General features: G+C 45.1%; 1 long non-coding RNA gene across 2 annotated transcripts; it reads right to left on the bottom strand.

Moving 5' to 3' along the window:
- Positions 1–40184: 40184 nt before the first annotated feature.
- Positions 40185–48248, bottom strand: LOC125943751 (uncharacterized). 2 transcript variants are annotated; one of them, XR_007465873.1, is made up of 4 exons: positions 48118–48248; positions 47144–47247; positions 43201–43419; positions 40185–40926 (listed from the first exon to the last, which is right to left on the bottom strand). It is a non-coding gene; the product is annotated as an uncharacterized LOC125943751 (long non-coding RNA). The 2 variants fall into 2 exon arrangements; XR_007465872.1 differs by lacking the exon at positions 40185–40926 and having other exon boundaries at positions 42723–43419.
- Between the last annotated feature and the right edge of the window lie 23841 nt (positions 48249–72089).

The following is a 72089-nucleotide window of genomic DNA, read 5'->3' as shown; positions in this document are numbered from 1 at the left end:
GCGTGATGGCTTGCGCAAGAAGCAGTGGCTGCACAACATTGGCCGGAAGAACCTTGTCCCAACAAGGAACAGTGTTGTTTGCGAGGTAAAGCGCCTTTCTTATTGCTCGTATCAAAGCATCCCCTAATGCTGCATTTTTTCAATTCTTCGCGTTTCAATTCAATTCAATTCAAACGCGTTTCAATTCGCGTTCTTGCTGCGGCATAAAAATACGTTGCAAGTATTTGTGCAACAAGTACGTTGCATAAAAATGGGGTTCTCAGAATGCTGAATATTCTGCTGGGACTCCATCACCTCGCACGTCGTCAACTCTTATTCAATCGGAAATGCAGCACTATAGATTCTGCTTTCCACTGAACAGACATACCCGAAGATACAGCCTCTCGATCGCACTTTTCGTGATTGTTAGGATCCGTTGCCTGTTTTACTGAAAATCGATATAGCAGCTTGTAGAGGAGCTATTTACAGCTTACTTCGATGTGTGTGTCAGACACAAATACAATGAATGCAGGGCCCCCAAAAAATGGTGGCAAGTATACCCGTGGTATTGCAGGTGATGAGCGCCAGCTAGTCCACATTTTAAGGCGAGACCCTTAGTTGGATATGTTTCAAGGTGAGCGTTTGAGGTACAGAAAGTAACGTGACCTAATGAAGGCCAGAAGCGAGTCAAATCATGTCCAGCCGTGTTATAATAAATTATTAATGATTAGCAAAGTAAATTCATGACTGATTAACGATTGTATTAAGGTGTTTAAAGTTGATTAAGGGGGATTAAGGTTAAATAAGGAGGGCTAGGGTCGATTAAAGAGGATTAAGCTGGATTAGGGTGGTTTAGGGTGGATCAAGATATAATAAGGAGGATTAGGGTGGATTAACGTCGATTACCGTGCATGAAGGAAGATTAAGATGGATTAAGGTCGATTAAAGTGTATTAAGGAGGATTAGGGTGGTTTAAGGTTGAATAATGTGGATTCAGGACGATTAGGGTGCATTGAGGTGGATTAAGTTCTATCAAGGTGTATTAAGGAGGGTTAGAGTGGGTTAAGGTCGAATAAGGTGCGTGAAGGTGGATTAGTGTGGATTGAGGTGAATTACAGTAGATTTTACAAGACTCGCATTCGAGTCTCTTAGGCGATAGCTAAGGACACCTGGTGATCTTTTTCAGTTCTTGAATTTGCTTTGAACTGGGCTGCCATGCATGCGTGAGTGGGTGACGATTATTATGTGGTTGTCTCACGGATACAGGCAATGTGCAGGTCAACTTTCGGCCGCACTGATACTGCTTTATCATGTATTAAACGGTGTAGGTTTGTGCCATGGCGTAATGTTACTACTGTTGTTTTCTTGGGCACGTCTTTTTCTCAGCTGCCATCCGTACTGCATGGCATATTTGTACACTAGCATTGTTTCTCATTCTGAATATTATATGATACTCTTCTACGTTATCTGTATCTTGTCAAATAACGTTTTTTGCGCATGCACGAAAATAAAGCATCTTACTGACCATTCTTTTAGTTTTTTGTGTGATAAATGTTTTTCTGATGTCTAATCAAAATCACAATTTTAACTATCCTACTACATAATTTAACGGTATGTTGGTGTGAACTATCCAAATACCTTTTCCAGAGGCGTATATTTTGCCTAAAAATATAGAATGCCTTCTCCCATAGGTATACCGAGTATTTTTTAAGCTTCATTGACACCGACGCCTAAAGAATAATCTGTAAATACCTTTCCTCAGCTTCTGTTATTGTGGGTGATGAGTGGCTGCCGGCACCGCTTCATCGCACTGAAATTGTGCAACCGTCCTATTCAATGCAGAAACCACAGCGCAAAAGCTACTTTGACATTGAGACGAACACATGGACGAACGATGCTCTCGCCAGTAATTCATTATAAGAAGGCACACTGAATATAATACCTGCGGTGCACATGCGTGCACATACAAGAAAAAACTGCCAAACATAGAGCGATCTGCCACAAGCAACACTAGATCAGATGCAAAAAGTAAAGCAGCGTATCATGTGGCAGAAAAAAATAACTGGAGTATAGAACTCGCCTCAAAGCTCCTTTTACATCAGTGTATGTCATTCATACGGCTTTAAGATGAAACCAACCTCATCATAAACGTTGCCTTCAGCATTCTCCATGCTGTTATCACCATTTTTCAAAATATTCTACGCCACTGGGGCGCGCAACTGGCCCAAAATAATGCGCCTCCATCGAATTCTGCAGCCCGTCCGCGGGAGCCAGGATCAATAGCGTGCCGTGCGCAGCGCGTGCAGCCGGCGGGCGAGGAGAATTGAGGAGGAAAGCGCGCGCGCGGAGGAGAGTGTCGCTTCTTTCAAGATCAAGGGGCTTTATCCCGCCCGTATCGGCTAAAGCCCCTTGAATTTTAAAGTACCGCTACTCTTTGTACTCTGCCGCCGGTGCGCGACCTCCTCGCCTCCTCCTCGCGACTCCCCTCCGCGGCAGACGGTCCTGCGCCCTGTAGGCCTCCCCTGTGGGCTCCCGGCGGCTCTTTCGGGGCCGCCCGGGGTGCTGCATTGGCGTTTGGGTCTCGCGGGTGTCTCTCGGCGGCTACGCCCTTCCTCTGTTTGTTTGTTTGTTTGTTTGTTGTTGTTGTTGTTGTTGTTATATTTATTTTATTATTTTTCCCTTGTGGCGTGTTCTCTTTCCGACAGTGTGCAACGTAAACCCCACGCGCCTGCGGCGCCTTAGATGATGCTGCTGCTGCTTCCGCTCCTGCGCCTGCGACCTCTTTCCCTTCTCTTTTCTTTCAGTCCCCATCCCCCTGTGCAGCGCGGTTGAGGTGTCCTCTATTGAGAGACAGTTATCGCGCTGCACTTTAAGCTAATCTTTCACCCTTTCCAACTATAATCTCTTTCTCTCTCTCTCCTGCGCCCGTTTTCCTGCACGATGATTGGTCTCCCTGCCGTTGCCCTTGGAAACGAGCCGAGTTTGCGTTTTGCTTGTGTTTTGCTTTTTCGTTCGTGCCATTTTGCGCCTTAGCTCGGTTGGCTCGGCTTATTGAGCCTTTTCCCGGCGCTCCCGTGGGCGCTGCCTTGTTTGATCACGTGATGACGCGTCCATTGCTTGCCTCAGCTACCTCTGTTGCATCCGTGTTTACAATGCACGCGCATGACGCCGGTGCGGTGCAGCAAACCTCCGTTTTGAAGCATATCGCATACGGCGACTGTGTGGACGACGCGAAGCTTTGGCCACAGCTTTAGACGACGTGTAAGTGCTTTCAGAGCTCATTACGCCTTGTCCAAACAGCGCGAGCAGCGTATACGGTGCTTGTACTAAAATCGGGGCTAGAAATGTATTCCAAGCTGTCCAAACTTTCCGCTTATGAATTAAATCGGAATCAGTGTGCTTTTCCTTCTTTATTTGGCAAACATATTGAACCAGCGGCTTTTCGTGTTTCTGACTCGGTAATGTTTCTCGGTACGGCCACTATCTGATTGTTTATTTTCAGCCTAATCGCTCGCGGGTGTACTCTGCTGCGATAGATTTGTTCTTGCTGCGCACAAAGCTTGGAATGTAAATGTTCTGTACATTATGGTATACCTTGTAGCAAAGAGGTATTATCGCTAGTCCGTCGCTTACTCTGTCGACCATCCCGAAACGTTCCAACATTGGCGTCTTGTCGGTGTAGTCGCCATCACTCGTTCTTCGGCACATTGATTCAAGTGTGCACCCATTCACTTATTATTGATACGTTGACGAAAGGGTGGGCGTAAGTTTGCGTGCGAGTGGAGGTTGATGTGTGTAGATAACGTGCGAGAACTTTACTATTCGAGCAAGTGGTGCTACTTCGTTTCGTAACCAACGGTACTCACTCTTAAGTACCGATGTTCTGGAGCTTAAGTCCCTTCTTTGGAGGTTAGCTATACAGCGCTGGCGAATGAATTTTTTTAGTCCTCGAGGAAAGTCGTGCATCGTGAAGGGCCGACAACACAGGCAGGTTCTTATGTAGCAGCGGCGATGCAGGTTGATTCCATTCCTTAATATGCGAATCACTATTTGTGCAGCTAACTACCGCACACGTCTTCCCTTTAGCGTTACACATTTTGCAGCATGAATTGGGCACAGTGCATTAGCGAAACTCAGTTGCATTTCCGACAGCTGATCGCACAGTAGCAGGGCAGAAGCAGTAATGGTTTCGTATTCGTGCGCATTCGCTGAGGCAACGTATGGCGTGTCGCCGAAAGCGCCATCTCGTTCCTCTTGAGCAAACTGCTCCGTGAAAAAGGTCAATAGAGAACGTCGACGCTAACATTGCACGCTGTTTCGTTCACTGTCTCCTAGCGCTATGCCATGCTGCTGCGCATGTAACTGCAGCAAGAAGCGATACCGAACGTTAGGTACTAAGAAGTACCTAAGAACGCCTCCACGTACTTTCGACATGCTCGTGCAGCTTGTCGGACCCCACATTCGGAAGAAAGACAACGAAAGTAATCAGCCCCGAGCACCGGCTTGCGCAAAATGTCAGGTAAGATGTCCAAAACACACATGCATGTAACTGTCGAGGAAGTTTCGTGTTCTCTGTGAAATGAAACATAAAAAAGCATTCATTCCACATTTTTCGCGTGGTATCAGTGAACCTGCCGCAGTGTCTGCTTGGAAATCCATTAATTAACAAAAATTTGTCTGGCGCAGTGAACGGCTTTTAAGGGTGACATGTAATGTCATACCTGTCAGTTAAGTTGAGCAGGTAATGTGAAATGCACGCTTGTCAGAAGCAGTGTTTCGTTAGCATATTAACCTCTATTGTTGATTCATGGCATCAGAGGACGAATGTTTATGTCGCTACGTTCCTATTGTTTGTAGAGTTGCGAAATTGGGCCTAATTATCATTATACATTACATACTCATATACTCTCCTTTGCTTTCTTTGGTTTTGAGCAACATGCTACCTTTGTCGGGTCCATATAACATGCCAGACAATTTGCAACGCAACGTCCTTGTAAAGTTGTTCTTGACTTCCTTTAAGTATGTATATTTTCCCATTTAGTTGCACCCCTAGTGAAATGTGCACACTTTCTGAATTTGTTTATGTATTTATTTTGTACAGGTTCTTGGCTGCAGGGGGAAACTCTCTGCTCATCTTGTTTCAGTTTCCTGAATGGACGCTCGGCAGCATGTGCAATTGTGTCGTCGCTGAGCAAGGTGCTGTGGGACGTCCTTGGAATGTTGCCTGTCCATCAAATGCAGATGAGTGGCTACAGGTAAACACCATGTTTATATATTTTTATTGTGATTCCACGTACATAACTCATATGTCACCTCTGCAATGGTCGTTTTCATAAATGTGCCTATATTGCTCACAGGATAGCGATATGCATTAATTCTCATCTCATCTCTGCTCATCTCTCAGATTGCAAGCGACTTCCAGGAGGTGTGGAACATGCCCCACTGTGTGGGCGCCATTGATGGAAAACATTTTACCATCGAATGCCCCTCAAAATCAGGAACTGAGGACTACAACTACAAAAACTGATTCAGTAAATCCTTGCTTGATATCAGCGACGCCTGCTACAGGTACATGCTCATAATTGGTGCATTACTGGTGCTAACAATAATCATGGTCAGCAGCATGCAGTACAATTATGTTCAGTCTGAGGTACTAATCTATTTATTTATTTATTAATTGAAAATACTTTCAGGGCCCGAAGGCACTACAGAAAGGAGTGGGGAAAAATGTCAAGACGTGCAACTAACAAAAATAATACAAGGCATTTTGTAAAGCGATCTTGAACTCGTGATCATCAATTATGCTTGCGATTGTGGAGGGAAGGTGGTTCCATGCGACGCTTGTCCTAGGAACAAGAGTCATTACACAATTTTGTGCGACAAGACGGCAGACCAACCTTGAAGCTATGATCGGTCCTTGAAGAAATATAATGAGGTGGATGAAACAGGATGTCCTTTAAATCGTTGTTATAATAATAGATTTTGTGAAAAAGATTAAGGCGAGATGACTTTCGACGCAACGAAAGGTCAGGGAAGTTTAGGGTTTTCTTCATAGACGTGACACTGGAATGACGTGAATAATTCGATAAGATGAAACGTGCTGCGCAATTCTGAATAGCTTCAAGAGTTTGAATGAGGGTGGTCTGAGTAGGATTCCATATGGCGCATGCGTACTCTAACTTAGAACGTACCAGGGTTTTGTAAAGTGCTAACTTCAGGGACGATGGGGCATCAAAAAAATTTCGACGCAGATAGCCAAGCATGCGATTCGCGTTGTTAACTACATATTCGACATGCGTATTCCACGAAAGGTTAGAAGAAATGTGAACACCAAGGTATTTGTAACTGTCAACAGATGGTAATGGAATATTATTGAGGGAGTAAGTACGCGGACAATGAGTAGTAGCGTGGCGAGAAACTCGCATGCTTTTACATTTAGTTGGGTTAAGTGCCATGAGCCATTGATTGCACCATTCAAACACCCTATATAGATAGTGTTGCAGATTGATATAATCAGCATGGTTAGTAATTTTCTGGTAAATTACACAGTCATCTGCAAACAGTCGCACAGTTGAGAAAGCAAGGCAAGTAGGAAGATCATTAATATAAATCAAGAAAAGTAGAGGGCCCAAAACGGACCCTTGCGGAACACCGGATGTTACGGGGGAATTAGCTGAACAAAAGTCATTAGCTGTCACATACTGGCTACGGTTAGAGAGAAATTCCTTAATCCATGCAAGTACACTGGGGTCTATGTTAATTATTAAGCTTTAATATAAGTAGGTCGTGTGAGACGGAGTCAAATGCTTTGGCAAAATCTAAATATATGCAATCAGTATCAACGTCATGATCCGCGTTAATAAATAAGTCGTTGGTAAAACATAGCAATTGCTTTTCGCACGAAACTGTTTTACGGAATCCATGCTGATAAATACTGAAGAAGGAATTGGACTCAAGGAATTCGATGAGATGCGAGTATATTATATGCTGTAAGATTTTGACTGGGATGGATGTTAATGATATGGGACGGCAATTATTGGGGGAATGTACATCACCAGATTTATGCACAGGGACCACCTTCCCTATCTTCCAGTCAGAGGGCAGTGTCGACACCTGTAATGACTGTTCAGAAAGCTTTGACAATATCAATGAAGAATACACTTGTGTACACTTCATCATTTTTGATGAGATACAATCTGGACCGGCCGATGAAGACACCTTTAAATTGACAATAAGCCTTTCTACACCAACTGCATCAATAGCGATGGGATCCATTGGTAAAAAGTTCGCTTTTGGTATTTGTGGAAACACTGTGGGAATGCTCTTATTAAAATGAGTAACAAACACATTGTTCAGAACATTGCAGCACTCGCTTTAAACTACTGGAACATTAGATTGGAATAATTGAATGTGTGTCCCTTTAGAACCGTTAATAATGCTCCAAAATTTGCGGGGGTTAGAAAGAAGTAGCAAAGGAAGAGTTTTATGATAGAATTCGTTCTTTGCTTTTGAAAGCGCAGTACAGAATTCTCGGTTAAATTTTTGATAGCAAGACCAGTGGTCTGTTCTGGCTGTTAGCTTTGTCCGTCGAATTATCCGCTTCTTTTTGTTGCGCATGCGCTTCAACGTGTTATTTGTTTGTTTATTTGTTTATTTGATACCCACAGCGCCATAAGGCATTACAGTGGGGGGAATACTACATGATTACAAGACAGAACACAAGCTCAATTTGCAGTAAGTACAGTACAGCCTAACCAGCTAGTAGGATGTACACTCAGTACACAACGTAACGAAGATTGACAAAAATGTACGAAAAATTCCAGCGGGTAACATACAATAAGACGAAAACAAATACAATATGTATACCGCACAAAAAACACCCGTCATCAACTGAACAACTCACTTGACTCTAACAAAGGAAAAAATGAATCACTACCAACAGCGACAACGATCGCTGAAGGCAATCGATTCCACTGTGAAACCGTTTTAGGGAAAAAAGAATTACTGAATGCTGCTGTCTTACATCGGTACTCCCGCACTTTGTACATGTGATCGACTCGTCCAGACACGTAATGAGGTGGAAAAATGTAACTGTCACGAGGAATACAAGTTCGAGATAAGTATACATCATGGAAAAGCTTCAAACGCTGCTTAGCCCGGCGTGTGACCAACTGTTCCCATCCTAAAGTTTGCTTGCAGCGCGTCATGCTGAAGTTGTGGCTCTTAACAATGTTTCCCAGGACATAACGGGCGCCCATGTTTTGCACTTTTTCCAATTTATCTTTATCGAGGGCAGTGGGCGGGTCCCATACGCTACTCGCGTAATCAAGTATCGACCGCACGTATGATTTATACAGTAATTCCCGCGTGGACTGGGGAAACTCACGCGTGTTTCGCCGCAGGAACCACAGGGATCTACAAGCCTTAGCTATCGCATAATCAACATGACGGTGCCAACACAGAGTTGGCGTGAAAAATACGCCCAAATACCTGTACTCAGAAACTATTTTTAAAACCTTCTTGTTTACAGTATACGAAGGCGAAGCTTCATCCTTCTTTCTAGAAAACGTCATACACATTGTCTTCTCCAAATTAAGTTGCATTTGCCATTTTTTACACCATGTATTTATCTTGTCCAAGTCGTCTTGAATTGCGCCGCGATCACTTTCGCAGTTTATTGCTCTATAAACGATGCAGTCATCTGCAAACATTCTCATCGACGATTGTACGCCCAGGGTGATGTCATTAATATACATTAAAAACAATAATGGGCCCAGTACTGACCCCTGAGGGACCCCGGACGTCACATTGGTAGTGGATGACTGCTCACCGTTCACGAAGACGTACTGCTGCCTGGAATTTAAATATTCTGCGATCCAGTTAATAACTTTCGGGTTAATTTTGTATTAAGTCATTTTCTGCAATAATAAATTATGGGGGACTAAATCGAACGCTTTTCTGAAATCCAAAAAAATGCAGTCAATACTGGTTCGGTTGTCCAGCGCGCATGCTACCTCATGAGTGAATTCAATTAACTGGGTCACACAGGAATGGTCCTTGCGAAAGCCATGTTGGCGTTCATTTAACAAGGAATTGGCTTCTAAGTGCTTCATTATTGATGAGTATAAGACATGCTCTAAAATTTTGCAGCAAACGGCTGTTAACGATATAGGACGATAATTTGAAGCAATTTCTCGTGGTCCCGATTTGTGAATAGGTACAACAGCAGCCAATTTCCAATCACTAGGTAAGGCACAATCGCGTAAAGATTTTTCGAAGATTATTACTAAGTACCGAGACACTATGTGCGCACAGGATTTCAAGAGAGCGTTAGGCAGTCCGTCAGGTCCAGAAGCTTTTGATACATCTAGGCGCTTTAGCAGGGTTTCAACTCCTTGGCTATAAAATACAATATCGTCCATCTGAGTCTCGCCCGGAGAAGGTACAGATAAGCGGTACGCGTTTGTTTGCGTACCTGGGACGGAAAAAACAGAGGTAAAATATGAATTAAAGCTCTCAGCTTTTTCAGCAGCACTTTCAATGACGACACCATTCTGTTTCAGAGCAGGGATTGAAACAGAGTCCTTTTTCTTTCCTTTCACATATTTCCATAGTTCCTTTTTATTTTGCTGAAGTCGTGATTGAAATGACTGAAAATATGCAGTTTTCGCAGCTGTCGTAGCACCTTTTAATTGAGACGCAATTTCCTTAAGCTTACGAAAATTTTGAATAGACGGATTGCGCAAATGGTGGTGATAGGCCCTTTTCCGTTTCTGTGCTAAAGCATGTAACTGTTTTGTAAACCATGGCTTGCTTCTTTGACGCCTTTTAGATAGCAGCGAGGACGGCACGTGACGGTCACGTAGTTCCAAAAACTTATCTTTGAAATTTGACCAAAGCTGCTGTACTGAAAGTGATTCTGCAAGTGTCTCGAAGACAACAAAGTAATTGTCAAGCTCGGCCCCAATTTCATCGGTATTTGCCTTCGCATAATTAAATATACGCCGGCTGTTAGTAGCAGTAGTATTTTGATAGCTCATGTTCATTTTACATACAACAGCTTCGTGGTCACTAATACCTGGTATGACTACCGTGGACAGAACTTTATCTGGTGCATTTGTGAAAAATAAATCAAGAACATGATTTTCTCTTGTGGGCTCCAGAACAGTCTGCGTAAGTGAAAATAAGCTAACAATACTGGCCATAGCAGTATATAGCCTGCCAGTAATTCCTAAAAAGGCAGGCTGGCTGTGCCAATCAAGATCTGGAAGGTTAAAATCTCCAGCTACAACAATGTAGTCAGTTTTAATTACTTCTAATTGGCTCGTAAGCTCCGATAATGTTTCTACAGAGGCCTGCGGTGGGCGGTAAAAGGAGCACACAGATAACGTTTTACCATTCCGAAGTCTTATTTGACATCATACTGCTTCGCATGTGCTTTCCCGCACTATAGTTTGACATGACGCAACGCTTTCGTCAACCAGAACAAATACGCCCCCACCACGGTTATTCCGATCTTTTCTGAAGCATACAAAGTTGGCTGGGAACACTTCACTGTCAGCTACGCTCTCATCAAGCCACGACTCTGTTCCTATTACGACTAACGGTTTAACAGTTTCTAAGAGGCTACTTAGTTCATCAACCTTATTCTTAATACTGCGGCAATTGACTACAAGAAAAGATATTTTGCCGGACGGATCGCTTCATGGTCATTTGCTTCGTACGACTTCTTCAGTACTCTCATCATAAACATATTTGGTTTTGTTCAAGTAGAGGGTGTCGTTTTTTATTATAGCCTGTGTGTCATCAGTTTTGTGTTCCTGTGCGAATTTCCAAAGCCGTCGCCTTATCGTTCGCCTTTGAGGCGAGAAATCTTCCGAGAGGCTGATATCAGTTCCTTTTAGATTCTTTGCACTCATCAAAAGGTCTTGTTTTTCTTTGTAAGATGCAAAGTTTGCGATCACAGGCCGATTTTTTCCCGGGATGAATTTGCCGATTCTATGCGCTCTTTCGATGAACTGCGGTGTGATTTTGAGCATTCTTGTGCATATGTTTTTGACGTGTTTTTCCGACTCTGACCACGGTTCTTTGCTATCGCTGTCTGCTATGCCGTAGAAAATAAGATTACATCGCCTACTGCGATTATCCAGGTCGTCTACTTTTGACATCAGAGATTGCATACTGCGTTCTTGATGGTCGCAGAGCTTTTTACATTCATCTACTGCTGCTTCTACTTTCGGAAATCCAGCAACTGCTGCTTCCAAGGTTATGAAGAGTCCTCGCTCTCCGTGGTTATGAAACCACGGAGAGCGAGGACTCGATGAAACTTTTCTTTTAGGTACAAAGCGATCAATTAGGGACAAGAGTTTGTTTTTATAAAGCAACCAGTTGTCCTCAACCGACCGCTGCTCAAAACCAGCAAAAAAACTATCAACAAAGGCCTGTAGTTCCACATTCATTCCAGTAATATCTGCTTTGCTGTAGTCTTGGATGACCCTGGTTTTTCTCTTGTTGGAAACCCGTGCTCGTAGGGTGAAGTGAATTATAGAGTGGTCGCTAATTCCCGGTGAATGAGTTAAGCAGGAAGCTAGATCTGGTGCAGTTGTAAGCACTAAGTCTAGAATGTTAGCGGCAGTGGGAGTTGTACGAGTGGGAAAGTGAACGAGCTGAGTTAAGTTGAAGTCTTGACAAAAATTTAAAAATTCCTTGCTTTCAGCTGAGTTGTGTTTTAAGGAAACCGGGGCTCTTTCCCACCTAATGTCTGGAAAATTGAAGTCGCCAAGTATGAAGAGGGGCGATTTTGGGTATCTGACGAACAGATGATTGACAGCATCGTGCAGGTCATTACAAAAGGACAGTGATGCAGTTGGTGGCCGATAGCAAACACAAAAAATTATTTCGCGAGAATCAATGAGCACGCGTACACACACAAGCTCAAGTGAAGATACAATTGGAATAACATGAGAAGCAAGCGTGTCGGCAACCGCCAACAGAACACCACCTCCGGACCGGTAATCACGATCACATCGGTAAAATTTGTAGCACTTTTCACAGTCCAAAATTTCTTCATTTTTAACTTTTGCAGACAGCCAGGTCTCCGTCAGACCAATAATATCAGCAGAGCATGAATCAATAGCGGAAGACAATTCAACGCGCTTATTCAGGATACTCCGGACATTGGAAAGGAAAATAGAGGCGTTCCTTGCGCGGGATCTAGGCAGACATGATGCACTAGAAGTGCCGGCACGTGCAGGTACAGTGGCCGCGCTATCTTGCGTATCTGCCGATCGTGGCAAATCAGTTTCGCGTACGCTGTCAGTTACTGCGCAGTAAACGTACCTTTTTTATTCATGATCAGTTTATTCATGCGAAGCGAGTACGGCTGCCCTGCTACCTTTGCAAATTCTGTTAGTTTCCTCCTTGAGTTTCGCGTAGCTCTGCAAAAATCTTCGCTAGCTGATACACCAGTACCTTTGAGCTTATGTTTCTGTGCCCAGACTGCATCCCTGACTTTAGACGACGAAAACTTGATGATAATTGGTCGAGTCTTTTTATCGGTGTAAGATCCTAACCTGTGTGCTCGAGAGATTTCCGGGTCAGGAATTTGTAGTTTAAGATGACGAGACAAAACTTCTTGAACAAGGCCTTCTGACTCAACCCACGTTTCAGTCGGGCAGTCCGGTTGTAAAAGATAATTTACGAAAGGGACGTTCGTCCCACTCGTTTGTCGTGCCGCGCGATGAGGAAAAAGGACGCAGGAAAAGCCAGTCTGGCTCGGGATGCAAAATGCAAACAACATTTATAACCAAAGCCAAACTACACCGGGACAGGACGTTACGGCACAAGACACACATAACACGCTAAAAGAGCTAAAGCTGGTGGGAGTCCAAACAGTTCGAAAGATGTAACAGCTCACAGTATGTGGACAGGTTGCGGGAGTGAGGGGCGATGACGTCACGACGTCGGACACGCGTCGCTGTAGGACGGTGAGGAGAAGATGGCTCTTGACGAACTGGAGACGACCGCTCAGCAGCCAGCCTGCATCCGAGCCGCAATGCACGCTGCAGGAACGGTCAGCCTGCCCAGCGGACAGCTTGCGCTCGAGCCGCAGTGCTCGGCTCAAATGTGGCCATTAGCCAGGCCACGAACAATGCTCCGCCAAACAGCTGGCCAAGGAGACGCCTTGCCCGCGATCCGCCATGCTCGCGGCAAGTGGTATCACAGCAGGCCACGCCACGCTCCGAGCTGCATTACTCGAGCTGGCGAACGCCTTGGCCAAGGGCAACGGTCGGGCGGCAGCTCCAGGGACGGCCGCGTTCCTTGGAGCCTTGATTGTCGGCGTCCGACACGTTGGCCTGCTGTCTTGCGTCTCCCGCTGACTAGGCGTGTGTCTCGCCACGAAGCATTTCATCATGTGCTCGCCATACGTGGCCCAATTGTGGCACGACGCATCTTCAGAATACCACTGGGCCATCGCTGATTTGGCGAGATCACTCACATGCGTGGTCCACCCGCGAAAGAGCGCGTGCACACTTCGTCATCGTCGGCGTCGTTTTCTTTCATTCATCACACCGGTATTCCAAAGAACAATAGGTTATCTCGTCTGGATCTGTCTTCAAGATCGTCCAGTCGGGAACTGAGTGCCTGGCCTTCAATTCTGACAGCTTCAGTGATTAAACGTGGTGCATCACTGAGAACTGCAGAACCGTCGAATGATTCGACGAAAGATTCAACCGCGGATAATCTTACTGTTAAGTCAGCAACTGTTTGTACTAAGGCCTCCTGTTTTGTCTTTAGGTCATCAAGAACTTCCATGACTTCAACGTGACGGTGGTAAACTTTTTCAGAAAGTTTAGTGATAGCATCAAGTATTTCTTTGTTAGTAGGGCCAGGGTTTAGTTCAATGTCTCCGCAACATAGTAAGAGCTTTGTAACAAATACGCATTCACACAAACACTCAAAAAACACACTTGGGCACGGTAGGAGCAGCAGGCAGACGTTGCTAGTCCGCTTACAGTAGAGAGAAGGAGGTTTACTAACCTGCACAAAAAGCAAGATCGGGTTTATGAGCGACTGCATGGCTGCCGCTCCACCGTGCCCACTGAAGGGGCATAGGAATTCCAAGGTCCTTATATCCTCCCGTGTCGCTGCAGTCGCCAACAGTGTTGTCGACCAGCTGAACGTGGAAGGGATGCCACCGTTAAAGCAGGGCTGATCACATGAGGACGCATTATTGAAGATCGGGGCCGTCAGCAACAGTGTCGATGAACAGCCGACAATCGCTGGATCCGTTGGTTGTTGCCACGTGCCAAACCGGGCGATAAACTTCAAAAAAGCAAGATCGGGTTTATGAGCGACTGCATGGCTGCCGCTCCACCGTGCCCACTGAAGGGGCATAGGAATTCCAAGGTCCTTATATCCTCCCGTGTCGCTGCAGTCGCCAACAGTGTTGTCGACCAGCTGAACTTGGAAGGGATGCCACCGTTAAAGCAGGGCTGATCACATGAGGACGCATTATTGAAGATCGGGGCCGTCAGCAACAGTGTCGATGAACAGCCGACAATCGCTGGATCCGTTGGTTGTTGCCACGTGCCAAACGGGGCGATAAACTGCACAAAAAGCAATATCGGGTTTATGAGCGACTGCATGGCTGCCGCTCCACAGTGCCCACTCTCAATCTTAATCACAGTGTACTGAGTATTGTTTTTCAGTAAAAGGCATTTACTTATATTCAGATGTCGGGGCATGTACCGTTATGTTCGACAGTATGTTCGGTCATGTTCCACGTGTCAGCGACGCAAGACTCCTCTTTAACACGCCGCCGGCCCCTTGTTACCTCTACCATGCCCCGCCCGACCATTTGACCGCGTCGGCATCGACATCTACGGTCCCCTTCCCCGCACACCAGACGGTAACCGTTGGATAACCGTTGCCGTCGATCACCTCACACGGTGTGCCGAAACTTCACCTCTTCCATCGTCCACAGCAAAAGACGTTGCCACTTTCATTCTTCACAATCTCGTCCTTCGTCATGTAGCTCCTCGAGAGTTACTGAGTGACCGTGGTCGTGTGTTCCTCTCCGACGTCATCGCAGCATTGCTTCGTAAATGCCGTGTCGTTCACCGCACCACCAATGCATTTCACCCACAGACGAACGGGATAACAGAACGTTTTAACCGAACTCTGGGCGACATGCTTGCTATATACGTCTCATCAGATCACTCCAATTGGGACCGAGTGCTACCTTTTGTTACGTACGCTTATAACACCGCCATTCAAAGCACGACTGGATTCTCCCCTCTCTTTCTCCTTCACGTACGCCAACCTTCTCTTCAAAGTTATGTGCCACTACTGCATAAACAGATTCATCCCTACTAAAAATAAGAAAGTTCGCAAACATACACCTTGGATGACACGCGATGTTATTCATATTAAACGCAAGGTAAAAAGGTTAAAGAAAAAACATGGGAATCCACTTAAAATAAAAGAGGCGCAAAACTCTCTCGAACAGAAGGTAATTGCTGCAAATAATTACTATTATAACACCTCACTTCCTAACTTTATCAAAAATGATCCCACTAAATTCTGGAACCATATGAAGGAAAAAAAGAAACCGATTTCACAGATAATAATTGAGGGCACATCAATATCTAATGACGAAGACATAGCACAGCATTTTAATGAGTACTTTCAAAGTGTCTTTGCAGTGTCAGATGTCTGCATTACTATGCTTCCAGTGAAACAGGTATTTGATGAGTATTCTATTTGTTATGCTGGAATTGTCAACATGTTGGTAAACCTGAAAACCAAAGCTTCTTGTGGCCCTGACGAAATCCCAAACGTATTTTTAAAACGCTATCCTGAACTTATTGCCGGCTTTCTTGTCAAAATTTTTCCTGCTTCTCTGCTGTCGGGACAACTTCCCGATGATTGGAGGGTTTCCAGAGTTGTCCCAATATTTAAGAAGGGGGATCGATTAAGATTACAAAATTATCGTCCCATTTCTCTGACTTCACAATGTTGCGAGCTCTTGGAGCACATTGTGGCAAACTACATAAAGGAATACTTAGATGTAAACAATGTGCTCACGGAGTTTCAGCACGGCTTCAGGAAGGGTTATTCGACTGTAACCCAATTTGTATCAGTGATTCACTCGTTTGCTTTATCACTCGACAATAATGGTCAAACGGATGCAATATTTTTAGATTTCACAAAAGCCTTCGATAAGGTTCCGCATGACAAATATATCTTCAAACTTAGAATTACTGGCATACCTGACATTTTCATAAATTGTATTACTGCTTACTTGACAAAACGCACCCAGTACGCTAAAATTGGTGAACATAGCTCGGCCACTCTTCCAGTCACGTCAGGTGTGCCCCAAGGTAGTGTCTTGGGGCCCATACTGTTTCTAGTGTACATAAACGATATCGTTAAAACCATAACTTCTGGTGTGCAAATTAGACTGTTTGCCGATGACTGTATTTTGTACGGTGACATAACTTATCAGAATGATCAGATTGTCCTCGAAAGGAATTTAGATAACATATTGAAGTGGTGTAATGAATGGGGTATGTTTATTAACGCTGATAAATCCGTATTTCTTCGTATTACTCGTAAAAAAAACCACTAACTTTTTCTTATACGCTAGGTTCCTCAGCTTTGCGTGAGACTAACAACTACAAATACTTAGGTGTTACTTTGACTTCCACATTGTCGTGGAACGTGCACATTATTGATATTTGTTCTTCTGCTTTCCGAAAACTCTGTTTCCTAAGACACAAGCTGAAAAACTCCCCTCCTAATGTAAAATTACTCTGTTATTTTTCATTTATTAGACCAAAGTTAGAGTATGCATGTATATCATGGGATCCTTACACTAAGTCAAATATTGCGCGTCTTGAAAAATACAAAGAAAGGCAGTTAGATTTATATTTCATAAATTCGCAAGACTAGACTCTCCCTCTAAAATTATGACAGAAAATTCCATACCCACTCTTGAATCACGCCGAAAGCAGCTAAGGTTTGAATTCCTTTCCCTCCTTCTTAAAACAGGCTTCAAATGAAACCATCGACCTACATAACACCTGCAATAACACGACACACAAGACAGCATCATCCGGACTCACTAACACCCTTTTATGCTCGAACTGATACGTTCAAATTTTCCTTTTTCCCCAGAACAATATCAGACTGGAACGACAGTCTACAGACACAGTGTGACTAAACATTGTATAATTTCGTACTTGCTTGTTCCTAATTTGTTCTCTTTTTTGTATGTATTCTGTTGCCCCTCTGCTTGGACCGCAAGGTCTGCAGTATGTACTAAATAAATAAATAAATAAAAAAATTTTTTATACCGACCCGACGCCTACGAGTCCACGACTCTATCTCAAGCAGCTACATACGCTGAAGAATGCCGCCAACTTGCACGTTCATTCACATCACAAAACCAGTGGCGCCAGAAGCAACACCACGATGCCTCCGCTACGACTACGTGCTATGCTCCTGGCTCGCTAGTCTGGCTGCGTGTCCCGTCCACTACCCCTGGCCTTTCAACGAAGTTGGTCTCCAAGTACCAGGGCCCATATCGTGTGCTTCAACAAACATCTCCGGTGAACTATCTCATCGAACCGTTAGAACTGTCTTCTGACCATCGTCGTCGCGGCCAAGAAATTGTCCACGTGTCGCGACTCAAGCAGTGCTACGATCCCCCTGTGTTTTCTTGCCCCTAAGTCACCAGGATGGCTCCTTATTCCGCGGGGGGTCATTGTACTGAAGGCGAATGACCGCGCTTCGATGTCTGGGAAAAGAAGACGACGACGAGTGTGGTTCTTGTTGACGCTCTAGCTCGCGCTCGCCAGTAACCCGACCTGCCTTTCGGATAGCCTTCTGCAACGCCACGTCCAAGCCTGCTTGAAGACCAACACCCCCGTTTTAGTACGTTGAAGGGCTCCAGCAAGGTCAACAATAATCCGGAGTCCCCCAATATGGCGTACCTTGTAATTCTATTGTGGTTTTGGCACGTAAAACACCAGAAATTTTAATTATTTGAGTAAAAGGAAGTAAGTCTTCGTATATCGAATTACTGCAAATGTGTAAAGCTTTTTGATAAAAAAGGACAGCTTATTTTAATGTAGGCTTTAAAGTTGCATCCTTGATGCTTGTTTATATAGATTTTTTGTAAGCCACTACTTTGGAGTCAACCTAACAGGTAGATGGAGTGTTTACAGAGAAGTATTTTTGCAATCTTCATATAAAGAGCCACTGACTAAAGTAGTCAGTGGCTTCTGCAAGGTCTGATGCTTCTGCAGGGCACGGTCAGCAAAAGCTCTTAAAGTGTGAAGGACAAAGAGAAGTTGATCCGACGGGTAGAGCAGCCCACCTCGGTCTTGGCTCCGGGTGAATTGAAGGAGCGGCTGGTTGGTCACTGGCTTCGTACACAAAGTAATGCAGTTCTCGCAATCCATATGCTCCGCTACAACACTTGCAATGTAGCCCCCCACATAGGCGGTAGTCGAAATCTCAAGCGATGGCAGCTGTTGTGGCAAAATTGCGGTATTAAGTCTCTGCAATGCCAATCTTGCTCTCGAGAGCTGCGGCACTGCTTGCACAGTCGACGTTAGGGGAGGAGTTGGAGCTGATGAAGAAGCTGGTTTTGCAGAGGAAAGTGTATCATCCAGTGTATGTCCCGTCATTGCAACACATTCTTTGTGGGCAATATTGGAGGCTGTGCTGGACGCAGCAATGCTGGTCTTCAGTAGCTTTTTGAGACCTGACAGTGCAGCCTGAACGTCCAACATGTCGTTGCACCCGGATGACATTCGCAAACTTCCAAAGAGGGATTCATTGGAGCGCTAGTGAATTTTCGAGTGAGCACAAAAGAGAACTACTTCTACTACTACTACTACTACTACTACTACTACTACTACTACTAGTGTGTCCAGCCTGATAATTGAGGTGCTCCAAGGCAGCGGTTACACTTGGAGACATGAGCTGGACGGCTCTTGCGACGTTCATCTTTTCTATGTTACTCGGATAAACATGCTTTCTGCTCAAATACCGAACAGGTTTTACAGACAAGCGTTTCTGCAGTTCCTAGAGATATTTTATGTGTGAAGCAGAAATATCACCTTTCGAGCCAAGGTCACGAGATGTCACCTCACGTTCTTCAGCACGTGGCACGGGTCAAAGCTTGAAAAGAAGCCTGCTGGGGTCACAGGGGTGTTCGATCCCGTAGGAAAGCACGCCATTTCTAAGCAGTTTCATGTAATTCACGTTCACCTTATGATTATCCGCGACAAGGCGAACAATCCTAAACCAACAGGCTTCCACTTTTTGCATGACGAAAGTAAGCAACTTGTGAAGTTGGCGCCCAGTTAGCCCTTTCTTAAAATAGCATGCAACTGGAATTCGAAACGTTGTTGTCAATCCACTGATGACAAAGCACAGAAGAGAATTGGCTAAGAGAAGGTCGCCATTTTGCACTTCCAGCCCAATGTCCACTTGCCCAACAAAGCAGTCACGTTGCTTGTTGTATTGCAGCTTCTCCTTCACCCTCATCTCGTCAACGATGAGCGAGCAGACCTTTGCGGTTTGTCAAGGTTTTCGGCTTCAAATATGACCCGAGCTTTCACCAGTTTACTGAAGCCGGTCTCACCACTTGTAGTTCCGATATAGTTGGTTAAAGTCTTTTGGTGTGGTAACATCAAAAGCATCTCCCCTCGAATATGTTCTTAGGCTTTCGTTGATAAATGCCTCAGTACCACACAACGTCGAGTTGTTTCTTCAGACCAGGTAGGCCTTTTTCCTTGAAATTGGCAATTTGATACAAGAAAAACAGAGCTGAAGCCTCTTTCTCTGCTGCTCTTTCTCTAATGTATGTAGGAAATTCCGCTGTCAACGTGTCCTCCTGCACTTTCTTGAGCGTCTCTTTATACTTGTCAACGCTCTGCTGTAATCCATCTGGCACCTCAGGTCTCTTTTTTTTCTCTTCCATTTGGCATTTTCGGTAGTGAGCAAAGCAGAGGCCGAACTACTGTTCACCTGGACACTTTTTTCGCATGGGGCAGCCTGGTCAGCATTGTGCACGCATTAATTCTGGCACTCTACAGCATGATTGTATGTTGTTTCGCCGGTAGCGCTTGTAGTGTCCATAGGCTTCGATTCTTCCACTTCAGGACCTGATGTGAGCGTTCCACATGGCGGCGGTCGCGAAGCAGCGTTGCTACTGGTGCGAGCTTCGTTGACTGCTTGTTCGCAGCACGGCCTCGTTTAGTGATACTTGGCATGCTTCATTCAGTTGTTGCCTTGAGTTGCAAACGTGATGGGTAGTCTGTAAAGACTGATGGTACTGCATCCTTTTTGAGCCGCCGCTTCTTTCCTTATACGAAAGCTTCTGTTTTGAAATGGCGGCTGGATACTCTATAGTAGTTTGAAGTTGTATTAGGCAACCAATTATCCCGCCTAATTACTGCAAGCCACCTCTCTCGTCATGAGCGGCAGCTGGTATTTCATTGAACGACAACCCGACAGTCTTTTTGATGATGATTGATGATTAGTGTGGTTTAATGGCGCAAGGGCCACAGAAGGCCGACGAGCGCCAGACAATGGTATGACGTATTCGATGTAGTGGTCAATGTCAAGGGGTATATGTCGCGGCTGTAAAGTGGCCTAAATCATTCGCTGTAAAATGCGTAAAATATACGTTTAAATAAAATTATGGCAGTGATGGATGAGGCGTACACTGATATGTTGAAGGAAAATAAAGGATATGGTTTGAAGCGGTGATACTCTAAAATATATGGCTATCACTAGCACTACTGCCTCATCAGGGCCCTTCGAGAGTAAGGGCCTGGAGGCGTGCGCTGTACTAAACGCTACCATCGCAGCAGCGGCTTCGCAAGAGGGTCGCGCTACGTGTTCTTGGGACTGATAACGTGTAGCAAGCGGACTTCATTGAAAAATCTAATACTGTTTTCGTTTTGAACAGTGCTTCCTTATCAAGAAACATTGCTGGATGCAGAGGACAATGTCTGTAAGATAGGGGGAAATGTTTTTACGTTTCAGCGTCTGCTTCCCGACACTCCAGTAGTACATGAATGACGATCGACCTCTTACTACATTTCCCACAGATTGGAGGTTCGTCGCAGGTCAACAAGTGGTTGTGTGTGCCGTACGTGTGTCCGATTCTCAACCTAGTTAAGAGGACATCGGCTGCCCGTGATTTCGTTGTTGATGGCCAAAACCCTAATTGAGGTTTAATTAGGTGAAGCTTATTAGACGTTTCAGCATCCCAGAGGTGTTGCCAATAGCTTCTTAGTTTTCTCCGCTGGAAAGGTTTCAAATCTATAGCTGTGACAGCCATAGGAGCGTTGCGAGGTTTCTTTGCTGTAGATGTTTTTCTTTCTTTATTTATTGATGTATTTAGGACAATATAAGAATTGTCCTAGGGGGCACAGCTAGAGGCAATACATTGCCTGACTGGGCCGTGCCACCCATACAGCAGCAGCAGCAGTATGACAGTACAGAACATTTTAAAGACACATGTGAAAATCAATTATACTTATAATAAACAGAATAATCGCAAAATTCAAAACAGGAAAAGAAAAAAAAGTTAAAGGCAAGTAAAACTTTTACATGCATCTTATAAGCATTTGAAGCGAAAAAAATGAAGTAAGAATGATACACAGCAGTAAACCAAGATCAAGCAAAAAATTTGGTAAGCAAAACAATATTACGTAATCTGCAAACACTTTAGCCCCGAACGAAAAAAAAAAAACAAGGGGGTTTCGAAGGAATATACATGATAGCCTAACTTTGGTTTTGTTCTTCTGCAAACAATAATTTTCTTATCACTTTTCTAAAAGTTTGCTTGGAGGTTCCAGAATTTAAAAGATCTGTGGCCAGAGGGTAGTCATGTAAGAGTCGAGGAATTTGCACGGCAAGTTCTCGTTCACCATATTTGGTTCTACTGCGTGGTGTAGCTACCAGACTATTTCGGAAGTTATATCCTGTTGTTTTTACGTGGTATTGTTTTTGGAAAGAGGATTTGTCTATCTGAAATTGCCGGAATATTTCGAGGAATAGTTTATATGTGCAAAGTTTCGATGTTGGCAATATTTCTTATTTGCTATAAATTGGTTTGGTGCTTTCCATACGTCCTAAGTTTCCTATTGCACGTAGTGCACGGTTTTGCAGTGTTTGAAGTGATGATAAATTATATTTAGTAGTGGTCGACCAAACTAAGAGACAGTATGTTAATCTAGAATGCATGAGTGCATTATAAATGTTGTGTTTCACGCTTGTCGGTAACAGATATCTCATCCTGTTTAGTGCACCTACAGCATGAGCAATACTATTTCTGAGAGAATCTACATGTGGTGACCACGACATGTCTTCATGGAATGTGACCCCCAGAAATTTGGCTGTTTTTGCCTGTTCGAGGGTTACTTTTGGAATTGCAGCTGAAAATGCGAGTGAGTCATCGTTCCTTTGATTTGAAAAGTAAATACTTAGTTTTACCTATGTTTAGCTGAAGCTTGTTTGCATTGAGCCACATATCCAATTGCTGTAACCAGTTGTTAGCCTGTTCAAAAAGGTTTTGTATAGACATTCCTGGGAAAAAGACGTTAGTGTCATCGGCATATAGCATACTATTAGAATAGCCTTGAACATTTACAATGTCATTATTATACAATAAAAATAAGACGGGCCCCAAGATGGAGCCCTGCGGCAGGCCGTATTTAATGTGAGAACTTCCGAACTAACGCCATTTATTGTTGTGTATTGGGTTCTTCCGGTTAAATAGCTTTTTATTAAGGATAATGCAACACCACGAATTCCGTAAAGCGGTAGTTATTCAAAAAGGACGTCATGTTGAACGCAGTCAAACGCCTTTCTAAAGTTAAGAAATATGCAGAGAGTTAGTATTCGCTTTTCTATGTTGTCAAGGATTTGCTCTTTTATTTTAAGTAAAGCAGTTTCTGAAGATTTTTCCTTACAGAAACCATATTGCTGATGTGCTATTATTTTTTGCGTGTTTAAAAACCCACTGAGTCTTTTGTTTATTACGTGCTCAGCAATTTTAGCAAAAACAGAAAGTACGGAGATTGGTCTATAGTTATTCATATTATTTACTGAACCACCCTTATGAATAACAGTTACCCGTGCCAGCGTCATTTTATCTGGGAAGTCGCCATTTGAAAGAATTATGTTGCAGATATGTGCTAGCGGCGTGCTTATGAATTCGCTAACGGCTTTCAGTGGCTTCACTTTTACATGGTCTGCACCAGCAGCACAATGATTTTGTAACGATGAGATTATAGTCTGTATTTCGTGCTCATCAGTGGCCACCAAGAACATCGTAGAAGAATACCGATGTGATATATGTTCCGTGTAAGTGACCGGTACATCAAGTTGTGAGGATGAACCAACATCTATAAAGTGTGAATTGAATGTATTCGCAGTTTAAACGTCCGATAGTCCGCTACCTTGAAATACAATCTTTTTGCTGTAGTGCTTTTGTTCATTATCTCTTTGACCATTCTCCACATCATATTTGAATTTCCCGTGACAGCCGCAAACTTGTTCATGTAATGTTCTTGCTTGGCGCGTTTGATATCAGAATTCAACTTATTTCGTTCCGATTTGAATGCCCGGAAATCATCTTCACTTCGGCTTTTCAAAAAAATTTGAAAAAGTCTATTACGCAGTTTAATTCTGTTGTAAAGATCACGCGATATCCAAGGCTTCCTTGCTTTTTTGCGTATTTTGTATTTCACAAGTGGGAAGCATCTGTCATATAACTTCGCGAAAGTCGATATAAAAGTCTCATAAGCTGTGTTTGCATTAGTATTTGCAGTAACTCCATCCCACCGATTTCCAGAAATTAATTCAACAAATCTTTTGACATTTTGATCTGAGTATACTCTTAAAGTTTACAGGAGTCGATTTGGAAGGCTGTCTGTGTCACAATAAACAATATATCGGTAAGTGATCACTCAAACCACACATCAGGACCCCTGCTCTGATATGTTCAGGTGAAAAACTCGTCACACAGAGGTGAAGCGTTGTCTGGGTTGTGGGAGTAATGCGCGTAGGCACGTCAATGACATTAGACCAACCATATGATTCAAAAATTTCCTGAAAACGCCTAAATTCTAGTTTGCCAGGACAAGCATCTATATTAAAATCCCCTATTAAGATTGTTTCAAGTTTCAGTTCGATACATAGTTCGAATACTTTTTCACTAAATTCCAGAAACACAATCACCGATCCTGAAGGGGGGCGGTAAACAACTGCAATCAGGGTATCCATGCATTGCAAACCAATGCATTCGTAACATTCATTGACAACCTTAAGATCAGGAATTATACTATAGGATAAACCACAGCGAACATAAAGAGCAATTCCACCACCACGTTTCTTTGTTCGGCAAACAGAGGTGCACTCATATCCAGGAATAGTAACACATTCGTCCTCCGATGTAAACCATGTTTCGCTAAAACAAAGTAAGTCAAAACAGTGCTTAAGTTCGGATAAATATAAATTAACTTCATCAAACTTCTTTCTTAGGCTCCGTGCATTTAGATGAAAAATAGAAACAGGACACTGATATTTTAAGGCTGCAACATCACGGGAAAATTGGAATTGTAGGGGCGCCATCGCGGTTTAGATAACAGGATGCACGTTTTGCTATCACGTATGTCGCTATCAATTCGAAGCTGCCTGATTGGCGAGATCGCCCACTTCACGTATGACTACAGCACGGTCACCGCTCTTTCTTCGCACTAGAACTTTGCCATTTGAATGCCATACATATGCATAACCTGAAGTTTGGGCCCACTCTTTTGCCTTTGATAAAATAGCGCGTAATAGGCGCGTCATGTTTTCACATAAAAACACGTGTCCTTGTTCCCTCAGGTGTTTCTTATTTGCGAGCCACGAATCGCGAAGTTCTTGCCGAGCATAACGGACAATGACTGCGCGAGTTTTAGCTGGTTTAGCCGGAAGTCTATGTATAGCAGAGACATCGTTCTTGCTCAAGAGCGGAAGGTTAATTTGTGTGGCAAGTCAGTTCACCTTCACCATTAGGTCTTCATTGTCGCTTTCGGGAACACCGTGTACTTCAATATTTAACCTACGGCTACGGTATTCAAGGTTGTCCACATCGAATTTCATTTGGACCAATTCACTGCTCGAATCAGCCCGTTCAAGTTTGTCGACTCTGTTCAATAGTTGCGAGGTAACATTTTCCTGAGCCTGCAGCCTCATCTTAAATTCATCAAATTTATCAGAAATGTTGAACAGACGCCTCCTGTTCCACCAGATTTGTTGGCAGAACCAAAAGAGCATCTAGTTTCATTTCAATGGCCACAAGTTTAGCCGCTATGTCCCCATGTGGCGCCTGTCGAATGGTTGCAGCGTCCGTCCCCTGCCCCACCCCCCGACATGTTTCACATTTCCATGACTTCTTAGAGCCATCACGCTTCCCTGCAAGAGCTTCCTCAGCTATACCGTAACACGAACCAAAGTGGAACTTGAACTTACATTCACAGCAAGTCATATAAAGGCCATGTTCAGGGACGGCAGTTCGGCACACACAACACTGCGACATTTAAACAGGCACCAAGGACACTCGAAGCACACGGGCGGCTATGGAAAGGACGTGTTTTTGGGCTAGTTGGTTCTTCATCATCAAGTAATAGACAGCGCCAGAATATACACGGGACCAAACGACGAGTAACGAGACAGACACCCAAAAACACGTCCTTACCAGTTACATCTCTAGTTCTGTGGGCCCCTATCCTACCTCATTCAACCCTGCCCTTGTCGCCTCACTCATCGCTGTTGCCTACTGCCGTGGAAGACAGTTCGGATTTTGCATAAGACACAAGGTCCTTCCGCCCGAAGTCGTGCATCTCTTCGGCTACGTTACGCCTTCGACAGGACACGGAAGCAGAGTCTGTAAGATTTTGCGTTCAGAATGGCTACGGCAAGCTCGCCTCTACAAGGACCACCTTCAGGCATCCCTTCAGCTGAGTTCAACGAAGGAGCGTGCTGGGAACGAGTGGCGAGAGTGGATCCGTGTGGTGAATTCTGCCACTGAAGCCCTGTGGCAGCAAGTGCTGCCTTGGCTTCGAGGTCTTCTGCCAAAGAAGACTCCTGTAAGTGGAAACCCTGTTCACTTGTTAGGCGATGCTTCCATTCCGGCGTCGGTGCAGCAAGTCTTAAGCTGTGGACCGAAGTTCGCGGTTGAACCCCAGAAGAATAATCCGGAGCTCCTTGCGATAGTCAAGAAACTGTCTAGACGTGCGCCCGAAGCAGAGCAAGACCGATGTGCAGCCGAAGGTGTAGATGTGCTGATTCGCTGTGGATCCTCAAAAAGAAACTTTCCAGTGCGTAAGACTGTAACTTACCTGAAAGAACATTCACTATCTCTACTACCAGTGGATAAGGAAGGCGGTTTTGCGGTGATGCCCAAGTCGATGTACTTGTCAAAGGCATCCGACGCATTAGCTTCAACGTTTAAGCAGTGCGCGAATGTATCTCTGCCGAAGATTAGAGGCAAAGCCTTAAATCTGTGTAAAAGGCTAAATCTCATCAAGCTGTCCAGTGCTATCAGTGCTAATAAGGCACTAAGTCTTGACGTGTTTTTTTTTCAGCTAAGACCCATAAACCTGAATGCCCTCTGCGCGTAATTGTATCGGAAAACCGAGCATGGCAAAAATCCTTATCCTTGTACTTGAAGCAGCAGTTAGACAAATTGTTGATAAATGACCCGTTCAAAGTAAGAAATTCTGAAGATGTAGTATGCTTCCTTGCAAGAAATGAAATCTTGCAGATGAGTGCTTTTTCAATAGACATCAAAGATCTGTATTATTCGATACCACAAAATGCCCTTCTAACTACCATAGCAGACTGCATAGACAGCTACGGGGTGGTGGCCTTCCAAAATGCTGCAGGTATAGCCGTAAGCTCGTTCTTGGAGCTGCTAAGCACATACCTTGGCTCTACTCATGTTGAATGGAAGGGAGACACGTTTTTACAGAAGGACGGCATCTGCATTGGATCTTGCATTGCTCCCGTTCTGAGTGACATCTTTTTAGCGAAATTAGACAGGCTGTTGCAACAGCGCCTATCAGCCATGCATGTACTACGTGTGTTTAGATTTGTTGATGATTTTTTAGTGGTCTTAGAGTGTGACGAAGAAGACCTGCAAAAGCAGTCTTCCGAGATAATTTCAGGCTTTAGTGAGTGCCTAGCACCTTTAGTAATAACCTACGAGCTTCCAGTTCACTGTCATTTACGTTTTCTTGATTTAGGGCTGCATTTCTCATCCAAACATGTCTGCTGGGAGTTCCAGCCTAGAGCAAAGAAACCAATTTTGATGTTTCACTCTTCTCATTCAAAGCTCGTAAAGCGCGGTATAGTTCACTCATCCTTTGACAATGCCCTAAAGAAATCATGCGTTCATCGCATGAGAAGAAGTTTCGACGAGCAAGTACGTCGCCTAACTGAAGCGGGGTATCCGCGAAAATTGCTCTCTGCAGTTGCAGAAAAGATGCTCAGACTCAAGAAGCAAGGCAATAACGCCAACCATGCGGGAGCACAACAAGGCACGAAGAATGTGTCCGCCATTCCCTACATACATTCTATTTCGCATAACCTGAAGAAAGTAGCGGAAAGGGCAGGAGTAAAAGTTGTTTTTACCGCACCGGAAAAGCTCGCAAAAATGTGCAGAGCGGTTAATGAAGGAAGCAAGGCATCTGTATGTACAACGAATCATCGAGATAAGCCTGCGCACTGCGCGAAAAAGGTGGTCTATTCAATTCCTTTGAATTGCAGTGCATCTTACATAGGACAAACGGGAAGGTGCCTAAATGAGAGATTGAAAGAACATAAGTACAACACAACAAAGACAATATCAGGACATCTAGGCATTCATTGTAGGGACTGCGGCTGTGCTGCTTTAATAGAAAATACCAGCATCATGTTCAAATCAGCAGACAGACTAACAAGGGAGATTGTTGAAGCCCTGGAAATAAAAAAGCTGAATGAGTCCTGTGTTAGCATGCCCTCCGTCATACTCTCGGATAAGGATATCAGATTCCTTACTAGATCCCCATTTCGCGCGCAGTAGGCTTGGCCATGTGATGCAAGTGACAGTTTCCTTTTTTGTGTTTATTCATGTTCAGCCAGTATACATATTCTGCGCTTTTTGTGAATAAACCTTCAGTTGTTAGTGCGCCCTGTGTCTGTCTCGTTACTCGTCGTTTGGTCCCGTGTATATTCTGGGCTATGGAAGCAGCAGCAGGTATGCACATAAAAATATTGACAGATCAAGTCACCAACCTGTAAATACAGAGTCGGAGATTCAGGTTTCCTGTCCGTCTGCCACTGCTACCGCTGCCAAATGACCCAACACGCCTCCTAGTTTTCCACAGTGGCGCTGGTGTCGCTGTTGGCCTTGATGGCTAGGCTTTGATAACCTCGGAGTGAAGATAGGACAGTCGTCATGGAACAGAGTTGGTCGTTTCACGCAGCAGGTCCGATGCCGCACGCAGCAGGCCGATGATAACTGTAAATACAGAGTCGGAGATTCAGATTTCCTGTCCGTTTGCCGCAGCAGCCGCTGCCAAATGACCCAACACGCCTCCTTGTTTTCCACAGTCGCGCTGGTGTCGCTGTTGGCCTTGATGGCTATGCTTTGATAACCTCGAAGCGAAGATAGGACAGTCGTCATGGAACAGAGTTCGTCGTTTCACGCAGCAGGTCCGATGCCGCACGCAGCAGGCCGATGATAACTGTAAATACAGAGTCGGAGATTCAGATTTCCTGTCCGTCTGCCGCAGCAGCCGCTGCCAAATGACCCAACACGCCTCCTAGTTTTCCTCAGGAATAGCACGAATACTTTCAAATACGAATGCAAGTTTTGCATTGGCAGCGCGGCGGGAGTGACTGCATGCGGAATACGTGCGTGTAAAAGCCTGAGATAAAACGCGAATACTTTCAAATAGGAATGCAAGTTTCGCATTGGCAGCGCGGCTGGACGAACTGCATGTGGAACACGTGCGTGTAAAAGCCTGAGGAAAAGCACGAACACTTTCAATTACGAATGCATGTTTTGCATTGGCAGCGCGGCGGGAGTGACTGCATGCGGAATACGTGCGTGTAAAAGCCTGAGGAAAAGCACGAATACTTTCAAATACGAATGCAAGTTTTGCATTGGCAGCGCGGCGGTAGTGACTCCATGCGCAATACGTGCGTGTAAAAGCCTGAGGAAAAGCACGAATACTTTCGAATTCGAATACAAGTTTCTCATTGTCAGAGTGGCCGGACAAACTGCATGTGGAACACGTGCGTGTAAAAGCCTGAGGAAAAGCACGAATACTTTCAAATACGAATGCATGTTTTGCATTGGCAGCGCGGCGGGAGTGACTGCATGCGGAATACGTGCATGTAAAATCCTGAGGAAAAGCACGAATACTTTCAAATTCGAATACAAGTTTCTCATTGTCAGAGTGGCCGGACAAACTGCATGTGGAACACGTGCGTGTAAAAGCCAGAGGAAAAGCACGAATACTTTCAAATACGAATGCAAGTTTTGCATTGGCAGCGCGGCGGGAGTGACGGCATGCGGAATACGTGCGTGTAAAAGCCTGAGGAAAAGCAAGAATACTTTCAAATTCGAATACAAGTTTCTCATTGTCAGAGTGGCCGGACAAACTGCATGTGGAACACGTGCGTGTAAAAGCCAGAGGAAAAGCACGAATACTTTCAAATACGAATGCAAGTTTTGCATTGGCAGCGCGGCGGGAGTGACTGCATGCGGAATACGTGCGTGTAAAAGCCTGAGGAAAAGCACGAATACTTTCTAATTCGAATACAAGTTTCTCATTGTCAGAGCGGGCGGACAAACTGCATGTGGAACACGTGCGCGTAAAAGCCAGAGGAACAGCATGAATACTTTCAAATACGAATGCAAGTTTTGCATTGGCAGCGCGGCGGGAGTGACTGCATGCGGAATACGTGCGTGTAAAAGCCTGAGGAAAAGCACGAATACTTTCAAATTCGAATACAAGTTTCTCATTGTCAGAGCGGCCGGACAAACTGCATGTGGAACACGTGCGTGTAAAAGCCTAAGGAACAGCATGAATACTTTCAAATACGAATGCATGTTTTGCATTGGGAGCGCGGCGGGAGTGACTGCATGCAGAATACGTGCGTGTACAAGCCTGAGATAAAACGCGAATACTTTCAAATACGAATGCAATTTTCGCATTGTCAGCGTGGCTGGACAAACTGCATGTGGAACACGTGCGTGTAAAAGCCTGAAGAAAAGCACGAATACTTTCAAATACGAATGCAAGTTTTGCATTGGCAGCGCGGCAGTAGTGACTGCATGCGCAATACGTGCGTGTAAAAGCCTGAGGAAAAGCACGAATACTTTCAAATTCGAATACAAGTTTCTCATTGTCAGAGCGGCCGGACAAACTGCATGTAGAACACGTGCGTGTAAAAGCCTGAGGAAAAGCACGAATACTTTCAAATACGAATGCATGTTTTGCATTGGCAGCGCGGTGGGAGTGACTGCATGCGGAATACGTGCATGTAAAAGCCTGAGGAAAAGCACGAATACTTTCAAATTCGAATACAAGTTTCTCATTGTCAGAGCGGCCGGACAAACTGCATGTGGAACACGTGCGTGTAAAAGCCAGAGGAAAAGCACGAATACTTTCAAATACGAATGCAAGTTTTGCATTGGCAGCGCGGCGGGAGTGACTCCGTGCGGAATACGTGCGTGTAAATGCCTGAGGAAGAGCACGAATACTTTCAAATTCGAATACAAGTTTCTCATTGTCAGAGCGGCCGGACAAACTGCATGTGGAACACGTGCGTGTAAAAGCCTAAGGAAAAGCACGAATACTTTCAAATACGAATGCATGTTTTGCATTGGCAGCGCGGCGGGAGTGACTGCATGCGGAATACGTGCGTGTAAAAGCCTGAGATAAAACGCGAATACTTTCAAATACGAATGCAATTTTCGCATTGTCAGCGCGGCTGGACAAACTGCATGTGGAACACGTGCGTGTAAAAGCCAGAGGAAAAGCACGAATACTTTCAAATACGAATGCAAGTTTTGCATTGGCAGCGCGGCGGGAGTGACTGCATGCGGAATACGTGCGTGTAAAAGCCTGAGATAAAACACGAATACTTTCAAATAGGAATGCAAGTTTCGCATTGGCAGCGCGGCTGGACAAACTGCATGTGGAACACGTGCGTGTAAAAGCCTGAGGAAAAGCACGAACACTTTCAAATACGAATGCATGTTTTGCATTGGCAGCGCGGCGGGAGTGACTGCGTGCGGAATACGTGCATGTAAAAGCCTGAGATAAAACACGAATATTTTCAAATACGAATGCAATTTTTGCATTGTCAGCGCGGCTGGACAAACTGCATGTGGAACACGTGCGTGTAAAAGCCTGAGGAAAAGCACGAATACATTCAAATCCGAATGCATGTTTTGCATTGGCAGCGCGGCGGGAGTGACTGCATGCAGAATACGTGCGTGTACAAGCCTGAGATAAAACGCGAATACTTTCAAATACGAATGCAAGTTTTGCATTGGCAGCGCGGCGGGAGTGACTACATGCGGAATACGTGCGTGTAAAAGCCTGAGATAAAACGCGAATACTTTCAAATACGAATACAAGTTTCTCATTGTCAGAGCGGCCGGACAAACTGCATGAGGAACACGTGCGTGTAAAAGCCTAAGGAAAAGCACGAATACTTTCAAATACGAATGCAAGTTTTGCATTGGCAGCGCGGCGGTAGTGACTGCATGCGCAATACGTGCGTGTAAAAGCCTGAGGAAAAGCACGAATACTTTCAAATTCGAATACAAGTTTCTCATTGTCAGAGTGGCCGGACAAACTGCATGTGGAACACGTGCGTGTAAAAGCCTGAGGAAAAGCACGAATACTTTCAAATACGAATGCATGTTTTGCATTGGCAGCGCGGCGGGAGTGACTGCATGCGGAATACGTGCGTGTAAAAGCCTAAGGAAAAGCACGAATACTTTCAAATTGGAATTCAAATTTCTCATTGTCAGAGCGGCCGGACAAACTGCATGTGGAACACGTGCGTGTAAAAGCCAGAGGAAAGGCACGAATACTTTCAAATACGAATGCAAGTTTTGCATTGGCAACGCGGCGGGAGTGACTGCATGCGGAATACGTGCGTGTAAAAGCCTGAGATAAAATGCGAATACTTTCAAATACGAATGCAATTTTCGCATTGTCAGCGCGGCTGGACAACCTGCATGTGGAACACGTGCGTGTAAAAGCCAGAGGAAAAGCACGAATACTTTCAAATACGAATGCAAGTTTTGCATTGGCAGCGCGGCGGGAGTGACTGCATGCGGAATACGTGCGTGTAAAAGCCTGAGGAAAAGCACGAATACTTTCAAATTCGAATACAAGTTTCTCATTGTCAGAGCGGCCGGACAAACTGCATGTGGAACACGTGCGTGTAAAAGCCTGCGGAAAAGCACGAATACTTGCAAATACGAATGCATGTTTTGCATTGGCAGCGCCGCGGGAGTGACTGCATGCGGAATACGTGCGTGTAAAACCCTGAGATAAAACGCGAATACTTTCAAATACGAATGCAATTTTCTCATTTTCAGAGTGGCCGGACAAACTGCATGTGGAACACGTGCGTGTAAAAGCCAGAGGAAAAGCACGAATACTTTCAAATACGAATGCGAGTTTTGCATTGGCAGCGCGGCGGGAGTGACTGCATGCGGAATACGTGCGTGTAAAAGCCTGAGGAAAAGCACGAATACTTTCAAATTCGAATACAAGTTTCTCATTGTCAGAGTGGCCGGACAAACTGCATGTGGAACACGTGCGTATAAAAGCCTGAGGAAAAGCACGAATACTTTCAAATACGAATGCAAGTTTTGCATTGGCAGCGCGGCGGGAGTGACTGCATGCGGAATACGTGCGTGTAAAAGCCTGAGGAAAAGCACGAATACTTTCAAATTCGAATACAAATTTCTCATTGTCAGAGTGGCCGGACAAACTGCATGTGGAACACGTGCGTGTAAAAGCCTGAGGACAAGCACAAATACTTTCAAATTCGAATACAAGTTTCTCAATGTCAGAGCGGCCGGACAAACTGCATGTGGAACACGTGCGTGTAAAAGCCAGAGGAAAAGCACGAATACTTTCAAATACGAATGCAAGTTTTGCATTGGCAGCGCGGCGGGAGTGACTGCATGCGGAATACGTGCGTGTAAAAGCCTGAGGAAAAGCACGAATACTTTCTAATTCGAATACAAGTTTCTCATTGTCAGAGCGGGCGGACAAACTGCATATGGAACGCGTGCGCGTAAAAGCCAGAGGAACAGCATGAATACTTTCAAATACGAATGCAAGTTTTGCATTGGCAGCGCGGCGGGAGTGACTGCATGCGTAATACGTGCGTGTAAAAGCCTGAGGAAAAGCACGAATACTTTCAAATTCGAATGATGATGTATGGTGTTTAATGGCGCAAGGGCCAAGTATGGCCAAAGAGCGCCATGCCAGTGTTTGTGAGTTTGCAGTGGAGTGATGAATTCTGAGAAATAGATGAGGCGTGGCTGTAAAGGGGCCTAAAAATAATCGCTGTAAAGTGCGTAAAATATACATGTACTAAAATCATGGCAATGACTAATGAGGTGTACTATGCAATGAAGAATGCATTGAGAAAGAATGACACAATATTTAAAATATTTAAGATGCACTAATTGGCAAGAAGCACAACTGCCTAGACAGAGCCCTTGAACCACAAGGGCCTGGAGGCATGTGCTATAAAAAAAACTATCACAGCGGCATCCTCTAGAGAGAGGATGCGCTACGAACTTATTGGACTAATAACATGTAGCACAACATCGCTCAAAAAGCCAAGGATTGCATTGGCATTAAAAAGTGGTTCTTCACCAATAAACATCATGGGATGAAGAGGGATATGATAGCGGTATGCCACAGGAAAATGTTTTCTTCTCTCCGATTCGGCTTCCCGACACTCCAGCAGGACGTGGAGGACGGTCAGCCTCTCACCACATCTACCACAGGTTGGTGGTTCATCACCAGTAAGCAAAAAATTGTGGGTGCCGTACGTGTGTCCTATTCTAAGACGGCAGAATATGACGTCAATTCGTCGTGTTTTCGTTGCTGAGGGCCGGAAACCTAACTGTGGTTTAATCATGCGAAGTTTATTACTTGTTTCAGCGTCCCACAAGCGTTGCCAGTGGCTTCGCAATTTCTTTCTCAAGAAAGGTTTCAAGTCTGTTGCAGTAACAGCTACTGTATGATTACTAGTGTGTGATGTCGCTGATGTGGCCATTTGGTCTGCTTGCACATTACCCTCAATGCCTCTATGGCCCGGCACCCAGCATATTATTACATGCTGGTTTGCTACATACGCTCTGCATAGGGCGGAATAGAGCTCAATGAGTACAGGATTTTTGTGCTTGCAAAGTGACATCAGGGCTTTCACAACGCTTAGAGAGTCTGTAAATATAACTGTTTTTTGAAGTTTTGTTTTCGTTATATGATTCACAGCCGACAATAGTGCATAGGCCTCAGCCGTAAAGATACTTGTTTGTGGGTGGAGTACACCGCATTCGGAGAAAGATAGGCCGACGGCTGCATAAGAAACCCCGGCATGTGATCTAGAAGCGTCAGTGTAAAACTCTGTACACGAGTACTTGGATTGAAGCTCTAGGAAATGCATTTTAATCTGTGCCTCTGGAGCGTATTTCGTGACCTCTACGAACGATGTGTCACACTCTATGATCTGCCACTGCCACGGCGGTAACAGTTTAGCAGGAGGCATAGGTCGATGTTCAAGCAATGGAACACCCATTTGCTCACTAAGATTCCTTACACGTAATGAGAACGGTTTTCTCGCTGCAGGTCGGTTATGGAAGAGTGTAGCAGTGGTCATATCGTTTATGGTGGAATAAGAAGGATGTTCATTGTTTGCTTGTACTGTCAGAAAATACGTGAAACTGCTATATGATCGCTGCAGATGGAGTGACCACTGGTTCGACTCTACATAGAGGCTCTGGATCGGGCTTGTTCGGAAAGCACCGGTTGCGAGGCGGATACCTAAATGGTGAACGGGGTCTAGTATTTTTAATGCACTTGGCGTTGCAGAGTTATAAATTATAGCTCCGTAATCAAGGCGTGAGTGGACAAGACTGTTGTACAAGTTTAGGAGGCATTTTCGATCACTACCCCATGTTGTGTGCGAGAGAATTTTTAAAAGGTTCATAGTCTTCAGACACTTTGTCTTCAGATATTTAAGATGGGGGATGAAGGTAAGCTTAGAGTCCAGAATTATGCCCAGAAATTTATGTTCACTGCTCATGGATAGTTCCTCTCGATTGATCGTGAGATTTGTCACCGGTGTCACGCCTCTTTTGTTTGAGAAGAGTATGCATGTACTTTTCTGTGCGTTTATTTTGAACCCATTTACATCCGCCCATTTCGACAATTTATGTAATCCAAGCTGCACCTGTCGTTCACAGATAGCGATGTTACATGATTTGAAACCTATCTGTACGCCATCGACATACACAGAATAAAACATGCTGCGTGGAATGACTGTATGCAGGGAGTTCATTTTTACAATGAAAAGTGTGCAACTAAGCACACCCCCTTGCGGCACGCCAGCCTCCTGGGTGAATGTTCTAGATAAAGCATTGCCCACTCTTACGCGAAACGTGCGGTTAGACAAGTAGCTTTCGACTGTGTTAAACATATTACCGCGGACCCCCATCGCAGAGAGATCTCGCAGAATCCCGAAGCGCCATGTCGTGTCGTACGCTTTCTCTAAATCTATAAATACAGAAAGTAAAAACTGTTTATGAATAAACGCATCTCTGATGTTTGCCTCGATGCGAACAAGGTGGTCTATTGTCGACCTACCTTCTCGGAATCCACACTGGAAGGGGTCTAGTATTTTGTTATTTTCTAGGAAACTGATTAAACGCCGGTTTATCATTTTTTCATACAGCTTGCACAGGCAGCTTGTTAGAGCTATTGGCCTGTAGCTGCTGGCTAAGGACGGGTCTTTGCCTTGTTTAAGAGCCGGTATGACTATGGCTTCTTTCCATGAGGACGGAATACAGCCAGCCGCCCACATGGCATTAAAAAGAGACAGGAGTGTTGTCAGTGTTTCGGGGTGTAAGTACCTAATCATTTCGTACATGACACGATCGCCACCTGGCGCCGAGTTGTTACAACAAGCGAGAGATGCTTTAAGTTCGGCTAAGCTAAATGGTTGATTGTAAGCCTCACTCGAAGAACCCCTGCGGTTAAGAGGCTGCCGCTCTTCGCGTTCTTTAAACTTCAGGAAAGTGTCTGTATAATGCGATTCACTTGATACATATTGAAAGTGTTCACCTAGACAATCCGCCTGGTCTTCCAGGCTATCACCTTGGCTACTTACTAAGGGTAGAGGATGTGACTCCCGGCCTATTAGTTTATTTACCCTATTCCAGACTTTTGTTTCGTCGGTGTATGAATTTATACTGGAAATGTACCTTTCCCAACTCTCTCTCTTTGCACGTCGACGCGTTCTTCTGCCCTGTGATTTTGCTTGTTTAAAATTTATCAGGTTTTCAGCTGTTGGGAAGTTGCGAAACAATCCCCAGGCTTTGTTTTGCTTTTTACGTCCTTTCTGGCATTCATCATTCCACCAAGGCAGGCGACGTTTATTAGCTAGTCCATTAGTTTGTTGTATGCACCTTTCAGCAGCGTCAATGATAAAACCTGTTATATATGCCACAGCATCGTCCATGTTAAAAGAGGCAATGTCATCACGGCTTAAATATGTTATTTGTCGGAAAAGTTCCCAGTTAGCCGAGTCAACCTTCCATCGGGGAACGTGTGGCGAGCATCTATCATGTTCTGTTAAGCCTAGCATAATTGGGAAGTGGTCGCTCCCAAAGGGGTTCTTGAGAACAGACCACTCCAGGTATGGCATTAGTGTACTCGATGCTATACTTAAGTCAATGGATGAATATGTGTTATGTGTAATGCTGTAATACGTAGGCTCTTTCTTGTTAAGTAATGATGCGCCTGAAGAAAACAGAAAATTTTCAATCAGGCGACCTCTCGCATCGCAACGTGAGTCTCCCCACAAAGTGTTATGTGCGTTGAAATCTCCGACAACTATGTATGGCTCCGGAAGTTCATTTATGTAGTTTTGGAATTCGGCTTTATGTAGTTGATAATTGGGAGGGATGTATATAGAGCTGACAGTGACCAGCTTGTCAAACAACACCCCTCGGACAGCAACTGCCTCTAGGGGCGTACGAAGTTTTAGTTCCCGGCAGGCAATACCTCTGTCGACTACAATAGCCACACCACCGGAAGACACGACTGTGTCATCGCGGTCCTTACGAAAAATGGCGTATTGTCGGAGAAAATCTGTTTGCGTGTGTTTGAGGTGTGTTTCTTGGACACACAGCACCTTTGGATTATACTTATGTAGGAGTTCTTTGATGTCATCGAGATTGTGGAGGAGTCCTCGGACATTCCACTGTAATATTTGTGTATCCATGTTGAATGTGGGTTTTGTGCTGTGTGTTAAGAAAGAGGAATTACTTCACAGAGCCCTTTCCGGGCGCCGTGATGCGGTGTTTTTCTTGTTTGGAGCGATCGCGAGACTCTCGCGGCTCCGTAGGCGCAAGTGGCGCCGTCTGGCTGGTTGTTGTGTCCATAGCCTCTTGCGAGGCGCTGGACACGCGCTCTTGCGAGCTGTTGGTTTGACGAGAAGGCCTCGCCTCGAGAGACGAGGCCCTCGAGGCCACCAGCCCGGAGGTCGATGGCCCCTTCTTGTGAGTTGGCAGAGCAGCGCTAGCTGCACCCGCCGAGGGAGCGGATGGCGTCGCCGCCGGCCCACTGCGCGTGTGCCAGACAGCCGCCGGGGGCCGATGTGGCGCTGCCCCCTGACGCGCCACTTCGGCAAAGCTGGTTTTTGGCAGGTACGATACCCGCCTGCGTGCCTCCTTGAAAGTTATGTTTTCTTTTACTTTGATCGTGACTATTTCTTTCTCTTTCTTCCAAGACGGGCATGACCGCGAGTATGCGGCATGCTCGCCATCACAGTTGACACAGTGTGGAGTGTTTTCGCACGTTTCAGAGGCATGGTCACCGGAACTACATTTAGCACATGTTTGTCGGCCTCGGCAGTTCTGAGAACTGTGGCCGAAACGCTGGCACTTGAAGCAACGAAGAGGATTTGGTACATAGGGTCTGACCCGTAGCTTGATGTATCCGGCCTCGATGGATTCGGGCAGAACACTTGAGTTAAAGGTAAGTATCAGGTGCCTGGTCTGGATTTCCTTGCCGTCGCGCCTCATCTTAATTCGTTTAACATTGATTACATTCTGCTCACTGAAACCCTCTAGGAGTTCAGCCTCACTCAGCTGCAACAGGTCATCATCTGATACAACGCCACGGGTGGTATTCATGGTACGGTGCTGGGTTACGGTTACTTGAGCATCTCCAAATGATACTAGGTTGGGAAGTTTCTCGTACTGTTTGAGATCACGGAGCTCCAAGAGGAGATCCCCGCTTGCCATCCTGGATGCTTTATAGCCTGGTCCAAAAATATCCGTCAAAGACTTTGAGACAAGGAAAGGTGAAATTGTTCGTACTGATGTATCCGACTTTTGAGCATGAATAACATGAAAGCGGGGGAAGTTATGCGTTTGGCGTCCAAAAAATTGGAAAACATCTTCGGTGCGCCCTCTTTTCTGACGGCGATCATGGAGTGGGGGGAATGGTTCAGCCATAAGTATTGGTGCGTTTTTCGGCAGCGACGCCAGCCACCCACCATGGAGCCCAACGAGGGGACGCTGCAGAAACTGGAAAAGCCAGGTCCTGCAAACGCCAGCTGTACGCCACTACTATAACCAAATATGGGGTATCCAAGGCTGGCTACCCACACAAGGTTAACCCTAGCTGCCTGGGAAAACGGAAGTAAAAGGGAAGTGAAAAGAAGACAGGATAGATTGAAAGTGAGAGAGAAAGACGAAGATTTAAGAGGAGGACAGGAAAAGGCAACTGCCGATTTCCCCTGGGTGGGTCAGCCCAGGGGGACCGTCTACCCAAGTAACGCAAAATGTTGCCATAACGTTCTCTGAATGTGCACAAATGTCGGCATATAACGTTGCCTACATGCTGCTAATTTCCTCTTTTTTGATCGCCACACAACGTTGGGTCGTAACGTTGTGGCAGCGTTGAGCAGCACATTCACGACGTTAACATAACGTTAACAGAACTTCCTGGCAACGTAATGTGGATGTTGCCTTTGTCACTTGAGCTTTCAGGCAACGTACGTATGTGACGTTCAAGCAACACTCAACTGACATTGCAGAATATTTGTAGACATGCATAACAGCAGTGCTGTCAGCATGACACGGCTGACAGCACCGCAAACCCTTAAATTTATATTTGCTTGACAGATAATTTACTCTAGTAGTTTTCATGTTGCATATGCATGAAAATGTGAAACAAGAATTAGTGAAAAACAGCGTTTATTACGTATATATCTTGTGTAGTTTACCAAGATATGTGTACCTTACCTTGTGGTAAGGTACACTATACACGTAAAATAATGCTGTTTTCACCAGTTCTTGTTTACATTTTCATGCATATACGACATGAAAACTACTAGAATGCATTATCTGTCAAACAAATATAAATTAAAGGGTTTGCGGTGCTGTCAGCCGTGTAATGCTGACAGCGCTGCTGTACGGGCAGCTCATCTGTCTTGCACTATATATAGTACCAACGCGCCTAAGCCAGAATCTTTAAAGTGTTTCACATGGTGGTTTGCCTGACTTGTCTTGCTGTTGTCCATAGCACAGCATATAAATGCTAACTGCAAGTAAAAGTGCACAATGCAAAGCTGCGAAGTGGTTCATAAGAACAATTTTTCATTTTGGCTATAACAGCGAGAAGCAGCATGCACGTCCAATGTGCAGAGGTTCTCGTATAAAGGTTCTCGCAGCAGGAAAGTAAATATATTCCACAAATGTTCATTTCCTTAAACATATCATTTAAGCTTAGACCACAGAAAAAAATCAGTCTTTGCTTCCGACTTACTGCTCTAAATATCATGTGTCGGTAGCTGCATGTGCTTTCAAGAAATTGTATAATAGCCAACATCAGCTGCTAAGACCAAACGCTAGTATGTAGGAATTGTTTGTGCAGGAGGAATGTGGTGGTTGAATATGCACCCATGAATATGCATTGGTCCACCTTAAATAATAGTGAATGCCATAGACAAACCTGGTTATAATCTCAAACCATGCATTTATTTACTGTCTGCTTACATCATCCTGGCAAACAAATGACACATAACAGTAACTTAAACACTGATAACACACTGATAACACACTTAAATATATTTGCTATTAAACATCAAGGTCTTCTATCGCATATTAAGACTCTACTAACAGCTACAACTACAACACAATATATTTTGCTTTCCCATGTAGGTCAGACTTCGAAATCTTTTGCTTTGTGTCGAGTTCCCTTATTTCAATGGCAGAACACAATTTATACTTCTTAACAGCACAAATACTGTCCTCCATCACTTTGTAATGTACAACACAACACAGTAACACTGCGGTTGGATAATATCTCCTGCCAAGCATCCAGCCGGTCTTTTTGCCTAAGCTTGCAGACATGGCAGCAAGTGTGAAGTAGTCAACACAGCCCAAGGCGTAGAGTAACAGAAAGTCATCCAAGCACTGACTGCCAGCCATCACTTTTGCAGAGAATGGCCAGCAGCACAAGTGATGCACACATGCCTCCCTCAGTAGCTTCACTTGCATCCAGACCTCACTGGTTTCCAAGTCAATAATGCGGTAACCTGCAGAGACATCAATTACATCAAACTATAAAGTGCCATCTGAAACACTGAAGTAAGCCATGTTTACTGTGAAAACAGGCTATAAAAATGCTTACAAACAACTTAAGCTTCGCATAACTGTGAAACAAACAAGTGACTTTACACAGGAGAATAATGCAAAACATCAAAAAGCAAATTTCAGTAAAACCTAACCATTATAGCTATAAGTTTGGACACAAGAGCAAGGAAAGCACAATAAACAATACCCACAACTTCCTTTATTGCGCTAAGCAGTTAAGACGTTAGTATCAATATATTCCTTTAACATAAAGCTTCCTTGCAATGCCACGGCTGCTTGTTACATCCAGTTCAGTCATTGAAGAAAACAAAAATTAACAAATGATGTGAATGCTCTACCACGGTACCAAAACCACATTTCATTCGTGATGAAAGAAAGTTCGAATGAGTGAGTGATAAATTTGACTTGTTGGTACAACATATTGGTGAATTGCAGCACAGATATTGACGACAGAAATGACGAGACAATAGACGTGTGCTGACTTCCAACAAAAAGCTTTATTTTCAGCGACCCATGTTTATAGCCGTCACTCATCACATTGCACCTGCGCAATTCACACCCTTAGGTAGGTCAACTCTGTCTGATAAGTGTACAGATGCTGACACACATAGAGCTAAGTCGCGCAATCTTTTCAGCTTCAATAATTTCACGTGTTAGTTGATCACCGCTACTGCTGACAACAGTACACCGAGCAAACAATGGTTCACTGGCACATGAACTGCAACAACATGCAAGCCAACTGTCATGCACGTTTTTCTTGACATTATAGAGTGTTCTCTCAGCTGGTCATTGATACAGCGTCCTGTTTGGCCTATGTACTGTTTACCACAAGAAAGAGGGGTACAGTAATTCATGTTGCTAACATAGGTGACGAACGGATTTTTGTGCTTTTTGTTACACTTGTGTGCTGCCCTGAAACATTTCCTTTGATTACACAACTTTATAAGCTTCTGAGGTGCAAAGAAGACAACTTTAACTTTGGAACGATCTGCAGTTTTCACGATATTGTGAGACAGCTTATGAATGTATGGTATGACAGCCACTTTAAGTCGGTCAGATACTGGAGTGATCACATGGCAACCACTCGGTGCATGCGCTTTTCAGAGTAGAGGTCATGTGGTCACTGCATCTGACAGACATAAAACAGGCCGTCATACCCTACATTCATAAGCTCTCACAATATCAAGAAAATTGCATATCATTCTAAAGTTGTGTAATCAAAGGCAATGTCACAGCGCGCCACACATATGCAACAAAACACCAAATTCCGTTTGTCACCTGTGTTAGCAATGTGGTTTATTGTATCCCCCTTGTGGTAAACAGTATATAGGTCAAATGGGACACTGCATCAATCACCGGCTGAGAGAACACTCATACAATGTCAAGAAAAATGTGCGTGACAGTAGGCTTGAATGTCATTGCAGTTCGCGTGACTGAACCGTCGTTTGCTCAGTGTACCGTTTCCAGCAGAAGCGGTGATAACTAGCACGTAAAATAATTGAGGCTGAAAAGATTTCACGACTTGGCTCTGTGTGTATCAGCACACCTTCTGTACACTTGTCAGACAGTTTACTTTCTTCCTAAGGGTGCGAATTGCGCATGTGCAATGCAGTGACTGACAGCTAAAACATGGGCTTGCAAAAATAAAGCTTTTTGTTAAAGAGTTGCCGCATGTCTCTCGTCTTAACTCTTGTGTTGTTGCCTACATCTGCACAGCAATTCAGTGCCTGAACGACCAGCTACAACTACGCTACAGGTGTTGCATATCGGGAGAAGGGTTGAATATTGCTCTACACTGCAAAAGTTGCCGTTGCTATCCGCGGATGACGAATACGGAAGTTCTGGCCTTGAAAAAACCAAATTAGAACGCGAGCTTTTGGAAGCGGTGTTAACCGAAAATTCTGGACCTGATAGTAGGTTAGCGCCACTTCACAGGCACTTTTAAACAAAGAAATGCAACTCATGAGTAGCCACAAATAAGCTGGTTTGTTAATTCTGCTTTTGTTTCTTCTTAGACTACCTAAACGCGAAAAACTTTGTCACTCGATTCAACCGCTCGGCCAAAACCAAGCATGAGAAGATGATTTTTTTCTCCTCAGGGGTACCACATTTCGAAAGATATGCATCAAATGCATCTGAAAAGTTAATCATTTCGGTGCAATACATGCATTGTTACAAACATTACAAAAACTTGAAAAAATGTGAATGATACTTACTACCCACAGCTTCCAATTTATCGGGGCTCAATGTCGGCTTCTCAACAGCATTGCCGTCCTTCAAGCACCGACAAGGAGCCCCTGTGATACTCCTACACCGAGCGCCAGGGCTCCCCACATCAGTTATGTCAGCTTTTTGCAGAACAGGGAATCCCGGCGATGGCACTGGAGCAGGCCCCAGTTATCGTTGCCAATGTATACAACATTTCCTAGGTGTACCTGCAATAAAAGATGGCAGAGACACATTAAGACAGCTTGCGTGTGGGAACGTGAAAGCACCTTTAGTCAACCAAATGGCTTCAATGTGACGTGCACAGTGTGACACGCACTAGGCACACCTTAAGTCAGCCAGAACCAAAGAGCTGCCGTGGCGTAAGGGAAGCGTGCTCCTTTCACACTCCAGGTTCTATTCCTACCCAGTCTGCACAACTTTCTTATTAAAGCAATTAATTTGCTTTGTTTACATGAACCTACCTAAATTTCACATTACTCCAAGCGTTTTGATGTGCTTTTATTGCTTGTGCAATAGGCCATCGGTTTTATGTCAATAAGTGCTGGTAGCAAAAAGAAATATGTCTAACCGTGCGATAAATGTAACCGGAAATGGCAGGTACGTCCAGTGGCATTAGTGTGGGGGCTGCACACAAAATTATATAGCTTACCCTGTTTCAAATTTATTTTAAAGAGCAGTTTCAGTGAGCCCAAGTAGAGTCTTTCAGCTTTTTGCAGTGCAGAAACAGGTACAGTTTGTGCCAGCCAACCAGATGAGCTCTCCTAGTAACTGTCTCTAATCACCCTCTCAGCAATTAGTGGTAGCCAAAGTATAGCTTGTATCTCTACAACTGACACATGTCCCATTTCCTTAATGTGGTATTCGTCACTGATTTTGATGGTCAATTGGTTGCCATAGAGGAACAATCGAAATTTGGCGCGCAGCACCAGTCGTGTCAGTGCATTGTCAAGTGGCACGGACATATTTCTCCCTTGAGTGAATTATGGTGCTCTCCTGGGCACATGTTGAGGCACCAGCCAGTCTGCCCCATGTACATTTGACTGAATATATACATGATCAAAGGAACAGACTATGCTACCCCTGACGAACACAAGACAAATTGGGTTGCATCTTTACCTCAGCAAGCCTCAATTCTCATGTGGACTGCTATGCACGCACATTTCCAGCGAAAAATAAAGTAGGCAGGATATGCACGACAGTTCACAAGTGAATTCAGAAAGGCGAGCAGGGAAGGGAGGTTTGCTTGGTTAAAGATACCACCAAATTTGTCTAGTGTCTATGAGAGGCAGCTCACTGTATTTTTTTCACAACTGGTCAAATGTACACAGAGCAGTCTGGCCGGTAACTAAATGTGCCAAATAAGTTCCCATATTTCACTCAAGAGACCAGCTTGCTCATCCAGTTTGGCCGTGCATTGCCGCGATAGGACTTCAGGCTGAATTAAGATCATCTGTTTTCACCTACGGTGAAAAATTGACACGAGAGATCAGTGAGGCATACCACATAAACAAAACATGCGAGCCAGACCCCATGATCAATTCATGAAATAAAAGGCGTCCTTTCTAGATGACAAGTGATTGAAGTTAGTCTGCGCCCATATTTACTTTCCTTTTTACACAAATATCATTTATTCTGATTTTATGCCTTTATATTACAACTTACGCCTTCCCTCTGAACGAAATTGTGCACAACATAAGCACACATCCAGTGTTGCTATTTTTAATCCTTCCATCAAAATAAATGGTCAGTTAGCAGCAGTCATGTTGTATGGTACCCTTTTCCTCCCCATGTAAATTCTATCCTGAAAAGTTACATGAACTGACTGGCAAACTCATACGTACACTACAAATTTCACCTAGCAAACACGGCTGGTTCTTAGAAAATGCACAAATACGGTGATAGGTATCTGTTGGCATACTGTAGCAATAGTAAGTGCCAGTTAGCTTCAACACTAGACAGTTTTAGTATAGCATATGCAACTAATAGCGTACGCCTATACGCTATAGTACAGCGTACGCTAAACAGCACACATTTATTAGTTTTAGTTGGCCTGCGAGATCTTCCGATCTCAGAGGCCATATGCCATCGTCGCACCTATCTCTCGACTTCACTGACAGGTGGCGCTGATATATGTCGGTTTCCCTCGTTAGGCTTCGTGTCATTCAAAATGAGAAGCGATCTCGAAAACTCCACAAGGTTAACCATATTACACTGTTGTCAAAGCGGCCTGACGGTAAGCGAAAGTTGCTTACACAGTCATTTTCTACGAACGAAGCGAATTCTGCAAAAGCCACGCCAAATTCAATTCGAAGTGGGCAGCGGGGACCACCGCCATGTTTAACGTAAACTACGCAAACCACGCACAGACGGTAATGCTAAATCTGAGAAATAGCATGCATACGCTAGAGGTCGGATAGCGTTCTGCACATGCGCAGTGATGACCCACTATTTTATATCGTACGCAATGACATAGCGTACGCTAAACTAAAACTGTCTACTGCTGCAATACTTCAGCTGTCAGGCATCTACAGTGCTTATGACACCACAGAAGTGTAAGTGCACAACAAAAACAAGTGGCGCATCAACCATAAATTTCACTTGAGAGTAGTGACAACATAGACCGTTTCGTGTAGCTAAAACACTAGCCAATATGTAGAAAGTATATGCACAAGTATACATACCTATAGATATTTGCCTACCTAACTTAAAACTATAAGAGTTGCAGTGCATATGATGCTTATTCTAGACACTGGTATTTTTGACAAAAATACTCTTAGAATCAGATATAATGCTTTTTCAATTCATCCAGCCAGTAAATGAAGTCGTACACATATCATTACAATTTGGACTTGCAGGTTGAACATATTCTGACCTGAGCAGCGCCAAGCAGAATGAATAGACCGAATGCCCACTGTGCTGACCAAATACACAGGATGAAACAGAAAATATGGAAAGGGACCCCAAAGTATTAGAAATACTTCTTGACAGCTGTAGAATTAGGGCTTGTTGGTTGATTGTCACTATTAAAATTACACTAAAGCCAATAAGACTGTTCTGTATGGTGTAGTTGAAATCAAATTCATTTGACGAGCAACATTGCAATAACCAGCAAACATGGCAAGAGCAAGCAGACATGTGCGAAATAGTGTGCTTTTTTAATAATAGAGCATCAATACAATGAACTACCTACCAGTTAGCTATGTGTTCTATGCTGTATTGACTTGAAAAAAAGAGAAAAATAATGCAACGGGACATAGACTCGCAACTCCTACAATGCCTACTTGCATGAATAGGGATAGCTTGCCAAGAATATTAAAAAATGGGAGAGAAAAAAGCAGGCTTACTAGAAAACACTTCAGAACTGTAGTAACTGCAGCACAGTGAATACTGGCCTTAATGTATCATTTCAAGAAGTTTGAGCTCATCAAATGTGTATTTTCCAGTGGCAGTTATTTTTGGAACAAGACAGAAATAATCGTGAATATGAATGTTAAACAATGGTAAGCACACTGTGTGCTTACACCTATGACATATCTGGCCCATTACACTTTGAATTCTTATATGCACAGAAGCTGCACAAGAGTGTAGTGTAAACACTAAAAATTCGGAAATAAAATCCTACAGCATAGGAAACAGTTTCAAAACAAGAAAACGAAAATGAAAAGTAATAAATAGTGTGTACTAAGCAAAACTAAAATGTAACTTGCAGCCAAGCGATTGATGCAAGAAAAAATACTTAACATCAGGACATGTTAGGTCTACTTTTATATAGAACACAATAAGGTGTGCATAACAGCTATGAACACAAATAAACAGCAAGTTGCATAAATATTTGGCCTATTTAGTAAGCTGTGTTGACTAATGTCGATTAACTTATCCACAAATGATACCAAGATGCTACTTTTTGGAACACGTACACTAAATACATACCTGACCCGACCATCCAGATTATACGTTGCACTACGGCAGGCATAGCCAAGGGGTCTGGTGGCTCCTCCGTTATGTAGGCACTGTTATGGGTCACAGCCTCGCCACTATAAAATAAGTTCTGTGTTAACTTATAGCAGTGGCACACAGCTTTATAAAGCTGTCAAATTGTCTAGACATGCATGGAGCATCTAAATATAGTCACAAAAACAATGTTTGCATTATTGCAGGGTGGCAACAGAGCACAAAGTAGAAGTCACTGATGAATGTCTTGATAATGGGGACCCTTTGATCACAGTAAAATTATTGACACGCAGCAGCACATAGCAAAGAAATGTTTGTTTACAAAACAATTCATTTTTTTTTTCATGACTCAGTTTAACTTTCCCCTGTCATGTTTAGTTACGTATAAGGTATGTCAAAACATCTTGTCTTAAAAAGTAAGTTGGACTAGTAGCAAGCTGTGATTGCTTAAATTTTTTTTCTCTAAAGCTGCCGTAAACCGAAAACTTCGTAAGCAGATATTATTTACAACGTTGAGGCAAGGAAACATGGCAAGGAAACAAGTTTTCTTGGACAAGTAGATATGAAACAAGTTTCCTTGGACAAGTAGATATGAAACAAGTTTCCTTGCCATGTAAGCAAGGAAACGTCATTGCAATAAGAATCGGTAAAGAGGCAAATGAGTCATTATGCAACTTCAGGAGAAAAGCGGGAGCTCACGCGCCGCACGCACATGATGAACACGATTATTTTCGAACGTTATATTTCTCATCGGAAGAAAACGTTTATCAAGATTTTCAATTTCGCATCGAAGCACTAAACTTGCGTAACTAAGCTCTGACAACCAGCGTTCAGCAAGCATCAGCACAGGTATCACTGTTGTCGCGGGACTTCTATTTCATACGCTCGCGCACGCTATGCACACACGAGAAGCTCACACAACACGCGCGTAGTTAGCCAGCACGATTACTTACCTTTTGAATGGTACGACGCGGTCGCGAAGCACTCTCCAAGTTGCCGGTGCTGCGTCGACGATGTTACTCCCCGCATACATGCCGCTGCGTAGTGGACGAGCTGAGGCGCGCTAACACACATTCTTTGCGACGTCCACCCAACTTTCCAGAACGAGAACAAAGAAACCGTACTCCACGGCATAAAATCGTTGGGCCACATTTGCCTGGCGCGCCACGCATACGGCGAGTTTGCAGCGTGACACAAGGTATCTTCAGGCACTTCTGTGCACGCTAACTGCGACCTACTTCATAACAGCAAACACAAAAACACACGATCAAGCAAACGCGACGCTCGTAGCACCCCGCACATACGACCGCCATCACAGAACACGGAGGAAAAACAATAGCGCCACCTGCATACTTGTGAGAATGTTGTGGCCTCTGTGATGACAAAAATATTAACCAGTACACTCGCATACTAAAATTTTGTGCCGGGTTACACACAACTACGTATAGATGTTGCGAGACAAAATAACTGTAGAACAATCTATATTTTACACTATAGTTTGGCGTAGAAAGAAATTCTAAAACGTATTTTACCTTTGAATTGCTTCCGCCATCTGCAGACAGCATAAGCGTGGCCTTCGAGATCAGCTTCGGTTATCCTTATCAAGCCGTCGCTGTGGCCTGATTTGAACGGTTTGGGCTGTCTCGAAGCTGTCTCGAAGCCAATCCATGACGTTTAGCGATGCTGCCTACTTTTCCTACGCCGTCACTTAGTTTTAGATAACTTTCTGATGTCGTGAACACGAATTGTTGCCTCAGGAATTGTTGACACGATATCGGAGGTACAGATGTGCAGTGTTCGATGTTTTCGTGTGCGTTGTAACTGTTTCAGGTGGAAAGGATCAAATTCACGAGGGTTGATAGCTCGTGTGGCGCAGGTTACACCCGTATCGTCCGCATTTCCTTTCGTGTCGGTGTGTTGAATGTGCGCGGGTTTTACTCCTGTCGTCCGTACCTTCTGTGTTTATCGTGCGGCTCGCGAAGATTCCTCCTAAAAAAAACATGTCTGCTGCGTGCATGTGTCCTGTGTGGTGTGTGAAACAAATGTGCGCTGGTGTACGGTGTGTTTGCAGCCCTATTGGTGGCTTATAGTCCTTTGCTCTAGTGCCGTTTCTATGATGTAAACTATACTTGAACTGAAAAAAATGCACTGTTCTTTATATGGACAAGTAGATATGATCTGTGTGTATCCACTGTGCAGTGTGCATGTGTTCGTCATTTTTATGCAGCTCGTATCATGGGGCTTGTGCCTATTCATGATGGCCCTTGCTAAATGTTTCCACTTTTAGGGGCATGTGGTGTGCAAGCAGTCACAAAGTCTTGTGCATTTGGTGTGGAAGAAGGGAATACTTTTATGCGTAACTTTGTCTACTATAGGTGAACCGTTGCAACAATTAGCATTTTTTCCATGTGAATGCTTCTGCCATTTGATATAATTTGTAGCAGATCTTATCTGTGGAGAAGCATAATAAACATAATTTAACATGGTGTTCCTTAGAAGATATTAAGTACTGCATAACCACTATACATCTCCATACCTCACTGTATGATAAAGATGAATGTTCAGTTGAAAATTACAATATCTTATAGTTGCATGAACGTATACATGCGAAATGCTACAGCAGCCTGGCATCACATTAATGTCAATATTGATGACATCCGGCAACGTTCTGGGAACGTGCTGTTTTGTAACGTTGCTACATTGATACCATTTACACGTTAAATTGATGTTTACACGCAACGTTGACACAACGTGGGTGTCAGGACGTTGCTGTGACATTTATTTATGACATCACTTGAACGTACAGCTGGCAACGTACATTCAACGTTGAGGTTGGCTGTTTAACGTTGCCTGACATTTGTTACAATCAGGCAACGTTTACGCTACGTTCTGTGTTACTTGGGTATGTGAAGCAGAGGCCGAAGGAGTGTGTTGCCTCCGCCGGGGGGCCTTAAAGGTCCGAACACCCGGCATCAGCTCAACCCCCAGGATCTCCCTTTCCCCAGACACGGCTAAGCCACGCACGGCTACACGCGGGAGGGTCCAACCCTCATGTGCTCGGGTCCGTGGTGTCGCAACACACCAAACGCCTGCTTACGCAGACGCCCCTGCGGGGTCAAATTCGAATACAAGTTTCTCATTGTCAGAGCGGCCGGACAAACTGCATGTGGAACACGTGCGTGTAAAAGCCTGAGGACAAGCACGAATACTTTCAAATACGAATGCAAGTTTTGCATTGGCAGCGCGGCGGGAGTGACTGCATGCGGAATACGTGCGTGTAAAAGCCTGAGGAAAAGCACGAATACTTTCAAATTCGAATACAAATTTCTCATTGTCAGAGCGGCCGGACAAACTGCATGTGGAACACGTGCGTGTAAAAGCCAGAGGAAAAGCACGAATACTTTCAAATACGAATGCAAGTTTTGCATTGGCAGCGCGGCGGGAGTGACTGCATGCGGAATACGTGCGTGTAAAAGCCTGAGATAAAACGCGAATACTTTCAAATACGAATACAAGTTTCTCATTGTCAGAGCGGCCGGACAAACTGCATGAGGAACACGTGCGTGTAAAAGCCTGAGGAAAAGCACGAATACTTTCAAATACGAATGCAAGTTTTGCATTGGCAGCGCGGCGGTAGTGACTGCATGCGCAATACGTGCGTGTAAAAGCCTGAGGAAAAGCACGAATACTTTCAAATTCGAATACAAGTTTCTCATTGTCAGAGTGGCCGGACAAACTGCATGTGGAACACGTGCGTGTAAAAGCCTGAGGAAACGCACGAATACTTTCAAATACGAACTGCATGTTTTGCATTGGCAGCGCGGCGGGAGTGACTGCATGCGGAATACGTGCGTGTAAAAGCCTGAGGAAAAGCACGAATACTTTCAAATTCGAATACAAATTTCTCATTGTCAGAGCGGCCGGACAAACTGCATGTGGAACACGTGCGTGTAAAAGCCAGAGGAAAAGCACGAATACTTTCAAATACGAATGCAAGTTTTGCATTGGCAACGCGGCGGGAGTGACTGCATGCGGAATACGTGCGTGTAAAAGCCTGAGATAAAACGCGAATACTTTCAAATACGAATGCAATTTTCGCATTGTCAGCGCGGCTGGACAAACTGCATGTGGAACACGTGCGTGTAAAAGCCAGAGGAAAAGCACGAATACTTTCAAATACGAATGCAAGTTTTGCATTGGCAGCGCGGCGGGAGTGACTGCATGCGGAATACGTGCGTGTAAAAGCCTGAGGAAAAGCACGAATACTTTCAAATTCGAATACAAGTTTCTCATTGTCAGAGCGGCCGGACAAATTGCATGTGGAACACGTGCGTGTAAAAGCCTGAGGACAAGCACGAATACTTTCAAATTCGAATACAAGTTTCTCTGTCAGAGCGGCCGGACAAACTGCATGTGGAACACGTGCGTGTAAAAGCCAGAGGAAAAGCACGAATACTTTCAAATACAAATGCAAGTTTTGCATTGGCAGCGCGGCGGGAGTGACTGCATGCGGAATACGTGCGTGTAAAAGCCTGAGGATTTGATTGATTATTGTGGTTTATTGGCGCAAGGGCCAGATGTGGCCAAAGAGCGCCAAGACGATGGTAATGGCTTGTTAATGGTATATGAATAGTCAATTATATGAACATTAGATGTGACATGGCTGTAAAGGGGCCTAAAAACAGTCGCTGTAAAGTGCGTAAAATCTATACGTAATAAGATTATGGCAATGACTAATGATGTGTACTGTAGACATGAACAATGCTTTGCGAGAGAATGATATGACACAAAATATCACAGATGCAAGAATTGGCCAGAAGCACAAGTGCCTAAACAGAGCCCTTGAGACACAAGGGCCTGGAGGCATGTGCCATAAGAAACTATCACAGCAACATCCTCTGGAAAGAGGATGCGCTACGAACTTATTGGGCTAATAACATGTAGCACAACATCGTTCAAGAATGCGAGGACTGCTTTGCTGTTAAAAAGTGGTTCTTTACCAAGAAACATAGCGGGATGTAGGGGGACACAATAGTGATATGCGAAAGGAAAGTGTTTCTTTCTTTCTCTTTCGGCTTCCCGACACTCCAGGAGGACGTGGAGGACGGTAAGCCTCTCGCCACATCTACCACAGGATGGAGGCTCATTACCATTCAATAGAAAATTGTGGGTGCCGTACGTGTGTCCTATTCTGAGACGACAGAATAGGACATCAGTTCGCCGGGTTTTCGTTACGGAGGGCCAGTAACCTAACTGTGGCTTAATCAGATGAAGCTTATTGCTTGTTTCTGCGTCCCACAAGCGTTGCCAGTGGCTTCGCAGTTTCTTTCGCAAGAAAGGTTTCAAATCTGTTGCAGGAACAGCAGCTGTACGGTTAATAATAGCAGGTGATGTGACTGATGTGGCCATTTGGTCGGCAAGAACATTGCGCTCGATGCCTCTATGCCCAGGCACCCAGCATATAATAACATGCTGGTTAGTTGCGTATGCTCTAGAAAGAACAGAATAGAGCTCAATGAGAACAGGGTTTTTCTGTTTAAAGGGTGACTTCAAGGCTTTTACGACGCTTTGGGAGTCTGTAAATATAATAGTTTTTTGAAGTTTTGATTTCTTTATATGCTTCACAGCTGACATTATTGCGTAGGCCTCAGCCGTAAAGATGCTTGTTTCGGGGTGGAGTACGCCGGATTCCGAGAAGGACGGACCGACGGCTGCATAAGATACTCCGACATGCGATTTAGAGGCATCTGTGTAAAATTCTGTGCACGAGTACTTGGACTGTAATTCTAGGAAATGCATTCGGATTTCGACCTCTGAAGCGTGCTTTGTAACCTCTACAAATGATATATCACATGCTACTACCTGCCACTCCCAAGGTGGTAACAGCTTGGCTGAAGGCAATAAGTTATGTTCGAGGAGTGGGATATCCATTTCTTCGCTAAGCTCCCTGACGCGCAGTGAGAAGGGCTGTCTTACAGAGGGACGATTACGAAAAAGTGTAGCACACGTCATCTCGTTAACGGTATTAAAACACGGATGCTGATTATTAGAGTGGACTTTAAGGAAATATGTGAGGCTGGTGTATGTTCTCTGCAGATGGAGTGACCACTCATTTGATTCGACGTATAAACTTTCAATGGGGCTTGTTCTGAAAGCGCCAGTGGCCAGGCGGATACCTAGGTGGTGAATGGGATCTAGCATCTTTAGCGCGCTTGGGGCAGCAGAGTGGTATGCTACAGCACCATAATCCAGTCGCGATCTAATGAGGCTCTTGTAAAGATTCATTAAACATTTCCTGTCACTGCCCCATGTTGTGTGAGATAGAATCTTCATTAGGTTCATTGTTTTTAGGCATTTTCCTTTGAGATATTTTATGTGGGGAATGAAAGTTAGCCTGAAGTCAAGTATGATGCCTAAAAACTTGTGTTCTTTGTTCACAGGTATCTGCTGTCCATACAGTTCTACACAGGGATCTGGGATCAGGCCTCTCTTTCTTGTGAAAAGAACACAAGAACTTTTGTGGGGGTTAACTTTAAACCCGTTTTCGTCTGCCCACTTGGACACCTTGTTCAAGCCCTGCTGCACCTGTCTCTCGCACACTGCGAGGTTACATGACTTGAAGCCTAGTTGTATGTCGTCTACGTACACGGAATAAAAAATAGCCGGTGGTAATGAGGCACGGAGTGTGTTCATCTTAACGATAAAGAGTGTGCAGCTGAGCACACCTCCTTGGGGTACACCAGTTTCCTGTATAAATGGACGTGACAATACATTGCCAATTCTGACACGGAAGGTACGATTAGACAAATAGCTTTCTATTACGCTTAGCATATTGCCATGGATGCCCATTCGCGACAAGTCTCTCAGGATTCCGTAACGCCATGTTGTGTCGTACGCCTTCTCCATATCGAGGAATACCGATAAGAAAAACTGTTTATGCACAAATGCGTCCCGGATATTTCCTTCAATGCGCACAAGGTGATCAGTTGTGGATCGCCCTTCTCTAAAGCCACACTGATAGGGATCAAGCATTTTGTTCAGTTCAAGGAAATGTATGAGTCGTCGATTAACCATTTTTTCAAATAGCTTGCACAGGCAACTTGTGAGAGCTATGGGACGGTAACTTGCCGCCAAGGAAGGATCTTTACCCTGTTTCAATACAGGGACCACAATCGCTTCTTTCCATGCGGACGGAAGGTATCCGGCAGCCCAAATAGTGTTGAAAAGTGCGAGTAGTGGCAGTTGTGTATCAGGGTGTATGTTCTTAATCATGTCATACATGATTCTGTCGGGTCCCGGTGCAGAGCTCTTACATGCGGTCAAGGCAGCTCTCAACTCGGCAACACTGAAAGGAAGGTTGTGCGGTTCGTTCTGTCGACATTTGCGTACGAATGGCTTACATTCTTCTCTCTGTTTATATTTAAGAAAGGGTTGCGAATAGTGGATTGAGCTTGAAACACGCTCAAAGTGTTCTCCAAGACAGTCTGCCTGGTCCTGCAAGGTATTCCCTTGGTCATTCACCAGAGGCAGCGGATGAATTTGGTGCCCCTTTAGCTTTTTTAAGCCGTTCCACACTTTTGCCTCCTGTGTGTATGAGTTTATACACGATAGAAACCTCACCCAGCTTTCTCTCTTTGCCTGACGTCGTGTCCGCCTTCCCTGTGATTTAATGCGTTTAAATTCAATTAGATTTTCTGCACTTGGCGATCTACGCAATATGCCCCATGCCTTATTCTGTCTCTTTCGCGCCTCTCTGCAGTCTTCGTTCCACCAGGGGACACGTCTTTTAAGTGAACCACCATTGGTTTGTGGGATACACTTTTCAGCAGCATTAATAATAAAAGCGGTAAAATATGCAACAGCATCGTCGATACTAAAATTGTTTATAAAATCTCGTTGTAAATAAGTTAAATCTTTAAAATGCTCCCAGTCAGCCGATGCTAATTTCCATCGAGGAATATTGGGAGGCTTATCGTGCTGCGTTGTTAAGTTTAAAGTTACAGGGAAGTGGTCACTTCCAAAAGGATTGTTAATGACATTCCATTCAAGGTCAGGCATAAGAGAAGCAGATCCAATTGCTAGATCTATTGATGAGTACGATTCGTGTTGGGCGTTATAGTAGGTAGGCTTCTTCTTATTAAAAAGGCAGGCACCAGAGGTCAGTAGAAAATTTTCGATGAGGCGACCTCTCGCGTCGCATCGCGAGTCTCCCCACAACGTGTTGTGAGCGTTAAAATCTCCCACGAGAATGTAAGGTTCAGGAAGCTGGTCAATAAGGCTATAAAAATCTGTTTTTCCGAGATAATAGTTTGGGGGTATGTATAAAGAACATACAGTTACCAATTTATTAAAAAGAATTGCCCGAATTGACACGGCCTCAAGGGCCGTCTGAAGGGGAACATGTTGACAAGCTACAGACGTGTCCACAACTATTGCAACACCACCAGACGACGCAAGAGCGTCGTCTCGATCTTTCCGGAAAATGGCGTATTGCCGGAGAAAGTTGGATTGTGTAGATTTGAGGTGTGTCTCTTGAACACACAGCACCTTAGCATTAAACCTGTGTAGGATTTCTTTGACGTCATCGAGGTTGTGTAGGAGTCCTCTGACGTTCCATTGTATTATTTGTGTATTCATGTTGAAAGTGTTTTTGTGCTGTGTGTTTAAAAGAGACTAACTTAACTTACAGAGCCCTTGTCGGGCCCTGTGATGCGGGCTTTTTCTTTTTTGGAGCGATCACGAGATTCTCGCGGCTCCTTAGGCGCTGGCAGCGCCGTCTGACCGGTTGTTGTGTCCATCGCCTCTTGCGAGGCGCTGGACACGCGCTCTTGCGAGCGGTTGGTTCGACGGGAAGGCCTCGCCTCGAGGGACGAGGCCCTGGAGGCCACCAGCCCGGAGGTCGATGGCCCCTTCTTGAGAGTTGGCGGAGCAGCGCTAGCTGCTGCCGCCGAGGAGGCGGACGGCGTTGCCGCCGGCTCACTACGCGTGGGCTGGACAGCAACCGGTGGCCGTTGTGACGCCGCCCCCTGACGCGCCACTTCGGCAAAGCTGTTCTTTGGCAGATACGATACCCGCCTCCGTGCTTCCTTGAATGATAGGTTCTCTTTTACTTTAATTGTCACGATTTCTTTCTCTCTTTTCCAGGATGGGCAAGACCGCGAGTATGCGGCGTGCTCCCCATCACAGTTTACACAGTGTAGAGCGTTTTCGCAGGAGTCAGATATATGTTCGTGTGCACTGAATTTAGCACAGGTCAGTCGGCCTCGGCAGTTCTGCGAACTGTGGCCGAATCTTTGGCATTTGAAGCAACGGAGAGGGTTTGGGATATACGGCCTTACTCGGATTTTAACATAGCCTGCCTCGATGGTTTCTGGCAGCACACTCGAACCAAATGTGAGAATTATGTGCTTAGTGTCAATTTCTTTGCCGTCACGCCTTAGTTTGATTCGTTTTGGTTGGTAACATTTTGCTCTTTCCATTCTTCCAAAAGTTCAGCTTCGGTCATATCCATCAAATCATCATCGGAAATAACACCGCGAGTGGTGTTAATGGTGCGGTGTGGGGTCACTGAAACTGGTATGTCCCCGAAAGACACTAGGTTACTTAGTTTTTGATATTGCTGTTTGTCATGGAGTTCCAGGAGGAGGTCGCCACATGCCAGTTTCGATGCCTTATAGCCTGGGCCAATTGTCTGAGCTAGACATCTGGAAACGAGGAAAGGCGAGATCATTCTCGTTGTCTTTCCTGGTTTCTCAGAGTGAATGACTTGATAGCGGGGAAAATTTTCAGTATGACGGCCAAAAAATTTAAATATTTCTTCGGTGCGCCCTCGTTTCTGAGGGCGATCAGGGAGTTTTGTGAAGGAACTGTCCATAGGAAATGTTCAGTTTTCGGCAGTAACGCCAGTCACCCACCGTGGAGCCCAACAAGGGGACGCCGCAAGTCTTATAATAAACAAGTCCTGCTGACGCCAACTGTACGTTTCCGCTATAACCAAATATGCACAGCCAAGGTTGGTTGTAGCACACAGGGTTAACCCTTGCTGCCGGGAAGATCGGAAGTAAAAAGAAGTGAAGAGAAGACAGGAAAGAATAAAAGTGAGAGAGAAAGACGAAGATTGGAGAGGAGGATAGGAAAAAGCAACTACCGATTTCCCCCGGGTGGGTCAGCCCGGAGGTGCCGTCTACGTGAAGCCGAGGCCAAAGGGGCGTGTTGCCTCCGCCGAGGGGCCGTAAAGGTCCAAACACCCGGCATCAGCTCAACCCCCAGGATCCTCTTTTCCCCGGACACGGCTAAGCCGCGCACGGCTACACGCGGGAGGGTCCAAGCCTCATGTGCTCGGGTCCGTGGTGTCGCAACACACCAAGCCTGAGGAAAAGCACGAATACTTTCTAATTCGAATACAAGTTTCTCATTGTCAGAGCGGGCGGACAAACTGCATGTGGAACACTTGCGCGTAAAAGCCAGAGGAACAGCATGAATACTTTCAAATACGAATGCAAGTTTTGCATTGGCAGCGCGGCGGGAGTGACTGCATGCGGAATACGTGCGTGTAAAAGCCTGAGGAAAAGCACGAATACTTTCAAATTCGAATACAAGTTTCTCATTGTCAGAGCGGCCGGACAAACTGCATGTGGAACACGTGCGTGTAAAAGCCTGCGGAAAAGCACGAATACTTGCAAATACGAATGCATGTTTTGCATTGGCAGCGCGGCGGGAGTGACTGCATGCGGAATACGTGCGTGTAAAACCCTGAGATAAAACGCGAATACTTTCAAGTACGAATGCAATTTTCGCATTGTCAGCGCGGCTGGACAAACTGCATGTGGAACACGTGCGTGTAAAAGCCAGAGGAAAAGCACGAATACTTTCAAATACGAATGCAAGTTTTGCATTGGCAGCGCGGCGGGAGTGACTGCATGCGGAATACGTGCGTGTAAAAGCCTGAGGAAAAGCACGAATACTTTCAAATTCGAATACAAGTTTCTCATTGTCAGAGCGGCCGGACAAACTGCATGTGGAACACGTGCGTGTAAAAGCCTAAGGAAAAGCACGAATACTTTCAAATACGAATGCATGTTTTGCATTGGCAGCGCGGCGGGAGTGACTGCATGCGGAATACGTGCGTGTAAAAGCCTGAAATAAAACGCGAATACTTTCAAATACGAATGCAATTTTCGCATTTTCAGCGCGGCTGGACAAACTGCATGTGGAACACGTGCGTGTAAAAGCCAGAGGAAAAGCACGAATACTTTCAAATACGAATGCAAGTTTTGCATTGGCAGCGCGGCGGGAGTGACTGCATGCGGAATACGTGCGTGTAAAAGCCTGAGGAAAAGCACGAATACTTTCAAATTCGAATACAAGTTTCTCAATGTCAGAGCGGCCGGACAAACTGCATGTGGAACACGTGCGTGTAAAAGCCAGAGGAAAAGCACGAATACTTTCAAATACGAATGCAAGTTTTGCATTGGCAGCGCGGCGGGAGTGACTGCATGCGGAATGATGATTGTTGGAGTTTAGTGGCGCAAGGGCCAGGTATGGCCAAAGAGCGCCATGACAGTATTAGTTCGCGCCAAGACGATGGTAATGGCTTGTTAGTGGTAGATGAATAGGGAATTATATGAACATTAGATGTGGCATGGCTGTAAAGGGGCCTAAAATCAGTCGCTGTAAAGTGCGTAAAATCTATAAGTAATAAGATTATGCAATGAGTGATTATGTGTACTATGGACATGAACAATGCATTGCGAAAGAATGATACGAGTTACAAATAATTAAAGATACAAGAATTGGCCAGAGGCACAAGTGCCTAAACAGAGCCCTTGAAACACAAGAGCCTGGAGGCATGTGCAGTTAAAAAACTATCGCAGCAACATCCTCTAGAGAGAGGATGCACTACGAACTTATTGGGCTAGTAACATGTAGCACAACATCTTTCAAGAAAGCAAGGACTGCGTTGGTGCTGAAAAGTGGTTCTTTACCGAGAAACATAGCGGGATGCAGAGGAACACAATAGCGATATGCGAGAGGAAAATGTTTCTTTCTTTCTATTTCGGCTTCCCGACACTCCAAGAGGACGTGGAGGACGGTGAGCCTGTCGCCACATCTACCACATGTTGGAGGATCATTTCCATTCAATAGAAAATTGTGAGTACCGTATGTGTGTCCTATTCTGAGACGACAGAATAGGACATCAGTACGTCGTGTTTTAGTTGTACAGGGCCAGAAACCTAACTGTGGCTTAATCAAGTGGAGCTTATTAGTTGTTTCAGCGTCCCACAGACGCTGCCAGTGGCCTCGCAGTTTCCTTCGCAAAAAAGGCTTCAGATCTGTGGAGGAGATAGCAGCGGCAGGATTAATAGCTTGTGATGTAGTTGATGTGGCCAACTGGTCTGCTAGCACATTGCCCTCGATGCCTCTATGGCCAGGCACCCAGCATATTATTACATGTCTACGAGATTGGTAAATGTTACACAAGAGTGAGTAAAGCTCGATAACAACAGGATTCTTATGCTTTTGTAAAGATGTTAGCGCTTTTACAAGACTCAACGAGTCTGTGAATAATTTTGCCTTTTGTAGTTTCAATTTCTCTATATGCTTCACCGCAGACAGTACTGCATAGGCTTCTGCGGTGAAAATGCTTGTTAGGGGGTTTAATACGTCGCATTTTGAAAAAGAGGGGCCAACCGCGGCGTAAGATACGCCAGCATAGGACTTGGATGCGTCGGTATAGAATTCCGAGCACGAGTACTTCGATTGAAGTTCGCGGAAATGCATTGCAATTTCGAGGTCGGGAGCATGCTTTGTGACCTCTACAAAGGATAGATCACATTCTATCACCTGCCACTCCCAGGGCGGTGACAGCTTAGCTGGAGGCATTAGGCGATGTTCTAGAAGTGGGACATCCATCTCTTCGCTAAGTTCTCTTACACGCAGTGAGAAAGGCCGCCTCATAGAGGGTCGATTATAGAAAAGCGTTGAACACTTCAAATTATTAAGGGTTGTAAAACAAGGATGTTCCCGATCGGAGTGCACTTTGAGAAAATAGGTGAAGCTGATGTATGTTCTCTGGAGGTGGAGTGACCACTCATTCGATTCTACGTATAAACTTTCGACGGGGCTTGTTCTGAATGCGCCAGTGGCCAGGCGGATACCTAGATGGTGGACAGGATCTAGCATTTTTAGCGCGCTAGGGGCGGCAGAGTGATATACTACGGCACCATAGTCCAATCGTGACCGAATGAGGCTCTTGTGAAGATTCATTAAACACTTCCTGTCGGTGCCCCAGGATGTGTGAGATAAAATTTTCAGTAAGTTCATTGTTCTTAGGCATTTCGCCTTGAGATGTTTTATGTGGTTGATGAAAGTAAGCTTACAGTCAAGTATGATGCCTAAAAATTTGTGATCTTTGTTTATAGGTATTTGTTGTCCACACATTTCGATAGTGGGATCTGCAACGAGATCTTTCTTCCTGGTGAAAAGAACACAAGAACTTTTGTGGGGGTTTATTTTGAACCCGTTTTCGTCTGCCCACTTTGACACTTTGTTCAACCCCTGCTGTACCTGTCTCTCGCACACTGCGAGGTTACAGGACTTGAATCCTATTTGTATATCGTCCACATAGGTGGAATAAAAAATAGCGGGAGGGAACGAAGCACGAAGCGTGTTCATTTTAACGATAAAGAGTGTGCAGCTGAGCACGCCTCCCTGGGGTACACCAGTTTCCTGCACAAAAGGTCGTGATAGAACATTGCCAACTCGAACACGGAATGTGCGATTCAGCAGATAACTCTCAATCACATTTAACATATTACCACGTATACCAAAGTGGGAGAGGTCTCTCAGTATTCCAAACCGCCATGTGGTGTCATAGGCCTTTTCCATGTCTAGGAATACAGACAGAAAGAACTGCTTGTGAACAAAAGCTTCGCGTATCTGCGCCTCGATACGTATCAATAGGTCAGTGGTGGATCGACCCTCGCGAAAGCCGCACTGGTATGGGTCAAGCAGTTTGTTTGATTCAAGGAAATGTAATAGGCGACGGTTTATCATTTTTTCGAAGACTTTGCAGAGACAGCTTGTTAGCGCTATCGGCCGATAACTCGATACAGACGATGGATCTTTCCCCTGCTTCAGGATAGGGATCACTATGGCCTCTTTCCAGGCAGAGGGGATCTCGCCGGAAGTCCATATAGAGTTATACAGACACAGAAGGGTTTTCTTCGTTTCAGAGGGCAGGTTCTTCAACATTTCATATAATATGCGGTCAGGGCCTGGGGCAGATTGGTTGCAACAGGCAAGTGATGCCTGAAGCTCTGCTAAAGAGAAAGGCAAGTTATAAGGCTCGTTCCCGGTGCTCTTTCGGTCTAGTTTTTGTTTTTCTATTGCTGCTTTGTGTTTTGTAAATTCTGGGGAATAGTGCAATGAACTGGACACATGTTCAAAATGTGCACCCAGGTGGTTCGCTTGCTCTTCCAAGCTGTCGCCCTGTGTGTTTACCAAAGGGAGTGAATATGTTTGTCGTCCTCTCACCTTGTTAACCCTGTTCCAGACTTTGGCCTCATCTGTATACGAGTGTATACCTGATAAAAACTTCTGCCAGCTCTCTCTTCTGGCCTGTCGGCGCGTTCTCCTGCCTTCGGACTTTACCTTCTTAAAATTGATAAGGTTCTCCGCAGTTGGAGAATCGCGTAGCAACCCCCACGCTTTGTTCTGTTTTCTACGAACGTTCCTACATTCGTCGTTCCACCATGGGACACGGCGTTTGCAAGCCGCACCACTTATTTCGGATATGCATTTAGAAGCGGCATCAATTATGAAGGAAGTAAAATATTCCACAGCAGCATCAGTTCCTAACGAAGACATGTTGGCCCAGGAGATGCTACTAGTAAGATTTCGAATTTCTCCCAATCGGCTGTGTCAATCTTCCATCGAGGGGCTTGTGATGACGGCTCAGTTTTGGTTGTTCGCAGTAGTATTGGGAAGTGATCGCTCCCGTACGGATTTTTGGTAACTTCCCATTTAAGTTCAGATAATAGAGACGGGGAAGCTATGCTAAGATCAATAGAAGAAAAGGTTCTGTTTGCGAGACAGTAAAATGTAGGTTCCTTCTTGTTCAGGAGACACGCGCCAGAGGAGAAAAGAAATTGTTCAACAAGACGACCTCGCGCATTGATACGAGAGTCGCCCCACAGACTACTGTGCGCATTGAAATCGCCAAGAACAAGATAGGGTTCTGGCAATTCATCCATAAAGGACTGAAATTCATGTTTATGTAAGTGGTAATTGGGGGGTATGTAAAGTGAGCAGATGGTGATGAGCTTGTTTAGAAGAACAAGTCGAACTGCCACTGCTTCAAGGGGCGTTTGTAGCTGCAAACGTTGACATGCTATGCTTTTGTGAATTACAATGGCAACACCGCCTGATGATGCGAGAGCATCATCGCGATCTTTACGAAACGTAACATACTGTCGGAGAAAATTTGTATGTTTCGATTTTAAGTGCGTTTCCTGTACACACAGCACTTTTGGATTGTGTTGGTAAATAAGTTCTTGGACATCGTCGAGGTTTCTAAGAAGGCCTCTGACGTTCCATTGAATGATTTGTGTATCCATAATGAAAGTAAATTGGTGCTGTGTGTACTAAAAAAGGAAATGTTGTTTTAGATTACAGAGCCCTTTCCAGGCCCCGTAACTCGGGATTTGTCCTTTCTGAAGCGGTCGAGGGAGCCTCGCCGCTCCTTAGGCGCTTGGTGCGCCGTCGGGATGGGTGTAGTGTCCATTGCCTCTTGTGAGGCGCCGGACACGCGCTCTTGCGAGCGAGATGTTTCGCGAGAAAGTCTCGCAGCGAAGGAGGAGACATTTGCGCCCACCAGCCCGGAGGTCGATGGGGCTGCCTTTGGGCCTGAGCTGTGCCGGCTGTTGCCAGCGCTAGCTGTGGCCGGTGAAGGTGAGGCAGCCTTGACTGCACCCACCGTGGGAGCTGCTGGCGGGCCTGCGGGTTTACTACGCGTAGCGCAGGCTGCCACCGAGGACTGTGGCGGTGCCGGCAACCCTGAGGTAACCGGACTTGTTTGCTGGTTGGGTGGAGTGGACTTAGCTCCTTCCACCCTGGGGGCAGGAGCCACAAGCGACAGCTCGCTGCGCGCGGGCTGGGCAGGTGGCAGTAGCCGCTGCGACGCTGCCCCTTGACGCGCCGCATCAGCATAAGTGGTAGTGTGGAATGGTGAGCACCTTTTGCGTGCTTCCCTGAACGATATGTTTTCACGGACTTTCAGTGTTAGAATTTCTTTCTCTTTTTTCCAGCTTGGACAAGACCGGGAGTAGGCTGGATGATCCCCATCGCAATTTATGCAGTGAGGTGTAGCCTCGCAATTGTCTGAGGCATGGCCTTGTACTCCACACTTGGCACAGGTGAGTCGACCACGGCAGCTCTGCGAGCCATGGCCGAATCTTTGGCATTGGTAGCATCGCCTAGGATTTGGGATATATGGTCTTACTGCTATTTTTGTGTAGCCGGTTTCGATGCTTTGTGGCAAGACGCTTAATTCAAAGGTAAGTATCAGGTGTTTCGTGGAAATTTCTTTGTTGTCCCGTCTCATAACAATGCGCTGCACATTCGTGACATTCTGCTCCTTCCATCCTTCCAACAATTCGGTTTCAGATAAGTCGATGAGGTCTGCTTCTGATACTACCCCCCGTACTGTGTTCATGGACCGATGCGGTGAAACAGTAACTGGGACATCACCAAAAGTAACAAGTTTGCCGAGTCTATTGTATTGTTCTCTATCACGTAGTTCAAGGAGAAGGTCCCCACTTGGCATTTTGGTGACCTTGTAGCCAGGGCCTAGCGTGTTGGTCAAGCTTTTTGCAACTACAAATGGGGATATGGTTCTTGCTAGTTTTTCGGTTCTTTCACTGTGGACTACTTGAAATCGTGGGAAAATGTCTTTAGGTCGGGTGAACAAGTTTATAATCTCATCGGTGCGTCCCCTCTTCTGAGGGAGACGATCAAGAAGCCTAGGAAAAGCGGGTGTTCCCATAGCAATTTGGTGTAGTTCGGCAGCAATGGCAGCCACCCACCTCGGAGTCCAATAAGGGGACGCTGCAGCACCTAACGTGTAAGTCTGCAGGCGCCAGCCGTACATTGCCGCTATAACCTTATATACAAACCCAAGAGAGGGCACCTACACAAGGTTAACCCAAGCCGCCTATGAAAAGTGAGGAAGTAACTGAAGAGAAGAGGTGACAGGACAGTGAGGACAGAAAAATAGAGAAGAAAAAGATAGGAGAGGGGGACAGGAAAAGGCGACCGCCGATTTCCCCCGGGTGGGTCAGTCCGGGGGTGCCGTCTATGTGAAGCAGAGGCCAAAGAGGTGTGTTGCCTCCGCCGGGGGGCCTAAAGGTCCAAACACCCGGCATCGGCTCAACCCCCAGGATCCCCCTTTCCCCAGACACGGCTAAGCCGCGCACGGCTACACGCGGCAGGGTCCAACCCCCATGTGCTCGGGTCCGTGGTGTCGCAAGACTGCATGCGGAATACGTGCGTGTAAAAGCCTGAGGAAAAGCACGAATACTTTCAAATTCGAATACAAATTTCTCATTGTCAGAGCGGCCGGACAAACTGCATGTGGAACACGTGCGTGTAAAAGCCCGAGGAAAAGCACGAATACTTTCAAATTCGAATACAAATTTCACATTGTCAGAGCGGCCGGACAAACTGCATGTGGAACACGTGCGTATAAAAGCCTGAGGAACAGCATGAATACTTTGAAATACGAATGCAAGTTTTGCATTGGCAGCGCGGCGGGAGTGACTGCATGCGGAATACGTGCGTGTAAAAGCCTGAGGAAAAGCACGAATACTTTCAAATTCGAATACAAGTTGCTCATTGTCAGAGCGGCCGGACAAACTGCATGTGGAACACGTGCGTGTAAAAGCCTGAGGAAAAGCACGAATACTTGCAAATACGAATGCATGTTTTGCATTGGCAGCGCGGCGGGAGTGACTGCATGCGGAATACGTGCGTGTAAAACCCTGAGATAAAACGCGAATACTTTCAAATACGAATGCAATTTTCGCATTGTCAGCGCGGCTGGACAAACTGCATGTGGAACACGTGCGTGTAAAAGCCAGAGGAAAAGCACGAATACTTTCAAATACGAATGCAAGTTTTGCATTGGCAGCGCGGCGGGAGTGACTGCATGCGGAATACGTGCGTGTAAAAGCCTGAGATAAAACACGAATACTTTCAAATAGGAATACAAGTTTCTCATTGTCAGAGCGGCCGGACAAACTGCATGTGGAACACGTGCGTGTAAAAGCCTGAGGACAAGCACGAATACTTTCAAATTCGAATACAAGTTTCTCAATGTCAGAGCGGCCGGACAAACTGCATGTGGAACACGTGCGTGTAAAAGCCAGAGGAAAAGCACGAATACTTTCAAATACGAATGCAAGTTTTGCATTGGCAGCGCGGCGGGAGTGACTGCATGCGGAATACGTGCGTGTAAAAGCCTGAGGAAAAGCACGAATACTTTCAAATTCGAATACAATTTCTCATTGTCAGAGCGGCCGGACAAACTGCATGTGGAACACGTGCGTGTAAAAGCCAGAGGAACAGCATGAATACTTTCAAATACGAATGCAAGTTTTGCATTGGCAGCGCGGCGGGAGTGACTGCATGCGGAATACGTGCGTGTAAAAGCCTGAGGAAAAGCACGAATACTTTCAAATTCGAATACAAGTTTCTCATTGTCAGAGCGGCCGGACAAACTGCATGTGGAACACGTGCGTGTAAAAGCCTGAGGAAAAGCACGAATACTTGCAAATACGAATGCATGTTTTGCATTGGCAGCGCGGCGGGAGTGACTGCATGCGGAATACGTGCGTGTAAAACCCTGAGATAAAACGCGAATACTTTCAAATACGAATGCAATTTTCGCATTGTCAGCGCGGCTGGACAAACTGCATGTGGAACACGTGCGTGTAAAAGCCAGAGGAAAAGCACGAATACTTTCAAATACGAATGCAAGTTTTGCATTGGCAGCGCGGCGGGAGTGACTGCATGCGGAATACGTGCGTGTAAAAGCCTGAGATAAAACACGAATACTTTCAAATACGAATGCAAGTTTCGCATTGTCAGCGCGGCTGGACAAACTGCATGTGGAACACGTGCGTGTAAAAGCCTGAGGAAAAGCACGAATACTTTCAAATCCGAATGCATGTTTTGCATTGGCAGCGCGGCGGGAGTGACTGCATGCAGAATACGTGCGTGTACAAGCCTGAGATAAAACGCGAATACTTTCAAATACGAATGCAATTTTCGCATTGTCAGCGTGGCTGGACAAACTGCATGTGGAACACGTGCGTATAAAAGCCTGAGGAAAAGCACGAATACTTTCAAATACGAATGCAAGTTTTGCATTGGCAGCGCGGCGGGAGTGACTGCATGCGGAATACGTGCGTGTAAAAGCCTGAGGAAAAGCACGAATACTTTCAAATTCGAATACAAATTTCTCATTGTCAGAGCGGCCGGACAAACTGCATGTGGAACACGTGCGTGTAAAAGCCAGAGGAAAAGCACGAATACTTTCAAATACGAATGCAAGTTTTGCATTGGCAGCGCGGCGGGAGTGACTGCATGCGGAATACGTGCGTGTAAAAGCCTGAGAAAAAGCACGAATACTTTCAAATACGAATGCAATTTTCGCATTGTCAGCGCGGCTGGACAAACTGCATGTGGAACACGTGCGTGTAAAAGCCAGAGGAAAAGCACGAATACTTTCAAATACGAATGCAAGTTTTGCATTGGCAGCGCGGCGGGAGTGACTGCATGCGGAATACGTGCGTGTAAAAGCCTGAGGAAAAGCACGAATACTTTCAAATTCGAATACAAGTTTCTCATTGTCAGAGCGGCCGGACAAACTGCATGTGGAACACGTGCGTGTAAAAGCCTGAGGACAAGCACGAATACTTTCAAATTCGAATACAAGTTTCTCAATGTCAGAGCGGCCGGACAAACTGCACGTGGAACACGTGCGTGTAAAAGCCAGAGGAAAAGCACGAATACTTTCAAATACGAATGCAAGTTTTGCATTGGCAGCGCGGCGGGAGTGACTGCATGCGGAATACGTGCGTGTAAAAGCCTGAGGAAAAGCACGAATACTTTCAAATTCGAATACAAATTTCTCATTGTCAGAGCGGCCGGACAAACTGCATGTGGAACACGTGCGTATAAAAGCCTGAGGAAAAGCACGAATACTTTCTAATCCGAATGCATGTTTTGCATTGGCAGCGCGGCGGGAGTGACTGCATGCGGAATACGTGCATGTAAAAGCCTGAGATAAACACGAATACTTTCAAATACGAATGCAATTTTCGCATTGTCAGCGCGGCTGGACAAACTGCATGTGGAACACGTGCGTATAAAAGCCTGAGGAAAAGCACGAATACTTTCAAATACGAATGCAAGTTTTGCATTGGCAGCGCGGCGGGAGTGACTGCATGCGGAATACGTGCGTGTAAAAGCCTGAGGAAAAGCACGAATACTTTCAAATTCGAATACAAGTTTCTCATTGTCAGAGCGGCCGGACAAACTGCATGTGGAACACGTGCGTGTAAAAGCCTGAGGAAAAGCACGAATACTTTCAAATACGAATGCAAGTTTTGCATTGGCAGCGCGGCGGGAGTGACTGCATGCGGAATACGTGCGTGTAAAAGCCTGAGGAAAAGCACGAATACTTTCAAATTCGAATACAAATTTCTCATTGTCAGAGCGGCCGGACAAACTGCATGTGGAACACGTGCGTGTAAAAGCCAGAGGAAAAGCACGAATACTTTCAAATACGAATGCATGTTTTGCATTGGCAGCGCGGCGGGAGTGACTGCATGCGGAATACGTGCGTGTAAAAGCCTGAGGAAAAGCACGAATACTTTCAAATTCGAATACAAGTTTCTCATTGTCAGAGCGGGCGGACAAACTGCATGTGGAACACGTGCGTGTAAAAGCCTGAGGAAAAGCACGAATACTTTCAAATACGAATGCATGTTTTGCATTGGCAGCGCGGCGGGAGTGACTGCATGCGGAATACGTGCGTGTAAAAGCCTGAGATAAAAGCACGAATACTTTCAAATTCGAATGCAATTTTCTCATTGTCAGCGCGGCTGGACAAACTGCATGTGGAACACGTGCGTGTAAAAGCCAGAGGAAAAGCACGAATACTTTCAAATACGAATGCAAGTTTTGCATTGGCAGCGCGGCGGGAGTGACTGCATGCGGAATACGTGCGTGTAAAAGCCTGAGATAAAAGCACGAATACTTTCAAATCGAATGCAAGTTTCGCATTGTCAGCGCGGCTGGACAAACTGCATGTGGAACACGTGCGTGTAAAAGCCTGAGGAAAAGCACGAATACTTTCAAATACGAATGCATGTTTTGCATTGGCAGCGCGGCGGGAGTGACTGCATGCGGAATACGTGCAGTGTAAAAGCCTGAGATAAAACACGAATACTTTCAAATACGAATGCAATTTTCGCATTGTCAGCGCGGCTGGACAAACTGCATGTGGAACACGTGCGTGTAAAAGCCTGAGGAAAAGCACGAATACTTTCAAATACGAATGCATGTTTTGCATTGGCAGCGCGGCGGGAGTGACTGCATGCGGAATACGTGCGTGTAAAAGCCTGAGATAAAACACGAATACTTTCAAATACGAATGCAATTTTCGCATTGTCAGCGCGGCTGGACAAACTGCATGTGGAACACGTGCGTGTAAAAGCCTGAGGAAAAGCACGAATACTTTCAAATACGAATGCAAGTTTTGCATTGGCAGCGCGGCGGGAGTGACTGCATGCGGAATACGTGCGTGTAAAAGCCTGAGGATAAAGCACGAATACTTTCAAATTACGAATACAAATTTCTCATTGTCAGAGCGGCCGGACAAACTGCATGTGGAACACGTGCGTATAAAAGCCTGAGGAAAAGCACGAATACTTTCAAATACGAATGCAAGTTTTGCATTGGCAGCGCGGCGGGAGTGACTGCATGCGGAATACGTGCGTGTAAAAGCCTGAGGAAAAGCACGAATACTTTCAAATTCGAATACAATTTCTCATTGTCAGAGCGGCCGGACAAACTGCATGTGGAACACGTGCGTGTAAAAGCCAGAGGAAAAGCACGAATACTTTCAAATACGAATGCAAGTTTTGCATTGGCAGCGCGGCGGGAGTGACTGCATGCGGAATACGTGCGTGTAAAAGCCTGAGGAAAAGCACGAATACTTTCAAATTCGAATACAAGTTTCTCATTGTCAGAGCGGCCGGACAAACTGCATGTGGAACACGTGCGTGTAAAAGCCAGAGGAAAAGCACGAATACTTTCAAATACGAATGCAAGTTTTGCATTGGCAGCGCGGCGGGAGTGACTGCATGCGGAATACGTGCGTGTAAAAGCCTGAGGAAAAGCACGAATACTTTCAAATTCGAATACAAGTTTCTCATTGTCAGAGCGGCCGGACAAACTGCATGTGGAACACGTGCGTGTAAAAGCCAGAGGAAAAGCACGAATACTTTCAAATACGAATGCAAGTTTTGCATTGGCAGCGCGGCGGGAGTGACTGCATGCGGAATACGTGCGTGTAAAAGCCTGAGATAAAACGCGAATGCTTTCAAATACGAATGCAATTTTCGCATTGTCAGCGCGGCTGGACAAACTGCATGTGGAACACGTGCGTGTAAAAGCCAGAGGAAAAGCACGAATACTTTCAAATACGAATGCAAGTTTTGCATTGGCAGCGCGGCGGGAGTGACTGCATGCGGAATACGTGCGTGTAAAAGCCTGAGGAAAAGCACGAATACTTTCAAATTCGAATACAAGTTTCTCATTGTCAGAGCGGCCGGACAAACTGCATGTGGAACACGTGCGTGTAAAAGCCTGAGGACAAGCACGAATACTTTCAAATTCGAATACAAGTTTCTCAATGTCAGAGCGGCCGGACAAACTGCACGTGGAACACGTGCGTGTAAAAGCCAGAGGAAAAGCACGAATACTTTCAAATACGAATGCAAGTTTTGCATTGGCAGCGCGGCGGGAGTGACTGCATGCGGAATACGTGCGTGTAAAAGCCTGAGGAAAAGCACGAATACTTTCAAATTCGAATACAATTTCTCATTGTCAGAGCGGCCGGACAAACTGCATGTGGAACACGTGCGTGTAAAAGCCTGAGGAAAAGCACGAATACTTTCAAATACGAATGCAAGTTTTGCATTGGCAGCGCGGCGGGAGTGACTGCATGCGGAATACGTGCGTGTAAAAGCCTGAGGAAAAGCACGAATACTTTCAAATTCGAATACAAGTTTCTCATTGTCAGAGCGGCTGGACAAACTGCATGTGGAACACGTGCGTGTAAAAGCCTGAGGAAAAGCACGAATACTTTCAAATACGAATGCATGTTTTGCATTGGCAGCGCGGCGGGAGTGACTGCATGCGGAATACGTGCGTGTAAAAGCCTGAGATAAAACACGAATACTTTCAAATACGAATGCAATTTTCGCATTGTCAGCGCGGCTGGACAAACTGCATGTGGAACACGTGCGTGTAAAAGCCTGAGGAAAAGCACGAATACTTTCAAATACGAATGCATGTTTTGCATTGGCAGCGCGGCGGGAGTGACTGCATGCGGAATACGTGCGTGTAAAAGCCTGAGATAAAACGCGAATACTTTCAAATACGAATGCAATTTTCGCATTGTCAGCGCGGCTGGACAAACTGCATGTGGAACACGTGCGTGTAAAAGCCTGAGGAAAAGCACGAATACTTTCAAATACGAATGCATGTTTTGCATTGGCAGCGCGGCGGGAGTGACTGCATGCGGAATACGTGCGTGTAAAAGCCTGAGGAAAAGCACGAATACTTTCAAATACGAATGCAATTTTCGCATTGTCAGCGCGGCTGGACAAACTGCATGTGGAACACGTGCGTGTAAAAGCCTGAGGAAAAGCACGAATACTTTCAAATACGAATGCAAGTTTTGCATTGGCAGCGCGGCGGGAGTGACTGCATGCGGAATACGTGCGTGTAAAAGCCTGAGGAAAAGCACGAATACTTTCAAATTCGAATACAATTTCTCATTGTCAGAGCGGCCGGACAAACTGCATGTGGAACACGTGCGTGTAAAAGCCTGAGGAAAAGCACGAATACTTTCAAATACGAATGCATGTTTTGCATTGGCAGCGCGGCGGGAGTGACTGCATGCGGAATACGTGCGTGTAAAAGCCTGAGGAAAAGCACGAATACTTTCAAATTCGAATACAAATTTCTCATTGTCAGAGCGGCCGGACAAACTGCATGTGGAACACGTGCGTATAAAAGCCTGAGGAAAAGCACGAATACTTTCAAATACGAATGCAAGTTTTGCATTGGCAGCGCGGCGGGAGTGACTGCATGCGGAATACGTGCGTGTAAAAGCCTGAGGAAAAGCACGAATACTTTCAAATTCGAATACAAATTTCTCATTGTCAGAGCGGCCGGACAAACTGCATGTGGAACACGTGCGTGTAAAAGCCTAGAGGAAAAGCACGAATACTTTCAAATACGAATGCAAGTTTTGCATTGGCAGCGCGGCGGGAGTGACTGCATGCGGAATACGTGCGTGTAAAAGCCTGAGATAAAACACGAATACTTTCAAATAGGAATGCAAATTTCTCATTGTCAGAGCGGCCGGACAAACTGCATGTGGAACACGTGCGTGTAAAAGCCAGAGGAAAAGCACGAATACTTTCAAATACGAATGCAAGTTTTGCATTGGCAGCGCGGCGGGAGTGACTGCATGCGGAATACGTGCGTGTAAAAGCCTGAGGAAAAGCACGAATACTTTCAAATTCGAATACAAGTTTCTCATTGTCAGAGCGGCGGACAAACTGCA

Source organism: Dermacentor silvarum, chromosome 3 (assembly GCF_013339745.2).
Source record: "Dermacentor silvarum isolate Dsil-2018 chromosome 3, BIME_Dsil_1.4, whole genome shotgun sequence".
Classification (NCBI taxonomy): domain Eukaryota; kingdom Metazoa; phylum Arthropoda; class Arachnida; order Ixodida; family Ixodidae; genus Dermacentor; species Dermacentor silvarum.
This window is presented reverse-complemented; position numbering and strand designations above follow the sequence as displayed.